This window comes from Nipponia nippon, unplaced genomic scaffold, assembly GCF_047370975.1.
Source record: "Nipponia nippon isolate SJK-2023a ecotype South Korea unplaced genomic scaffold, ASM4737097v1 scaffold_92, whole genome shotgun sequence".
NCBI classification, from domain to species: Eukaryota; Metazoa; Chordata; class Aves; order Pelecaniformes; family Threskiornithidae; genus Nipponia; species Nipponia nippon.
In genome coordinates, this window is record NW_028262416.1 from 36,206 (window position 1) to 106,099 (window position 69,894).

Genomic DNA, 69,894 nt, shown 5'->3' on the forward strand with positions numbered 1-69,894 from the left:
TCTTAGACAAATCTCTTCCTCCTCTCTCTCTCTCAGGACCTGCCCCAGGATTGTGGTTGGGAACACCCTCATCCTTATGCTGGGGGTGCAACACTTGAACACTTGCTACAGCTCCTCCACCACGCCCCAGCTGCTGGCCAACTCCCTGACTGAGGACAGCACCATCTCTGCTCTCAGCAGGGTTAGTACTATTTGCTGCACCTTTTGCAGGTACTGAATTTTTCCTGCTGGTGGCCACTTCCTATGATCAGTACTGGGCTGTATGCCACCCACTTCTCTCTTCACAAGACTCATGAACTGGCAGGTCTGTCTCAAGTAGGCAGCTACACCTTTACTAGGGCGATTTGTGTCATCTACAGTAATCCCTTCATTCTTGTCCCAGACACACTTCTGTGTCCCCAGTGGCATGGACCACCTCTTCTGCGATTTCACTGGAGCTCTCTTGCAGTGACACTGACTTCATTCTCTCTGCTTTCATAACCTGCTTTTTAGAGCCAGTCCTCCCCTTCTTGTTCACGCTGGTATCCTGGGTGTGCATCAGAGCTTCCGCCCTGGGGTGGCTCTCCCATCTCCCAGCGTGGGCAGGCAGAAGGCCTCCTCCATCTGCTCTTCCCCCCTATCTAGTGTCACTGTTTTCTGCAGCACCTTCATTCTTGTCTGCGTGTGCCCAGAACAACCCTCCTGAGATACAGTTTGACAAAGCCCTTTTTCTACACCATCCTCAGGTGCCCTCATCTACAGCCTGAGGACCAGAAAGCTTGGGGGCAGGGGAGCACTGGCAAAAATGCTCAGGAAAGCTGTGAGCAGCACAGAGAGCCCATGGAAGTTTTGTGCCTGCAAGAAGAAATCACTTCTGGGTCTCTTCTGAACAGACTCTGAAGAGCTGGACAGGAGTGGGCTGCATGCAAGGCACTCTTCTGGAAGTGTGGGATAGAGAGAAGGTTTCTGGTGTGGGAAGGAGTCAAGAGGTGTTGGTGGAGCTGGCCAGTGTCAACAGGAGAACTCTCTCAAACATCTCGGAAATGCCAGAGCCATCAGGGAGGTTCCAAGGTCCTTGGAAAAAGAAAATATCGAACCCACCTTCAGGAAGGGCAAGAAGGAGGTCTGGGAGAATTACAGGCTGGTCAGCTTCACCTCAGTCCCTGGGAAGGTGATGGGGCAAGTCCTCCTGCAGCCATCTCCAGGTATTGAAGGCAAAGAAAAACATTGCTGAACCTATATGGGCGGGGAAATTAGGTGATGTTGTGTCCCTGGACTTTAACAAGGCCTCAGACGTGGTCTCCCATGATCTTCTTATAGCCAGATTGGTCGCACCTGGACTGAAGAAGTAGATGATGATGCGCGTGGTGGTTATGCTGGATGAACAGGCCCACATGACATCAGTGGCACAGAGTCCTCCTGGCAGCCCATCACTTTTGGCATTCCTCTGTGACCAGCACTTGGGCCAACACCGCTGAACATCTTTATTATCTCCCTGTATGGTGGGATGGAGCGCACCTTCAGCTCCTTTATAGAAGATGGCAAGCTGAGGGGAGCCTTTGAGATATCTCCCGTCTTGAGCAGGAGAGTCAGACAAGACAATGTTCAGGTCTCTTCCAACATGAGTTATTCAGTCATTCAAAGAGACTTTCCCTTGCAGAGCTCATTGAAGACAGAATAGGCAGAGGAAGGAGAAAAGACAGAGGGGCAGAATTAGAGAGACAAGATATCCCAATATAAATATGGTTCTTCTGAGCAATGTTTCTCCATTTGAACTATCAATGCAGGACCCGGCACTTAGCCTTGTTGAACCTCATACAGTTGGCCCCAGCCCATCGGTACAGCCTGTCCAGGTCCCTCTGCAAGGCCTTTCTACCGTCCAGGAGATCGACACTTCCACCCAACTTGGTGTCATCTGAAAACTTACTGAGGGTGCACTCGATCCCCTCATCCAGATCATTAGTGAAGATATTGAACAGGTCCGGCCCCAGTACTGAGCCCTGGGGAACACCACTCGTGACCAGACGCCAACTGGATTTGACTCCATTCACCACCACTCTCTGGGCTCAGCCGTCCAGCCAGTTTTTAACCCAGCGTAGAGTGCACCCATCCAAGTCGTGTGCAGCCAGCTTCTCCAGGAGAATGCTGTGGGAGACTGTGTCAAAGCCCTTACTAAAGTCCAAGTAAACAACATGCACAGCCTCCCCCTCATCCACTAAGCGGGTCACCTTGTCATAGAAGGAGACCAGGTTAGTGAAACAGGATCTCCCCTTCATAAACCCATGCTGGCTGGGTCTGATCCCTCGGTTGTCCCACACTTGCTGCATCATGGCACTCAAGATGATCTGCTCCATGACCTTCCCCGGCACCGAGGTCAGGCTGACAGGCCTGTAGTTCCCTGGATCCTCCTTCCAACCCTTCTTGTAGAGGGGCGCCACGTTTGCTAGTTTCCAGTCATCCGGGACCTCCCCGGTTGACCAGGACTGCTGCTAAATAATGGAGAGTAGCTTCTTGAAGATGAAAGTTTTGGGGAGGTCAGGGGTAGCTGGGACTGGAAGATGGGAGATTTGGGGGAGGGAAGAGGGGCTTGACCAAAAGAAATGAAAGATTTTGAAGAGGTAAGATGAGTTCAGGTAGTTTTGATGCCTCTGCAAAACGGACTGTAAAAACATTCATGTTAGACCTTTACCCTATTTCTAACCAGCAACCTTAAGTCCTAACCCTGCCCCTAAATGCTACCCCTCATCCTGCAAGGAATCCACTATTCTAATCCCTCATCTCAAAGTTTACCTCTAAACCAAAGTCCAAACACAGAACCCCTTACCCGTACTCTTACCCTATTGATCATCCTAATCCCTTGCCCATACCTCCAGCATTAAAATGTTGGCCTTAACCCTAGCCCTCACCCCAGGCCCAAACAAAACCCTCATCCACAAAGGTAGCCCCTACCCTAAACACCAACCAGACACGCTCAGCAGAACACCAAACCTACCCTATAAACCTTTGCCTAATCCCTAACCATGCAAGGTGAGCTGTAGTCCCTAAACCCTAACCTCAACACCTAAGCTCCAAAGCCATTATTTCCCATGCTCTAATCCCCTCACCTTCAACCCTTTCCTAACCCTAACTTAAGCAGTTTGGCCCCTTGGGGCAGGAGGAGAATCGTGAGGTCCCAGAACAGTCGCATGGCACAGGAAGAGGAATGTGAGGTGACCTGTATCTGATCAGCTCATAGGCCACAAGGAGGAGATGGGTGGGAATGCTATGGTGAGGTCAGCTGTGCTTCAGGATCTCATGGGTCGGCAGGAGGCACAAGGCTGTGAAGGTGGCTGTGAGGTCATTTCTGTCTCTGGAGTTGATAGGGCAGCAGCAGGAACATGGCTGGGAACGGGACTGTGAGGTCACCTCTTTCTGAAGCAGCTGATAGGTCAGCCCTTGACTCATGGCTGGGGTACGTGCTTTTAGGCTCACATCTGCCAGTGTCTCCGACAGAGCAGCAGAAGGCACGGGGTTGGCAAGTTGATTGTGGGAATCCCTAAGTACCTGGTAGGCCCATGCAGGAAGAGGGCTTGGATAGGGGCTGTCATGTCCTTTCCACCTGAGTACCCAATGGGACAGCAGTGTGCACATAATTTGGTTGTGTCTACTGCACAAGCTGAAAGGCCAGCAGCAGGCACGTGGCTTGGACGATCACGGTGAGGTTACTTCTGTCCAGTCAGCTGGTGCAGCAAGTCTTGCAGATCTCGTCTGTAGAAGGGTTATCCCATTTTGCTTCTGTCATCACTTTCAGTGTTTTCTTAGAAGAAAAAATTCAAGTCATCCTTTCAGTAGAAAGCCCCAAAAGAGGGGGTTCACATGTGAATTCCTTGTTGCAGTGTCAGATAAAAGGAAGGACAAGCAGGTGGCCTAATCACCGGCACCAGGTGGGAGCTTCCTGCAGACTTCTCATTACAGTCAAGTTTATCCTGCAACCCAGCAATATGCTCAGCACAACACGGCCTGAAGGCCAAGCTGTACGCGGAGCACAGCACAGCGCAGGCCTGGGTCTACTCAGATTTACTAGTACATAGATGACTAACTCCTTGATGTGCAGTGGTCTTTTAGTAAGGATCCCTGAACTGCCTGAGGAAGGTCAGGAAGAGGACGAGGTGTCCTCTAGGCAGCTGGGGGAAGAGACACAAATTTTAGGCCCTGGTAATCACTGGGGATTTTGAAGACCATGGACCTCTGCTAGAAGGCCTTGTTTAGAGGGAAAGTGGAATGTGATCCCTGACCTGACATGGGGGGATGCTCTCCTGGACTTGTTTTTCACAAGAAGACAAGGCAGGACTGGTGGAAGATGTGGAGGGCAGCTTTGGCTGAATTGTGAGTGAGGTGGTAGGGTAGAAAACCCTGAGGGAAGTCAGCAAGACACATTGTAGCAGTGCTGAGCAGAGAGGAAGGATCACCTCCACCAACAAGGCAGGACTGGTGGAAGATGTGGAGGGTGTGAGTGAGTGGTAGGGTAGAAATGCCAGAGAGAGGTCAGCAAGAGGAAGGATCACCTCCACCAACTCTTTGGCAGTGGTCTTCCTAACGCAGCCCAGGATGCCACTGTCTGCCTTTGCTGCAAAGGTGCAAAGCCAGGAGAAGAGAAGAGAAAGCTTTGGGGAGACCTAATAACAGCCTTCCCACATCTTCTTGGGTATCAGCAAGAAAATGGAGCCAGGCTCTTCACTGTTGTGCATGATGGGAGGATGAGGGCCACTGGGCATCAGCTGAAACAAGGGAGGAAAATCCTTCTCCCCATCAAGACACTCAAGCACTGAAGCAGATTGCCCAGAGAGCTTGTGCCATCTCCATCCTTGCAGCTTTTCAAGCCCCAAATGAATAAGCTCCTGAGCAACCTGCTCTGAGCCCATCGCTGACCCTGCTGAGAGCAGGAGGTTGGCCTAGAGATCTCCTGAGGTCCCTTCCAGCATGAATGATTCTGTGCTTCCATCCACAACAGGTCTTTCATTTAAGATGGGAGGGAAAGCACTCAGGTTCCCAGTGACTGTTGAAGTCAGAGAGAAAGAGGCTTGGTCAGATGATCTGTGGCTTTCTTGTCCCACTCCAGGCATTGTTGCCCAGATGCACGGCTGCTTGGCAGCTACCCCTCCAAGACCCTCATTATTTCCTTTGCTTCAACTTTCCTTTTCCCCTCTTTTCCCACTCACAATTTCTTCCCCTTCACCATCCCAGTACCCTCCCATGTAAACAGCACATCTCTCTTTACCTTTTCCTCCCTGGCCCTGCTTTGGCTTCCTATGTACCCTCGTTTGGTGATTCTGAGCTTGTCATCAAGGGAATTCCTGCCTTGGTCAGCAATTCCATTAAACTAGTACCTCCTTCTATTAGCTGCAGTGTCCTGCAGTTCCTCATGCTGTTTTCTTGTCAGAGGCACCACTAAGCTGGTGGGCCATCTGTACGTACACAGCAACAGCTGTGCCAACAGAGCTTCACTCCAGAGGCACCTTGAGAAACTCTGGGATCTGGCAACAGAAACCTCAGGAAGTTTTACAAGGAGAAGTTGCACGTGCTTTTTTTTTGGGTAAAATAAGCCCAAACATGGGGGCAGGCTGGGACCTGAACAGCTCCGGAGTGACCCTGAGAAGAAGGGCGTGGGCACTAAGAGGAACGCCATAGGAGCCAGTGGTACCTGCTCACCATGAAGAAAGCCAGCTGCATAGAGGGCTGCCTTGGTTGGAGCATGGGCACCCAGAGAAGGGAGTTATCATCCCCCTTGTCTCAGCACTGGTGTGGCCACATCTGGACTAGTGTGTCTGGGTGTGGGGCTCCCCGGTCTGGAGGAATGGGAAGGAACTGGAGGGGTTCTAGAGGAGATGTGGCAGGATGGGGTTTGGGGCCTGTGTGGAGAGTCTGAGGGACCTGGGCTTCTTTAGCGTGGTGAAGTGGAGGCTCAGGGCACTATAGTAGTAGCCTGTAACTGCTTGAAGGGTGTTTTCAGAGATGACAGAGCTTTGTTTAGTAGTGGGAAGAGAAGGAATCCTCCACAAAGAACAGCTTGGAAGGTTCAGAGTGGATGTGAGGAAAAAGAAATGTCACTGAAAGGGTAGCCTTGTGGTGCAAGAGGTGACCCAGAGGGAGTCTGGATCAGCCCATGGCTTTGTGTTTCAAGGAATGGCCTGTGAGAGTAAAGAGCCATCAGTGAAGGTCTGGAAATGCTGGGGTGAGAGGTAGGTGGGAAAGCAAGAAGGATGTCAGCAACCTGAAGGGAAAGAGGTGCAGGCATGGGACAGTTGATAGGACCACCCGCAGTAGATCTGGCCAAGGGCTCTAGTGAGGCTGAGAGGACCAACAGGACTGGGGTCTTTGTTGTCTTGCCTATAGCAGTTGCCTCTGCCACCAAGGCTGGTGAGATGGAACTTTAATTTGAGGGTCTCAGGATCTGCCTTCCCAGGGCCTGGGGGTCAGGGTTTGGCCTTTCTGCTTCATGAAACAAACCAAAGGTTTGGCTCAGCGTTACAGGCACCTGCACAGTGCCTTTGCCTACCTGCAATCATCGCCTCCAATTATCTGCTCTAACAAGTCCCTGGGGAGGCTTTGTCAGTAATGGTCCTCAGTGGGGCCCATTAATACTTCAAGGTTCTTTGGGTTTAGCTTCTGACTTTGACTTCTTGAGCAGTTTGTTCAGTCCTCTCTCAGTATCTGAGGTTCATGGAATGAGCCCCAAATGCCCTAACGAGCTCTTTATCTTTCTGTAATTTTCTTCAAGTCTTCAAGACTTGTACCGCTAATTGGAGCTGTTTCATAGTGTAGTTAAGGAGGAAGATTTCAAAGTGCACCTAATACAAATTATTCTTTATTTTAAAAGGAATACTTTAATACTTTTTAGTTTAGAGAAGAGGTTATAGCAGCATTCTCCAGATGATAATGATCCAGAGTGTCCACTCGGGAGGTCTGGACAGGTAGCAGAATGAGTCCCTTGAGGTCTGACACTGTATGGACAGCCTTGCTCCTTCCCTCCCAAAGCTCACCATTTCTGTCATTGTCCCCCTGGGACTTGCATCGCTGTTCCTTACATCAGACTTCTGCCCTGAAGTCAGCAGCTGGATGCTACAGCTCCATTGCACCATGTCCCACCTGCTCTCCTTCGAGAACCGGCTGCCCACAGGCACAGAAGAACTTTTCCTATTTGCAAGCAAAGGAAAGTAAAGAATGAGCAGGTTTCATAAACAATAAAACACACTCTGTAATCATATGCTCAGTACAAGCTGTCTCTAATGAGGTTGCCTTTCTACAAGGGATAATCTTATGGGAAATATTTTCTCTAGATAGATACAAAAAGATAGACAAAAACACAACTAAAGAGCTGGCTAAGGAGACAATTAGACTGTTGAAAGAGAAGTAAGCTTTTACTCCCTGAAGCTCAAAGCAGCTGCAGAGGTGAGAGGTATCTGAATGAACAAAGATTAAGGGGAGGAGAAAACGGGAGAAAAATGGCAAGGGACTTTGCCCAGGCAGTCTGCATCTGCAAAGGTGACTTTAGTCATTGTATCCTGACAGGTGCAAATATATGAAAGATTAGAGAAATTAAGTATGTGATATAGCAGGCAGAAGAGTGGCAATGGAGTTACAGGGGAAGATCGGTATTTCTTTGGATTATCCCTTTTGAAAGGTCATGGGATTGGCAGAGGGCTCATGTAAGAAAAAGCAAGCCAATGTTGCACCCATCTTTGCAAAAGGCCAAAAGTGCAACCCAGGGAACCCCAGGCTGCACCAGCTCACATCGGTGAGGAGTGTGCCAGCAGTTGGAGTCCTCTTGGGTGACATTTCTGGGCACCCCAAAGAGGGTAACTGTCAACACGGACTTCCCAAGGGTAAATCATGCCTCGCCAAACTGACAGCCTGCAGTTGAGCATGAGGAGATAAAAAGTGGATATCATTTGCCTCAGCTTCAGCAGAACTCTTGGCATGGTCTCCCTCAATATTCTTCTACCCAAGTTAGGCCATAACAGTCTGGATGGACAGACAAAGAGATGGGCAAAACACCAGTTGGATGCGGAGGCTGAGAGTGCAGTGGTGAAGGGGTCACACCCTACCTGGAGGCCAGTGGGACATACTGGGGCATTGTGGGGCAGCACAGGGGACTCTCCTGAGCCCTGTGCAGTTTAACACTGGACCCATGACCCAGAGAAGGCACCTCCCACCACATTTGTCAATGACACTAAATTGGGAAGCCATTCCTGTGCCTTGGGATTCCATTCAGGGGAAACCTGTGTCGCCAATGACTGGAATGCACCTCCCTCAAAAGAGAGAAGCAGCAATATGTTTTATTGAGGTAAAATAATAATTTGGCAGAGTTCAGTGAATACAATGGAATTTAGCAAAGTTTAACAGGGGTTTGCCAAGGTTCAGTAAGTTTGATGGGAAGGTGCACTCTATTCATTTCTACATGGAAGAATCATACAAAGGAAAAGTGAGTTGCAGGGAGAGCTCAAAGAAGGCTCACTTGGGCTGTCATATCTATGGGATAATGTAGTCAGATTACATGCCCTAGAGAAGGTGTGCAGGAGACTCCTTGTACCCACAACTTTCTCTGTTCCTCGATAAATGAGTCTTGGAAAAGCCACCCATTGTTATCCATGTGTTAATCGCACGACTGGTGTTCCAAGCTCATGTGCATCAATGCTTGCTGTCACTCTGCTCCTTTGTGGGTTTTCAGAGAGCAGACTGAAGCTAGAGGAGTTCAAGGCCTGGCTACGGCTCAGGCGTTTTCCTCCTCCGGAGCCTGCACCAGACCACCGCCAGTCTGGTCAAGGGGTCAAGTGCATCCGTCGCACTCCACCCCATGACTACACTCAATCCACTTTATCGACTCATAGAGTGGCAGTACAGTTACCTCCTGCCTCTATGTTATAAATACGTGGCGTGTTATAGATCAGCGCTAAGAGTCCAATTATCTGAATTTAAAGTGTTCTAATTAATGTTGGTTATATACAGGTTACAGACAGAATCAGTTGATCGTATATATTTTACCTGCTGGATTGATGTCATTTGTTTCATTTTTTGCCAAACTGTGATCTACAGAATGATTATAAGCAATAAACACAATAAGGTTAAACCCAACAAAACTACAATTGGATGCAGCATCCAATTCAAAATTCCCGTTGCTGTTGGGGACCGTTCAAAAAGAGTTTCCCACCAGTGATGTTTTCCATCTTTCTTCACTCTTTCCAGGACATGGTGTATCTCCTCTGCATCGTGATGGACCGTAATTAGGGGATTTTTGCCTGTTGCTCCAAATTTGTTTTAGCAATTGACTCAGGTCATCATGTTGCAAGAGTGTTCTCACCAATGTGAGTCATTCCAATGGGGGTAGGCAGTAAAACTTGATATGAGGTATAGTTAGATAGTCGCAATTGGTGGGTTGTGACAGGAGCTGAATAGTTAAAGTCACATCCTATGATTTTGGCAAAATTACAAACACAGATATTTGAGTGATTGCATATATCTACAGTGGTATTGTCTATAAATACAGAATCACAAAGGGTTCTCATACAAACACATCCGTTTCCGACGTATGCAAGTACAGTTCCAGGGGTTTCATCAGGAGGTATTGCAAAATGACAAAGATTTTGTTGAGTGTCAAGGCAAATGTCTTGGGCCTTAATGGTATTACTTTCACAAATAAATCCCTGTTGTTCCCATACAACACAAGCATCAACATCGACAGATTGCCCTTGGTTCCCATTTTGGTGGGCCCATACTTTCTGTTCTAACGGACAGAGGAGGTTCAATTGTGATTTAATCCTAGCGCAGTGATTGGGTATATGGTGTGGACCAAAGCACTGTGTATTGCTAGAATAAAAGCTGTGGCTTTACTGTTGGTAGGTTTCTAGGTAAAATTGACTGGATGCCACCAGGATTGGAATTCCCTTTCAAATTGAGTCACATGATCCCAAATTACCTTTGGAATTTCAGTGGGCAAGGTGCCCTCTTCACCTTCTCTTGTAATTGCTGCTACAGTAGATTGCACCCACAACGGAGAAATGTGTATGGTGCAGAAGTGAGGGTCTCCACCCCGTTCGTTGGGCTTGCTGGCTTATCAGCCAAATTTGGTCCATGCTGACGATGATTGCTCCAGCGAGAAGGACAAGCAATCCTTCAATGGTTAACCCGATCTCCAGGGGAGGTGTGCTGGTGTCATGCCTGGTATCGTTTCTGGAAAGGGAAAACAGCACAAGTCTCGGCGGGGTTTTTCCGGACGGGTTACCCCTTAGTGGCTCAATTTGTTTAACTGCTCAGACTAAAGACAAAAGTCCCTTTTCCTACTCAGAATATCTCTATTCTGGCTCTTTAAATGCAGTTGACTTAAACATTAAAGGTCTTTTTGGCCTGCTTGGCCTGGTATGTGATAGATTGCAATAAGGACCATATGCTGCAAAACCCCATTGTGCAGGGTCGTGGCGGTGTACTGGTCCCAGTGCCTGATCTGTCTTTAATTCCTCTGTTAGAGTTTTGACTGCCTCTTCTTGTTCTGGGTTCCATTTCCACGGTTTTCCCTTTCGTAAAAGTGAGTACAGTGGGTGAGCAATGCTAGAAAATGCAGGTACAGGTTTCCTCCAGTACTCTAAAGTACCCATAGGCTGTTGTAATTCTTTCCTGGAGTGGGGCATCTGCAATTGTTCTAGTTTACTTAAGGTGGCCGGTGGAATTGCACCCGTCCCAAGCTGACAGGCAGAAGGCCGGTCCTGTCAGGAACTTCATGAAATAGAAGAAGGACAAAGGCCAAGCCTTGCATCTGGGATAGACGAACACCTTGCAGTGGCAGGGGAAGAGGATTGCCTGGCTGGAGAGCAGCTCTGTGGAAACAGCCCTGGTGGTGTTGGGGAACTGAAGGCAAAACATGATCTGGCAGTGATCTACATGAGCCAGTGTGACCTAGTAGCAAAGAAGGCCAGCAGTGTCCTGGAGTGTTTAAAGAGGAGCCTCGCCAAAAGAGCGAGGGAAGTGACTGTCTCCACCTGCTCGTCACTTGTCAGACGAGCTGTGCACTCCTGTGTCCCTTTCTGGGCCCCCAGTTCAAGTGTACTGGGTCTGGCTGGGATGGAGTTGACTTCACTCGTAGCAGCCCCTATGGCGCTGTTTGGCATTTGCGCCTAAACCAGTGTTGATGACACACCAGTGTTTTGGCTATTGCTAAGCAGTGCTTGCACAGCGTCAAGGCCTTCTCTCTTTCCCACTCTGCTCCCTGCAAGCGAGTAGGCTGGGGGTGGACAAGAGGTTGGCAGGGGGGGGACAACCGACACAGCTGACCCCAACTGACCAGAGGGATATTCCATACAATATGATGTCATGCTCAGAAATACAAGCTGGGGCAGAGGAAGAAGGAGGTGGAGGTTTCAGTCATTCAAAGTGATGGTTGCTGGGAGACTGGCTGAGCATCAGTCTGCTTGTGGGAGGTGGTAAGTGATTGCCTTTGCGTTGCCTGTTGGGTTTAGTTTATGTTTGTTCTCATCTTTTTTCTTTCACCTTTTACCCTATTTGTAGCTCAGCCCACAAGCTGCACACTGCCACCACGCAGCAGCATGGGTAGTGACCATACCAGCTGAGGAGTGCCCTGAGGAGAAGGGCCTGGGAACCATGCTGAAGCCATACGAGCCAGCGGGCCTCACATTTCGAAAGGCAAGTGGAAAAACTGGAGAGGGTCCAGAGAAGGTCTGCTGTGTTGGAGTGAGGGGCCTAAGCACAAGCTGTGAGGAGAGTCTGAGGGAACTGGGCCTCTCTAGCCTGCTGACGGAGGCATGGGGCAACCTAGTAAGAGCCTAAACCTACCTGGAGAGATGATGGAGCCAAGCTCTCCTCTGCAGTGGCTGATGGTATGAGAAAGGCAACAGCCACAAACTGCCTCTTGGCAGCTTTAGGCTGAGCCTTAGGAAAGATAACATGGACTAGGAGGAGTGTTGCTGTGATCTCCACCTTTGGAGCTCTCCTTTGCTCCACAAAGTCACAGCCAGCCTGGAGACTGGACTAGACACCCCCAGCAGTCTTTTTCCCACCAGCCCTTCCAGGAGCCTGTGCCTATCCACACATCATACAAGAAGAGATAAAGCTGGAGGCGAGGGTCTCTACATCATGTGCTCATATAGGACAGGTCAGGGGGGAAGGGAGCTCAGGTGGTCTGTAGTCCAATGCCCAGCTCCAAGCAGGGCCAGCTCTGAGGTCAGCCCAGGTTGCTCAGTAAATGTCCGCATCCAGAGAGAGAGTTTACACATGAAGCTGGCATCTAGGCCACCATTACAGAAATGGAGACGAGATCTTTGGCCAGCTCCCTGAACAGCTCCCATCAGTATGCCATGCCTCCTGAGATTCCTGGGAACATCCACCTTCTTGTCCAGAGGAGTGGCTTCCTTAGGCAAGTGTCCTGGCATATCCCCAGACCTTGGGGTGCTTTAGGCTGGAAACAGAATTGAAAGCCTCTGACTTGGGTACTATCAACTTCATTGCTAAAGGAGAGGGAGATGGAGGGATCTCAGAGCTTCCAGGTTCCTGCTGAAGATTGAAAGCCTCCAAGAAAGGAGGTGAAGATAACACTTTTGAACTAGCATAGCCTTTAGATCATTTCCTATAGGAAGGCTCTGCTTCCCATTCAAACTCTGTCTCCCCATTTCTAACATTGGAACCCAGAAATCTCACCTGCTTTTTATTTCTCTTCTCCCAAAATCTGACCAAATTGCAGGAGGAAAGGCAGCAGAAAGGCCCTTAGGCCTCTGTGAATCAGCTGGGGTCTGGCGCTTGGAGGGCTACGGTGCCATTCCATTGTACATCTCATAGAGAATCAAGCTGGGAAGTGAGTCTGCAAGTCTGAATCAGTAAGGTCCATGGACAGGCAAGGCTTTGTCTATGGCTGTATCTATGGCTGTGTCTGGAGACCCGTACACCTCCAGCATAGATCAAGCTGGGGCTGAAACTCAGGCCTGGATTCAACGGTCTCCTGGGTTCATGGACAAAGATGCAGGTGGAGGCTCCACGTGAGGCTGGTCAGGGCCATGAAGGCCTATGGCTGCTCTCAGGGCCCTCACATGGGATCCCACCTGCCAGTGCCCTCAATAGACCAAGTTATCACTCCATGATGTGTAGTGTTTGTGCTCTCTCCTTCCCCACTTCCCTGGGGATCTGGGAGACAACCGTTTCTGGGTCACTACAGCCAAAGCTGACACTGGTCTTCACATGCCTGACGAGCCCTTTCTCTTTTGGGAGTATCAGGTCCAGGTAAGCATCACACTGGGTGGTTCAGTTAGAAGCTGTCCAACACAAAAGCTGCCGTCTAACCTGTAACATGTCCCATAGAGACCCTCCATATATCTGAGCTGCCCTGACATCACACAAGGACTCCCCACTTCTTATCTCCCCTGTCAGTCTCTCCTCAAGACACTGTATCTCCAGCAACCACAAAAGCCATGGGAGATGTCCTTCCCCACCTTAGCTCTTATTCCACTGCAGCATCTCTCATAGGAGGAAATGCTGAGAGATGTGGGACTGTTCAGTCTGGAGAAGAAAAGGCTCGGAGGGATTTTGTTAATGTGTATAAATACCTGACGGGAGGGCATGAAGACCAGGGAGCCAAACTCTTCTCAGTAGTTCCCAGTGACAAGACAAGGGGTGATGGACACAGCCAAAAACACATGAAATGCCATCTGAACCCAAGAAAGCACTTTTTGGCTGTGAGGGTGGTAAACCACTGGAACAGGATGCCCAGAGAGGCTGTGGAGTCTCCATCCATGGAGATATTCTCAACCCAGCTAGACAAGGTGCTCAGCAACCTGCTCTAGCTGACGCTGCCTCAGTTGGAGGGTTGAACTAGACGATCTCCAGAGGTCCTTTCCAATCTCAACATTTCCATGATTCTGTGAGTATAAAGGAGAAAAGTAAGAGAGAAAGAAAGAAACAACACAGCCTTGACTGCAAATACAGTGGGATCCCATGGAGAGGATGGAAGCTGGAGCAGGGGAGAAGTGTGAGGAGGAAGGAGCAGGAGAGATGTTCTGTAGTGACTGTTAACCACCTCTTCACCCCTACTCCTCGTGGTGTTGGGGTAGGTAGAATAACTGGGAACAATGGAGTAATGTGAGCCTGGGGGAAAGTGTGAGGGGAATGGTCTTTAATATTTTTCTCATTGTTTCTCACAATCTGAATCTTTACATAATTGGCAACAAATGAATTTGATCTTCCCTAAGTCAATGGGTCTTTGCCCATGATGGTAATCGGTAACTCATCTCCTTTACTTTATCTTGACCCATGAGTTATTCCATCTTATTTTCTCCCTTTGTCCTGCTGAGGCAGGGGAGGGAGTGAGCAGCTGGGTGGGTGTCTGGCTGCTGGCCAAGGCTAACCCACTACAGAACCACCACATCAGAACTGCTGCATGCAGCATGGGGCTTCCCAGCAGAAGAAAGACCCTGACAGACTGGAGCAAGTCCTGCAGAGGCCAGAAGGGTGGCTGGGACCTGGAGCACATTATGGACAAGGAGAGGCTGAGAGACATGGGTTCCTTAGACATCATTTAGAACAAAGCACAGGAGCAAGAACCCACTCCAGTTGGTGGGATCTCAGTCAATGGAGATTTTCAGTATTTGTTGAGACAAACACCTGTTCAAACTGGATCTGTCTGAGAACTGGCTTGGCTGAGAGACCAGCTGTGGCAAGAGCTCTGGGGCTTGTTTGCAATAAGTGTCAGTAGGAAAACTAGTTCCCTTTTTCTTAATACTGGTGGTGGAGTTGGGCATCACAGAGCCCCGGGGGAGGATGGGGCTGACCCTGCAGGAAACGTCCCTTCTCAGGGCTGGGGTGTACGAACAGAGATAGAAATGGCCGGTGTGTGGCACTGTTCTGGGACAGTTTTCCCAGGGCGGCTTCTGCAGGGTGTCCAGGGAACATGGCACAGACCTGGCCCCTCTCTTCTGCACCTTCGGTGCCTTGCTTCCTTCACCATGATGCCTGACTCTGCACTGGCAGCACCCTGCTGGCTGCCCCCACCCTGCACACTCACACAGCTTAGCTCTACACTGCTGCTTTCCTCTCCTGGGCACTTCCCAGCTCAGCCCAGCCCCTCCCCACCTCTCCCCCGCTCCCCTGCCCTCTCCCCAGCCCAGCCCAGCAAAGCAGCCCAGTCTGGGCTGGCCCCACGGCAGTGCCCACCACAGGGTGCTGCAGAGCTCTGGACACTCACCCCACAGCCTCAGCCCCTCTGAAGCGGACAGCAGCTGCTGGGGGGCAGAGGGGGGCGTTCAGGCTCCCAGTCAACACCAAGGCTGGTGCTGGCCCCAAGGCCATGAGGAAACAGGCTAGGCACTCTCTGGCTCTCCTGAATTCCTATTGTACGTGACACCCAACACTGACTGAATTTACCCCCTCCTCTGACCCCACCAGCTCCAATCCCCAGGACGGCATGAGAGTCCTGGGCCTCTTCAGGCAGCTCCTGCATCTCTCCGCTCTCCCTGCCCTCTGCCTGCTGGGCTCCTACTGACTCCCATGGCAGAGTCCTTGTTTTGCATACCTCAGTTTAATCATAGAATCATAGGATTGTTAAGGTTGGAAAGGGCCCCACAGATCATCGAGTCCAACCTCTTAACCTCACTGCCTGGTCCACCTCTAAGCCATGTCCCTAAGCACCACATCCACACGATTTTTGAATACTTCCAGGGACTGTGATTGTACCACTTCCCTGGGCAGTCTGTTCCAATGCCTACCCACTCTCTCTGGGAAGATTTATTTTTCCTAATATCTAATCTAAATCTCCCCTGGCACAACTTGAGCCCATTTCCTCTTATCCTATGACTTGTTACTTGGGAGAAGAGACCGAGCCCCATCTCACTACAACCTCCTTTCAGGCAGTTTTAGAGAGCAATAAGGTCTCCCCTCAGCCTCCTCTTCTCCAAACTAAACAACCCCTACTCCCTTCAGCTGCTCCTCGTAAGACTTGTGCTCTAGACACTTCAACAGCTTCACCAGCTTCATGTTTTGCTTTTGGGGGGGGGGTTCAAATCTGAGGGCCTTTCACCTTCTGAGCCTCCATTCATTCCAACCCCAGGGCACGTGGTGGGTCCCCATCCTCTCCTCTCCTCACCCCTCCAAATTCATTTCCAGAGAGTCTGGTATATGCCATCACTCCTGTCATACATGCAGAAACCTGAGGAGAGAATGGGAGCCCATGGACCATCTCCCCTGCCCCTGGACACCAAGAAGAGAGCTTTTAAATCCAGAACATTTGGTGCAGTGGAACCCAAGAGTACCATGAGCTTAACTCCCAAAATGCTGAGAAGACAAGGAGATCAGACTCTTCAAAAAACCACTTCCCTGGACATTTTCTTGGCAGCAGCTTTGGAGGAAGACTCCAGCCTTCAGGCACTGGACCTGGGAGATTCCGTTTTATTGAAGAGCTGCTATTGGGCATGCCACATCTGACACAGAAAGACTCTGGGAAATGTGATGAGAAGGGAAGGCAGGTTATTGAGAGTGAAACAGCATCCATTGGGCCAGATTCCATAGGACATCCCTGAGTTCCTGGTTCCTCATGCTGTAGATGAGCGGGTTCACTGCTGGAGGCACCACAGTGTACAGCACTGCCACCACCACATCCAGGAATGGGGAGGAGGTGGCAGGGGGCTTCAGGTAGGCAAAAAATGAGGTGCTGATAAACAGGGAGACCACAGCCATGTGAGGGAGGCACGTGGAAAAGGCTTTGTGCTGACCCTGCTCAGAGGGGATCCTCAGCACGGCCCTGAAGATCTGCACATAGGACACCACAAGGAAAACAAAACACCCAAAGGCTAAACAGACACTGACCACAAGGACCCCAGCTTCCCTGAGGTCGGCATCTGAGCAGGAGAGCTTGAGGATCTGAGGGATTTCACAGAAGAACTGGTCCACAGAATTGCCTTGGCAGAGGGATTCCCCTTGCTTCAGTCATGGTGTCTGTTACAAATAGGCACCTGCACTCCTTTCCTACAGTCCCATGGTCATCCCCCTGTCACTCCAGAAATCCAGATGGGTTCTGCCCCTTTATAGCTTGATTAGGGTACACTGTGTACCGATGTCCACTAGAACCTTATACTCCTGCGGGTCACTGTCTCCCGCAGCATTCTGGAGAAGCTGGGTGCACACGGCTTGGATCAGTGCACTCTACGCAGGGTTAAAAACTGGCTGGACGGCCAAGCCCAGAGCGTGGTGGTGAATGGAGCCAAATCCAGTTGGCCTCTGGTCACGAGTGGTGTTCCCCAGGGCTCAGTACTGGGGCCAGTCCTGTTCAATATCTTCACTGATGATCTGGATGAGGGGATCGAGTGCACCCTCAGTAAGTTTGCAGATGACACCAAGTTGGGTGGAAGTGTCAGTCTCCTGGACGGTAGAAAGGCCTTGCAGAGGGACCTGGACAGGCTGTACCGATGGGCTGGGGCCAACTGTATGAGGTTCAACATGGCTAAGTGCCGGGTCCTGCACTTCGGTCACAACAACCCCATGCAACGCTACAGGCTGGGGGAGGAGTGGCTGGAGAGCTGTCTGGCAGAAAAGGACCTGGGGGTGTTGGTTGACAGCTGCCTGAACATGAGCCACCCGTGTGTCCAGGTGGCCAAGAGGGCCAATGGCATCCTGGCTTGTATCAGGAATAGTGTGTCCAGCAGGACCAGGGAGGTGACAGTGCCCCTGTACTTGGCATTGGTGAGGCCGCACCTCGAGTACTGTGTTCACTTTTGGGCCCCTCACTACAAGAAGGACATCGAGGTGCTGGAGCGTGTCCAGAGGAGGGCAACGAAGCTGGTGAAGGGTCTAGAGCACAAGTCTTACAAGGAACGGCTGAGGGAACTGGGGTTGTTTAGTCTGGAGAAGAGGAGGCTGAGGGGAGACCTTATCGCTCTCTACAACTACCTGAAAGGAGGTTGTAGCGAGGTGGGGGTCGGCCTCTTCTCCCTAGTAACGAGTGATAGGACGAGAGGAAACAGCCTCAAGCTGCGCCAGGGGAGGTTTAGGTTAGATATTAGGAAAAACTTCATCACTGAACGGGTGGTCAAGCATTGGAACAGGCTACCCAGGGAAGTGGTTGAGTCTCCATCCCTAGAGGTATTTAAAGAACAGATAGATGTGGTGCTTAGGGACATGGTATAGATGGACTTGGCAGTGTTAGGTTAACAGTTGGACTCGATGATCTTAAGGGTCTTTTCCAACCTTGACGATTCTATGATTCTATGATTCAATGATTCTGCTGTGCAAGGCTATCAAATCCACACAGTCAAGTAAATCCGGTTGTCCCTTTCCTCCACCTGGCTTGAGGCAGGGCCCCCTCTAGTCTTGGTCATAGTATTCATAGAATCACAGAATGGTTTGGGTGGGAAGGGAGCTTTAGTGGTCATCTAGCCCAACCCCTCTGCAATGAGCAGGGACATCTTCAATTAGATCAAGTTGCTCACAGCCCCATCCTGCCTGTCCTTGAATGTTTCCAAGGATGGAGCATCTACCAGCACTCTGGGCAACCCATTTCAGTGTTTCACCACCCTCATCGTGATTTTTTTTTTCCTTTGTTCAGTCTAAATCTACCCTCCTTTACTTTAAAACCATTACCCCTTATCCTGTCTACCTTTCCTCTGCCTCCTGGGTTCCCACTGACTCCCATGGCAGAGTCCTTGTTTATGCCTACCTCAATTTAGTGTTTTGCTTTTGGGGGACTTCACCACTGAGGGTGTTTCACCTTCTGAGCCTCCATTCATTCCAACCCCAGGGCACGTGGTGAGTCCCCATCCTCTCCTCTCCTCACCCCTCCAAATTCATTTCCAGGGAGTCTGGTATATGCCATCACTCCTGTCATACATGAAGAAACCTAAGGAGATAATGGGGAGCTCACAGACCATCTGCCCTGCCCGTGGACACCAAGAAGAGAGTTTTTAAACCCAGAGCATTTGGTCCAGTGGAACCCAATAGTGCCATGAACCTAACCCCAAAACATTGAGAACACAAGAAGAACAGACTCTTTAAAAGACTAATTCCTTGGACATTTTCTTGGCAGCAGCTTTGGAGAAAGAGCCCAGCCTTCAGGCACTGGACCTGGGAGATACTGTTTTATTGAAGAGCTGCTATTGCACAGGTCACATTTGACACCGTGTTGTGCAAGGGTAAGACACAACAGGATTAAGCCTCAAGAGAAGCACTATAAAAAAAAAAAACAAACAGAAAAATATCTAGATGTGTGATTATCATGAGGGAAAACAGTAGTCTCCTGCTGTAAGATAAACTCTGGGAAATGGGCAGAGAAGGGGAGGCAGGTTATTGTTGGTAAAACAACGTCCACTGAGCCAGTTTCCATAGGGAATCCTTGAGCTCCCGGTACCTCATGCTGTAGATGACGGGGTTCACTGCTGGAGGCACCACTGAGTACAGAAATGATAGCTCCAGATTTAGAACAGGGGAGGAGATGGAGGGGGGCTTCAGGCAGGCAGACATGCCGGTGCTGACGAACAGGGAGACCACAACCAGGTGAGGGAGGCACGCGGAAAAGGCTCTGTGCCGTCCCTGCTCAGAGGGGATCCGCAGCACGGCCCTGAAGATCTGCACATAGGACACCACAAGGAAAACAAAACACCCAAAGATTAAACAGACACTAACCACAAGAAGCCCCACTTCCCTGAGGTAGGCACCTGAGCAGGAGAGCTTGAGGATCTGGGGGATCTCACAGAAGAACTGGTCCAGGGCATTGCCTTGGTAGAGGGGTAGGGAAAATGTATTGGCAGTGTGCAGGAGAGAGTTGAGAAACGCACTGCCCCAGGCAGCTGCTGCCATGTGGACACGAGCTCTGCTGTCCAGGAGGGTCCCATAGTGCAGGGGTTTGCAGATGGCCACATGGCAGTCGTAGGCCATGACAGTGAGAAGAAAATACTCTCCTCCAACGAAGAAGAGAAAGAAAAAGACCTCTGCGGCACATCCCAGGCAGGAGATGGCCCTGGTGTCCCACAGGGCATTGGCCATGGACTTGGGGAGAGTGGTGGAGATGGAGGCCAGGTCGAGGAGGGAGAGGTTGAGGAGGAAGAAGTACATGGGGGTGTGGAGGCGGTCGTCACAGGCTATGGCGGTGATGATGAGGCCGTTGCCCAGGAGGGCAGCCAGGTAGATGGCCAGGAAGAGCCAGAAGTGCAAGAGCTGCAGCTCCCGCGTGTCTGTGAATGCCAGGAGGAGGAACTCGTTCGTGGAGCTGCCATTGGACATCTGCTGCTTCTGGGCAGGGAAACTGCCAAAGGAGAGAAAATAGAGAAAAATTCAGAGAAGCTTCTCTGAGCCAAATTTCATTCATTCATTGTGCATTACCTAAGGGTGTTTTTCTTTCCTGGGGGGCTGTTACACAGCTCTGAGGCTTCAGCTCTGGTTTGTGCTGGCTGAGTGTGCTGTGCAGAGCCGTGCCCTCTCCCCGGGGGCTCCGGAAGGGTCAGCCCTGCTTTCCAGCAAGGACCCACGGAGGCAGCAACAGCCCAGGGTGTTTGGAGGGAGGCTTCCTGGGGAGGAGTTCCCTGTGCTGCACTAGAGCGGAGGGCAAAAAGCCCAGAAGGACGCTTTCTTCCCCAGAGGAAGGTGGGAGATGAGGCGCAGCAAACGTGTGTCGGTACACTGTGTTTTAGTATGCAGACACCCCCATCCCACTTGGGAAATGGTCTTGGAAAGGCTGGAATTCCCGCATTGCCCCGTTGCTCTCAGTGCAAACCTCCATCAGTGCTCCCATCCAGGAGGGCTGCTCTGTCCATCAGCCTGGTGCCCAGCTGCTCTGGGCTTGCACTGCTCTCAGCTGCAGGATGACTGCACCCAGAGGTTGCTCTGGAAAAGACACCTCCAGGGCAGCGCCCTCCAGGTCAGGGCCAGAGCAGGCACTCCCCACCCCCACCCCTTGCCCCACACCACCACCGTTACTGCCAGGGACCCCACGAGCAGGAAGAAGAGCAGCACAAGCAGGGGCAGGAACAAAGAAGAACTCTGTGACTCTCCTCCTAAGGGAAGCAAGGAGAGGAGAGGTGGTGGGGCACTCAGGAAAGCCTTCTCCTTCCCCAGCAGAGCACAGCACCTCCCAGTTAGCAAAAGTCCAGGGCAGTCGCCCTCAGCCCCTTTGCCCTGCAGAGGGAAGCGGCCACGTGTCAGGAGAGATGCCCCTCTGCTGTGCCAGAGCTCTGGCTGCAGAGGAGGCAACTCCTGCCCTGGACCACACAGCCTTGAGGGCAGAGGCTGTGCTGGGTGGGAGACGAGAGCAGGGGTCTTGCGCAGAGGAAGGTGTCTGCATTGGAGGGCATGACAGGGAGCTTCCCAAATTCTCCCTCCCATGCCATTTGGGGTTGGAGTTTCCTATACCTGTCTGCCCATGTCTCTGCTGCCTGGAGCTATCCCTGCCGGGAACTGTTTCTCTGCCCTCCAGTTTTTCCCTGTCAGGGATCACAGACCCCATCACCCACTCCTGTCTGCTCAGCTCTGACCTGATGAAACCTCCCAGTTCCAGGCACTCTCTAGAGGTACTCCCCACTTGCAGGCAGTAAGGAGCAGGTCAGAGAAACCCTGCTGAGGCCAGCAAAGGTGATGCTGGTGCTCTCTGGAGGTAGAGGAGTGGATGGAAGTGGTTTCCTTGGCTCCTACTGGACCTAGTGATCTCTCAGCGTGGCAGCTCAGGACTCTCAGGCTCCCTCGCCAAACGCAGCAGTGCCTTTTCCCTTTGTCCTGAAACAGCAGGAAACTGGAAGCACGGCCTCAGGAAAGCTCTTTAGCTGTAAGGTATCCCCTGCCTTGCTCTTCCTCTGCAAAAGCCCCCTCTGAAATGCCCTGGGCAGCTCTGGCTGCACACCCTGCCTTCACCCCTTCCCCCTTGTCTAACATGAGCCCCTGGGCTGGGAGGCCTCCTGACAGACCCTGGAGGCTGGAGGCTATGAACGCTTTCGGAGACCCTTCCCGCAACGGCAGCTGCATTGCCCTGCACCAAGAGACTTCCCGTGTCAAGGGCTGGAAAGGTTTCTTCCCTTGCAGCTCTCCTCTCTCCTCCCACTCCAGCCTGCCTTTAATCTCGCTCTGCCCTACTCCTTTGCCCAGAGCCCTGCTGCGCTTGGCAGAGGAGTTGCTCCTTGGCAGAGCTGTCTCTCTGCACTGCTGCCTGCTTCCCAGGAGCTCCCTCCACCCCAGGAGCCTGTCTCAGCCCCGGAGGAGGGCACCTGCCCAAGATGTCACTTTCTCTGCCCCCCACCCCACTCGGCGCTCCCTCCAGGTCTCCCTGGGGCTCTCCAGGAACCTGCTTGGGAAGAGACTGAAGGAATCACCGATGTTGCCTCTCTCACCTCTGCAGAGAGGTTTCTTTGCAGCAGTGGCCTTGCTGCTCTCCGAGACACAGTTAGCTCTGAGAATCCCCCTGCCTTGGCCCATCATGAGGCAGGACACCTGGAGACTGCCAGGGAGTCATCTCCTTCAGCCATGCTGAGGGAAGGCAATCAGCTGAGACAGTAGAGGCATCTCATGCTGGATTTGTAGTGCTGGGGCTGGAAGGGACCTCAGCTCCCTCCCCTGCCTGCCACAAACCCCCAGGAGGTGGGATTCCCCTTGCTTCAGTCATGGCGTCTGTTAAAAACAGCAACCTGTGCTCATTTTCTATGGTCCTGTGATCAGAGATGGAGACCAGGAGGTCACACACAAACACTTGGTGACTTTTGAGGTTCCAGATGTACTAAGGCTGCTTAGCCTCACGTTAGTTGAGGTGTGTGTCCCTTAACATGTCGTCTTGGATCCCAAGTTAAGAGAGTGTGTTCTGCATGGTTGAATAAGTGTACAGGTGAAGAAATGTTTGGCTGGTGTGGCTTGGGGGCACATGGTGAATTGCAAAGTAAGCAAATAGAAAAATAAACAAAATATAATAAAATAAAGCAAAAGATTTATATTATTGCACGTCACAGATTATAAATTTCTTTATGCCTTCCTCATCCCTCTAGATTTCTCTAGATTTCTTCACGTGAAGCCTCACGTGGAACATGGCTGGGGCAGGGCAGGGGCTGTGTGCTGGGTTTCCTGGTTTCAGCTGGGATAGAGTTCACTTTCGTCTTGGTAGCCAGCATGGGGCTGTGTTTTGGGTTTAGGATGAGAACAATGTTTTGGTTCTTGGTAAGTAGAGCTAAGCTGTTGCTAAATAGGTGCCAAGTGGCGCTCACACTGGGCAAGGACTTGTCAGCTTCCCCTGCTCTGCCTGGGATGCAAGAAGCTGGGAGGGGGCACAGCCAGGGGAGGCGTTGACCCAGACTGGCCAAAGGGCTGTTCCATGCCATATGACGTCATGCTCAGTATACAAGCTGGGGGAAGAAGAAGGAAGGGGGGGACATTGGGTATGATGGCATTTGTCTTCCCAAGTAACTTATGCGTGATGGAGCCCTGCTTTCCTGGAGATGGCTGAACACCTGCATGCCCATGGGAAGTAGTGAATTAATTCCTTGCTTAGCTTTGTTTGCGTGCACGGTTTTTGCTTTGCCTATTTAACTGTTCTAATTTATTTTACTTCAATTATTAAACTGTTCTTATCTCAACCCATGAGTTTTCTCCCTTTTACCCTTCTGATTCTCTCCCCCATCCCACTGGTGGGGAGTGAGCGAGCGGCTGCGTGGTGTTGAGTTGCTGGCTGGGGTTAAACCAAGACACTGTGGGAGGCTGCAAAAGCAGGAGGGTCATGGGACTCCCTGGCCACAGCAGTAACTCCCATCAGGTGCTGGGCTGCTTCACAGATGCCCCCAAACAGCCCTGACTCTCTCCTTTGCTTTCATTCCCCCAGCCAAAGTTCTTCTCTGTAACTGTCGTAATAAACTCCAAAAAGAACTGCCTGCCCTGTTAATCTTTTCCCCATTGGCCATGCATTTCTGGTTTTCCATCTCCTTTGGGTATTTCTGAGATGGCTGCTGTGATAGTTTCCACCTTGGGTAGCAACTCCATGAAGCGCGTAAGTCTGCTTCATTACCTCTAGTGTCCTGCAATTCCCCATATTCTTTTGTTTCAGACACTGGCCCCCAAGCTTTAAATGCTGACACCTTAGAGTTTCAGTGCAGAGGGACCTTGATTCTCTTGTGGATTTGGCCAACAGACACGTCCTGGAGTTTTGCAAGGCAAAGGGGCAAGGTCTGCCCTGGGGGCAGAATAACCTGGTGCATCAGGACAGGCTGTGAGGAGAGCAGCTGAGGAGTGTCCTGAGGAGAAGTGCCAGAGGAGCGCCTGTATTGGTTTTGCATGGCAAGGTTTTGATAGCGGGTGGGGCTACAGGGTTGGCTTCTGTGAGAAGGTGCCAGAAGCTTCCCCCACGTCCAACAGAGCCAGTGCCAGCCGGCTCCAAGATGGACCCGCCGCTGGCCAAAGCTGAGCAAATCAGTGATGGTGGTATAGCCTCTGTGATAACATATTTAAGAAGGGGGGAAATACTGCTGCACAACAGCAGTATCCCTGACCTGTTTTTCCCTGATTCCAAGTATGAGATCCAGGTGAGCATCACCAATGTTGGCCATCAGGCCGCTGGGCTACGAAGCTGGCCCCAAGAACCCACAGAAACATCCGGGTCTGTTTGCAGCCTGCACTGTCCCCTTCCCATCAGTGTCAGGGTGATTGAAGTCCCCAAGGGTGATGTGGGGTCACTGAACTGGAATTGCTTAAATAAGACTTTGTCCTCTTCCTCACCTGATTTCAGGTATTTACATCCTACCAGGATGTCTCCCTAATGGGCCTGTCCTCTGACCCTCACCCAAAAGGCTTTACCCAATCTGATTCCCATCCCACAGAGGACCTCCATCCATCCAGGCAGCTCCCTCCCACTGAGGGCATCCCCCTCCTGATCTTCCCCACCTCTCTCCTCTGAACAGCCTCTATCCATGCATCACAGAACCTTAAGGTTTCTGACCTGTCCCACCACACCTCAGCAGGTATTTACATCAATATCACAGCTCTGTGACAGCACACAGGGCTCCATCCCCTCCTGTCTGTGCCCCCGGCTGAGGCCATTGGTGCGCATTTGGGCTATAGCCCCTCAGCTTGGTGCCACCAGGGCCAACCTCAGACTTGTCACAGTTCTTGTGCCCAAGATCCTGTGCAAGCCGAGGCTTTGCTTCAGAGCAGAGACATGCTGGCGTGGATGGCAGATGGCAATGTGAGGATGAAATGAGGGGCCCACAAGGTGAGCAAACCCTGTGCTCCCCAAGGCAAGAGACAAACAGAGCTGGGCTTTGCAGCCCTGACGGGAGAGGGCTTTGCTGTCTGTGGTGTCTCTGGAGTCCCTGCGGGCCTGTGGTGGAGGCCAAGCTGATCTCCAGGAGGGACAAGGTGCTGCTGAGAAAGTCCTTGGCTATGGACATTGTGTCATCCAGGTAAACTGTGAAAATCATTCACCCGTTCCTTGATCGTATCATCAAGGAGATGAATAAAGATGGGGGTAAGAAGCATCAGCAGCATTTGAAAGTGTTGGCATTCGAGTGTTGTGATGTGCTTCATATTCATGCACTGCCTGCATCTCCTGGATAGACATGGGACAGACCTTGGCTCCCTGCAGCAGTGCCATTCAGTCACGTGCTCATACACACCAAATCTACCTGAGATGCCCTGGGGTGTCTGTTATGTACCAGCCTGGGATGGGGACAGCTGTCCTGTGGGTCCTGCACTGCCCAGCCAGCTGGACGCTCCAGTAGTGCTGGGCAGCTTTGGCATCTGAGGTAGAACTACAGGCCTGCATTTGGCCATTAAGTCAAGCAGCTGCCCTGCATTTGCTTAGGCAATGTAGGGATGTCCATGGGAAACCTTTGGTTACACTTAGTGGAGATGTAGGAAATACAGCTGATGGAGGAGAGAAAGACAGACTGAGCTCCCCTGGGGCACGTGACTCCATTTGGTCAGATGAATACCTCTGTCGGCTGCCCTAAGCATACTGAGGAGGGACAGGTTGGGTTGTCCTAACTGTCATCGTTTTCTACCATTTCAGTTGGCCAAAGGGATTCCCCACCAGCCGCCAAGGCAATGCCCCCAGATGCCGCCCTGTCTCTCACAACTGCTCCATTAGAGCTTGGAGTTTCCTGCACATGTCCTGAACCACCTCAGGCAGCTCCAATGTCACCGGGCGTTGGCATCGGAAAAGCTCACTCCTGGCCTCTGTCCCCATTATTAAGACAGCAGCTTAGAGAAGGAGCTGACAGCTCTTTTGTGCAGCCAAGCTGAGGCAAGAGGAATCCCACCTCCTGTGGGTCTGTGGGGTGCACTGGAGAAGCTGAATGCCCCTCCGGCCTCAGGAATACTGATGAGAGCTGAGATGCTGACATTGACTTGGCTCGATCCCTGCCCTGCACAGGTGGAAATGATCCCCTGCCTGTCACTGCCTACATGCCCTGCCTGACCATGGCACAGGGATGTAAGTGTCCAGAGGGGAACATTGACACCTCCTGTAGCTCCGCACACCCTGGCAGAGCAATTCCCACTGCAGGAATCAGTCTGTGCAGTGTTTAGGGAGGGAGAGTTGGTGGTGACTTCAGTCTGCTTCAAGTTCTGTTCCCCAGGAGAGACCCTGCTGTCTTGCAGGAGCTGTCAGCCCTGGAGGCCCAGGGACACCTGGAGGGAGCCCAGAGGGGCAGGGAAAGTGCTGCCTTGGGCTGGGCCTCTGCTGCTGAGCTGGGCTGGGCTCCTGGGATGGAGGGAGCTCCTGGCAAGTGGGCAGCCCTGCAGAGAGACAGCTCTGCCCAGGAGCAGCTCCTCTGCAAAGCGCAGCAGGGCTGAGGGCACTGCCTGCCAGCACCGAGGGGAGAGGAGTGAGGCAGAGAGAGGGTAAAGGCAGTCGGTGCTGGGAGGATGCTGAGAGTTAACAGGGGGAGAAATCTTCACAGCCCTTGACACGGTAAGTCTGTGGCAGCAGGGCAAAGAAGCTGCAGTTCCTGGAGGGATCTCCAAAAGCTGCCACATCCCACAGTCTATGGGATGTTTCAGGAGGACTCTCAGTACTTCTCTGGTGTGGAGGAGGAGGACATGCTCCAAAGCAGGGCTTCTCTGCTGCACTGTCAGAGGCACAGGTCATGACAGCTGCCTTCTTCCAGGAATGTCCAAAGGGGTGTGAAGGTGGGTGTGCAGCCAGGGGTGCCCAGGGCCGTCCTTCCAAGCAGGGTCCCTGCACCCCAGGGGGCTGTGTGCTGGGACAGGGACTCTGTCACCTGCCAGGGTCAGCACTCACTCTGCCTGGAGACCTCCCCATGTAGCTGCGGGGAGAAGCTGTGGGTGGAGGGAGTGACCCCTGGCAGGGCAGGGTCCTTCTGCTGTTGAGAGGGTGCTGTGTGGGTCAGGTTTGCTCTCAGCTCCAGCTCACCCCAGGTGTTTCTGAGGGAACTTTTCAAGATGGAGTTCCTGTAAAGGAAGGTGTCTGTCTTTTGAGGTTTCTCCTCTTGGTTGGCTGGGTGGGCTACAGATGGCACCAGCAGCACCTTCCCAGTCTCATCAGGGTTTGTGGGACCTGCTCTTTAGCCCTGCACACATGGAGAGGCTGCAGGGCAGAGCTGGGCACACAGGGGCTGAGATGGGGTCTGTGAGCACTGGCAGGGAAGAGACGTGGGGCCAGAGCAACAGCTCGTGGCAGGGACAGCTGCAGGCAGTAGAGATGGGCAGGAAAGGAAGGACCTGCTGATGGAAGCCCTCTTGCAGGGGAGATCTGGGCACCTCCCGGCCACCCCTGCAATGTAGATGACTTCCCTGAGCAATCCCTTCATCTCTCCTCTCCCACCCAGCACAGCCCTCGGCCCTCACAACCATGGGGTCTCGGGTGGGAGTCACCTCTCTGTCCAGTAGACCAGCAGAAGAAGCAAGGGCATATCCCTCCTGCCACATCCCCATTTCCCACTGACTGGCAATTGGGCTGAGGGCAACTGTCCTGCATTATCACTGTCTGGGACGTGGCGTGCACAGGTGGCTAAGGGTAACGCTGTCCTGAGTGTCCGTCTGCCTCCCCCCTTGCCTCTCTCAGCCAGACCCTCACTGTATTTTTCCTTGTTTCTCCACTTGCCCATTTTAAAGTCATCTTTTTATTGCTGTCAGACTCCCTGGGGATGGGAATTTCAGCTGCAGAGTCACACACTGATCTTGTTTGTCCATTCATGCAGGCATGTCAATGGGAACAAGTGTCCCAGCTTTCCTCTAATCTGTGGCGCTGTGGGCAATGCAGCCTGTGGGGCTGGGGAAGGAGTCAATTTTCTCTTCATGAGATGCCAACATTAAGACAATTGGCTATCATCTCCTTAGGGTGTCCTTCCAAGCTGTGAGCTGCCTTCCAGCATGCAAACCTGTCCCATAGCACCTTTGTGTTCTCTGGAAGCCCCACGGAGAAATGCAGAGACTCTATGGCTGAGGAAATGCTGTTGGGATGGTGAAAGGAGGCATGCGTGTCCTGGGCTAGAAGTGGGGTGCTGAGACCGTGAGAAAGGCTGACATATTTAGTAGTCTGCACTGGATCCCTCTGCTCTCAGCAGTGTCTGGCTGCGTAACATAAGAGTGTGCTTGCCCTCCGTCTCATGAAGGTGCGAGCCCAAGGCAGCTGGGGACAAGACGGAGGGTGTGACCAGATCCTCTCACTGCACTGAGCCACAGGCAGTCGTCTTGCCTCACAGGGCTCACTCTGTTCTCCGTGAGAGCAGCAGAAATGCTGAGGGTTCCTGACATCCCAGGACAATTCTCAGGGGGGATGTGGGGCACTGTAGAAAACCTCAAACCTCTCAAACTGCCTTCTGCTATCCCAGTTCCTTGGCACTGGCAGTGCAGACGCTGACAGGCCCTTCTGTGTTAGGTGTGGCTTCATCTGACAAAGCTGAAGACCAGGACTGGCCCCTGCCCCCACCATTCCCATGACCCCACTGCTGCAGAGCAGGACTGACTCCTCAGCAACCAGCGGGCAAGGGCCCTGCTCCTAATGGCATATTCTGCTAACACCAACCAGAGCTCCAGCCACAGAGCTGAAGGAAGGTCTCCTGGAAAATGAAAAGGGGGTGTGTGCAGCATGAGCAGAGTCTATGGGAAAAGGCTTTGATTTTGCTCAGAGAAGTCTCTGCTAACATACTGTGTTTTCTTCCTTGAATAGTCCACATGCCAAAGTGAAAAAATGTCCAACAGCAGCTCCATCACCCAGTTCCTCCTCCTGGCATTCGCAGACACGCAGGAGATGCAGCTCCTGACCTTCTGGCTCTTCCTGGCCATCTACCTGGCTGCCCTCCTGGGCAACGGCCTCATCATCACTGTGGTAGCCTGCGACCACTGCCTCCACACCCCCATGTACTTCTTCCTCCTCAACCTCTCCCTCCTTGACCTGGGCTCCATCTCCACCACTCTCCCCAAGTCCATGGCCAATGCCCTGTGGGACACCAGGGCCATTTCCTACCAAGGATGTGCTGCCCAGATCTTTATGCTCGCCTTCTTGATTGCAGCGGAGTTTTCTCTCCTCGCTGTCATGGCCTATGATCGCTACGTGGCCATCTGCAAACCTCTGCACTACGGGACCCTGCTGGGCAGCAGAGCTTGTGTCCACATGGCAGCAGCTGCCTGGGGCACTGGGTTTCTCAATGCTCTCCTGCACACTGCCAATACATTTTCACTACCCCTCTGCCAAGGCAATGTCCTGGACCAGTTCTTCTGTGAAATTCCCCAGATCCTCAAGCTCTCCTGCTCAGATGCCGACCTCAGGGAAGTGGGGCTTATTGCGGTTAGTGCCTGTTTACTCTTTGGGTGTTTTGTTTTCCTTGTGGTGTCCTATGTGCAGATCTTCAGGGCCGTGCTGAGGATCCCCTCTGAGCAGGGTCAGCACAAAGCCTTTTCCACGTGCCTCCCTCACCTGGCCGTGGTCTCCTTGTTTGTTAGCACTGGTATATTTGCCTACCTGAAGCCCCCTGCCACCTCCTCCCCATTCCTGGATGTGGTGGTGGCAGTTCTGTACTCTGTGGTGCCTCCAGCAGTGAACCCGCTCATCTACAGCATGAGGAACCAGGAGCTCAGGGATGCCCTATGGAAACTGGCCCAAGGGATGCTGTTTCAGCAACAATAACCTGCCTCCCATTCTCTGCACATTTCTCAGAGTTTCTCTTAGGCCACGAGTCTGCTGTTTCCTCTTATGATAATCCTGATTATAGATAATTTGCTGGGTTCATACTTCTTCTCTTGAGGCTTGATCTTATTGTCTCTGACTCTTGCAGAGCACTGTATGATATGTGGCATGCCCAATAGCATCTCTTCAATAAAACAGAATCTCCCAGGTCCAGTGCCTGAAGGCTGGGTTCTTCCTCCAAAGCTGCTGCCAAGAAAATGTCCAAGGAATTAGTGTTTTAAGGAGTCTGTTCTCATTCTCTTCTCAATATTTTGGGAGTTAATCTCATGGTCACATTGGGTTCCACTGGGCCAAGCGCTCTGGATTTAAAAGCTCTCTTCTTGGTGTCCACGGGCAGGGGAGATGGCCCATGAGCTCCCATTCTCTCCTCAGGTTTCTTCATGTATGAAAGGACTGATGGCAAATATGAGACTCTTGGGAAATGAATTTGGAGGGGTGAGGAGAGGAGAGGATGGGGACTCACCACGTGCCCTGGGGTTGGAATGAATGGAGGCTCAGAAGGTGAAACACCCTCAGTGGTGAAGTCCCCCAAAAGGAAATCTTATCATCTTATCCATGAACAAGGACTCTGCAGTGCCATGGGAGTCAGTGGGGACTCAGAAGCCAGAGGGAGGGGAGACTGGAGAGATTCGGGAGCTGCCTGAAGAGGCCCAGGGCCAGGACTGCCATGCTGTTGTGAGGAGTGGGGCTGGTGGAGGCAGAGGAGGTGACAAATTCAGTCAGGTATGGGCACCACCTACAATATGAATTCAGGAGAGCCAGAGAGTGCCTAGCCTGTTTCCTCATGGCCTTGGGGCCAGCACCAGCCTTGGGGTTGACTGGGAGCCTGAATGCCCCTCTTTGCCCCCCAGCAGCTGCTGTCCGCTTCAGAGGGACTGGGGCTGTGGGGTGAGTACCCAGAGCTCTGCAGCACCCTGCGGTGGGCACTGCCATGGGGCCAGCCCAGACTGGGCTGCTCTGCTGGGCAGGGCTGGAGGAGGGGGCTGGGTAGCTGGGGATTGCTGGGGAGGGGCTGGGCTGGGCTGGGAAGTGCCCGGGAGAGGAAAGCAGCAGTGGAGAGCTAAGCTGTGTGAGTGTGCAGGGTGGGGGCAGCCAGCAGGGTGCTGCCAGTGCAGAGTCAGGCATCATGGTGAAGGAAGCAAGGCACCGAAGGTGCAGAAGAGAGGGGCCAGGTCTGTGCCATGTTCCCTGGACACCCCAGGGAAGCTGCCCTGGGAAAACTGTCCCAGAACAGTGCCACACACTGGCCATTTCCATCTCTGGTCGTACATCCCATCCTTGAGAAAGGACTTTTGCTGCATGGTCACCTCTGTCCTCCTCTGGGGCTCAGTTGTACCAAACTCCACCACCAATTTTAAGAAAAAGGGAAGCAGTTTCATGCTGACACTTATTACACACAAGCCCCAGAGGTCTTGCCACAGCTGGTCTCTCAGCCAAGCCAGTTCTCAGACAGATCTAGCTTGAACAGGTGCTCATGGCCTTGTCACAAGAAATATTGACTATCTCCATTGAGTGAGATCCCTCAACTGGAGTGGGTCCTTCCTTCAGTGTTTGACTCGAGGGATTTCTCAAAAACTCAGCACTCTCAGCCTCTCCTTGTCCATAATGTGCTCCAGGTCCCAGCCACCCTTCTGGCCTCTGCAGGACTTGCTCCAGTCTGTCAGGGTCTTCTGCTGGGAAGACCCATGCTGGATGCAGCAGTTCTGATGTGGTGCTTCTGTAGTGGGTTAGCCTTGGCCAGCAGCCAGACACCCACCCAGCTGCTCAGTCCCTCCCCTGCCTCAGCAGGACAAAGGGAGAAAATAAGATGGAATAACTCATGGGTCAAGAAAAAGTAAAGGAGATCAGTTACCGATTACCATCATGGGCAAAGACCCGTTGACTTAGGGAAGATCAAATTCATTTGTTGCCAATTATAAAAAGATTTGGATTGTGAGAAACAATGAGAAAAATATTAAAGACCATTCCCCTCACACTTTCGCCCAGGCTCACATTACTCCATTGTTCCCAGTTCTTCTACCTACCTCAACACCGCGAGAAGTAGGGGGGGTGGTGAAGAGGTGGTTAACAGTCACTACAGAGCATCTCTCCCACTCCTTCCTCCTCACACTTCTCCCCTGCTCCAGCTTCCATCCTCTCCATGGGATCCCACTGTATTTGCAGTCAAGGCTGTGTTGTTTCTTTCTTTCTCTCTTACTTTTCTCCTTTATACTCACAGAATCATGGAAATGTTGAGATTGGAAAGGACCTCTGGAGATCCTGTAGTTCAACCCTCCAACTGAGGCAGCGTCAGTTAGAGCAGGTTGCTGAGCACCTTGTCTAGCTGGGTTGAGAATATCTCCATGGATGGAGACTCCACAGCCTCTCTGGGCATCCTGTTCCAGTGGTTGACCACCCCCACAGTCAAAAAGTGCTTTCTTGGGTTCAGATGGCATTTCATGTGTTTTTAGCTGTGTCCATCGCCCCTTGTCTTGTCACTGGGAACTACTGAGAAGAGTTTGGCTCCCTGGTCTTCATGCCCTCCCTTCAGGTATTTATATGCATGAATAAGATCCCTCCGAGCCTTTTCTTCTCCAGACTGAACGGTCCCACATCTCTCAGTATTTCTTTCTATGAAAGATGCTGCAGTCCCTTAAAACAGCTTTATGGCCCTTTGCTGGACTTGCTTTTGTGGGTCAACAACTTTATTGTAGTGAGGAGCCCAGCACTGGACACAGCACTCCAGATGGGGCCTCCCCAGTGCTGAGTGGAGGGGAAGGGTCACCTCCCTCCATCTGCCAGCCATGCTTTTCCTAATGCAGCCCAGGAGGCTGTTGGCCTTTGCCATGGGGGTGCATTGCTGGCTTATACTCAGCTGCTTCTCCTCTGGGATGCCAAGATCCTTCTCTGCAGAGCTGCTTTCTGTCCAGTCAGCCCTCAGCATGATGTCCACAGTGTGGCTGGATCACAGGCTGCCCTCCCCCAGGGACTTTCTCAGCAGCACCTTGTCCTTCTTGCAGATCAGCTCCACCTCTGGCACAGGCCCCACGGTGCTGCAGGGTCACCTGGGACAGGAAAGCCCTCTCCTGCCAGGGCTGCACAGCCCAAGCCTCTTTCTCTCTGCCCTTGGGGACTGCAGCTTTTGCTCTCGGTGTGGGAACCTCATCCATCATTATGGCACCACCTGCCACCCACTCCAGCGTGCCTCTGCTGGGAAGCCAAGCCTTTCCACACACGGGGTCCCATCTCTGGGCACCAGGTTTCCATGTGACAAGTCTGCCCTTGGCCCTGGTGCCACATCTGAGGTGCTGCAGCCCAAACGAGCACCAAAGCCCACAGCCTGGGGCACAGAGAGCGGGAGCCCCGTGTGCCATCACAGAGCTGTGACATCAGTGGAATAAGAGCTGAGGTGGGGAAGGACAGCTCCCATGGCTTTTGCGGTGGATGGAGATTCAATGTCTTGAGGAGATACCAACAGGGAAGATGAGAAGTGGGGCATAATCCCAATGGATGTGATCAACAAAATAACAGCTATGTCTCCAACAACCAGCAAAAAGGAAACACAAGCTCTCTTGGGCATTGTGGGTTTTTGGAGAATGCATATTCCTAATGACAGTCTGGTTTTAAGCCTTCTCTATGAAGTGACCTGGAAGAAGAACGATTTCAAATGGGGCCCTGAGCAACAACAAGCCTTTGAACAAACTGAACAGGAGGTAATTCATGCAGTAGCCCTTGGGCCAGTCTGGGCAGGACAAGGTGTAAAAACTGTGCTCTACAGCACAGCCAGGGAGAACAGCCCTTCCTGGAGCCTCAGGCAGAAAACACCGGGGGAGACTCGAGTTTGACCCTTAGGGTTTTGGAGTCAGGGATACAGAGGATCCGAGGCCCACTATACTCCAACTGAAAAAGAGATACTGGCAGCATATGAAGGGGTTTGAGCTGCTCCAGAAGTGGTTGGTACTGAAGCACAGTTCCTCCTGGCACCGCGATTGCCAGTGCTGGGCTGGATGTTCAAAGACAGTGTCCCTTCTAGACAGCATGCAACTGATGCTACATGGAGTAAGTGGGTCACACTCATCACACAACGGGCTCGAACAGGAAACCCCAGTCGCCCAGGAATCTTGGAAGTGATCATGGACTGGCCAGAAGGCAAAGATCTTGGAATATCACCAGAGGAGGAGGTGCCGTGTGCTGAGGAGGCCCCACTGTATAATAAACTGCCAGAAAATGAGAAGCAATATGCCCTGTTCACTGATGGGTCCTGTCATCTTGTGGGGAAACATTGGAGGTGGAAAGCTCCTGTATGGAGTCCTATACAAGAAGTCGCAGAAACTGCTGAAAGAGAAGGTGAATCGAGTCAGTTTGCAGAGGTGAAAGCCATCCAGCTGGCTTTAGATATTGCTGACCGAGAAAAGTGGTCAATGCTCCATCTCTGTACTGACTCATGGATGGTGGCAAATGCCCTGTGCGGGTGGTTGCAGCAATGGAAGCAGAGCAACTGGCAGCACAGAGGCAAACCCATCTGGGCTGCCACATCGTGGCAAGATATTGCTGCCCGGGTAGAGGACCTGGCTGTAAAAGTACGTCACGTAGATGCTCACGTACCCAAGAGTCGGGCCACTGAAGAACCTCAAAACAATCAGCTGCTAAGGCTGATCAGGCTGCTAAGACTGAAGTGGCTCAGGTGGGTCTGGACTGGCAACTTAAGGGTGAATTATTTCTAGCTCAGTGGGCCCATGACACCTGAGGCCACCAAGGAAGAGATGCAACACATAGATGGGCTCGTGATTGAGGGGTGGACCTGACCATGGACACTATTGCACTGGTTATCCATGAATGCAAAACATGCTCTGCAATCAAGCGAGCCAAGCTTTCAAGCCTCTCTGGGATGGAGGACGATGGTTGAAATATCAATATGGGGAGGCCTGGCAGATTGATGATATCACACTCCCACAAACCCGCCAAGGCAAGCGCCATGTGCTTACAATGGTGGAAGCAACCACCGGATGGCTGGAAACATGTGCTGTGCCCCATGCCACTGCCCCGAACACTATCCTGGGCCTTGAAAAGCAAGTCCTATGGCGACATGGCACCCCAGAAAGAATTGAGTCAGACAATGGGGCTCATTTCTGAAATAACCTCATAGACCCCTGGGCCAAAGGCATGGCACTGAGTGGGTGTATCACACCCCCTATCACGCACCAGCCTCTGGGAAAATCGAATGATACAATGCACTGTTAAAGACTATACTGAGAGCAACGGGTGATGGGACAGTCAAACACTGGGACACACATTTAGCAAAGACCTGGTTAGTCAACACTAGGGCATCTGCCAATCCAGCTGGCCCTGCCCAACCAAAACTTCTACGTAATGTAAAAGGGAATAAAGTCCATGTAGTGCACATAAAAAATATGCTGGGGCAGACAGTCTGGGTTACTCCCACCTTGGGCAAAGGCAAACCCACTCGTGGGATTGCTTTTGCTCAAGGACGTGGGTGCACTTGGTGGGTGATGTGGAAGGATGGGGAATTCTGATGTGTACCTCATGGGGATTTGATTTTGGGTGAAAATAGCCAATGATGAACTGAATCGTATGATGTTAATTGCTAAATGACAGTGTATGTCATCACTTCTATGGTGCCTATATGCCATATCAATGGTATTACAGTAAGAATCACCCAGATTAATAAAGAATGAACTTTGATGAAACCAAGCGAAGTGCAGCAGTGATGGAACCAGAACTGACTTCAGCATGCAACGATCCAAGATGACACACCATCTCTACTGCCCTGAAAGACTGTTATGACAGGTAAAGCCCAAAGTCATGGACTCAATGAACCCAACGGACATTTTAGAGGCATGGCCCATAGACCAAGGGAATGATGTCTGTGTGTATATATTAAAAGACAGGAAAAGTGGTGGCAATTAATTGAAATGTATTGGAAAGTATGGGACCTGGGCACGACGTAGATGGTATAGAATAAGGGGTGGATGCTGTCCTGGTTTCAGCTGGGACAGAGTTCATTTTCTTCCTAGTAGCTGGTATAGTGCTGTGGTTTGGATTTAGCATGAGAATAACGTGACAGCACACTGGTGTTTTAGTTGTTGCTAAGTAGTGTTGGACTCCATGATCCGTGTGGGTCCCTTCCAAGTCAGGACATTCTATGATTCTGTGATTCTAGTGCTTATATTAAGACAAGGACTTTTCAGCTTCCCATACTCTGCCAGCCAGGAGGTGCACAAGTAGCTGGGAGGGAGCACAGCCAGGACAGCTGACCCAAGCTAGCCAAAGGGCTATTCCATACCATATGATGTCATGTTCAGTATATAAACTGGAGGGAGTTGGCCAGGGGGCAGTGATGGCTGCTCGGAGACTGGCTGGGCATTGGTCAGTGACTGGTAGGCCGTTGCATCACTTGATTTTCCTGGGTTTTGTTCCCCTCTCTCTCTCTTGTTGTCTTCCTTTTCATTACAGATTTTTTTTTTAAGTTAATTTTATTTTATTTCCATTATTAAACCGTTCTTATCCCAACTCACAAGTTTTTTTACCTTTGCTCTTCAGATTCTCTCCCTCATCCCACCAGCTAGGGGGAGGGTGAGCGAACGGCTGTGTGGTGCTTGGTTGCCGACTGGGGTTAAACCACGACAATCCTGCTGTGTTCCTCTTCCATTAAATGCCAGGGACATTGCAGTCTCCAGTGAGACCCAGGCTTCTACATCCAGGGACTTCATTTGGATGCTTAGAAAAGACTAGGCCAACTTCCCCACCCTGACTGTGGGTTTCTCAACTCCCACCACGGTGTCACCTTTACTGGCCCCTCCTCTGGCCCTCGCTCACAAGGGCTCACCCAACTTGTCACTTGCCCCACAGAGGAGCTCCATACGTGCAGTTAATTTCTTCACTCTGAGAGAGCCCCACTCCTGATCCTTCCAGCCTATCTCTCCTGAAAAGCCTGTACCCATCCATTGCAACACCCCAAGCCGTGTGACTTGTCCCATCATGCCTTGGCAGTTACTCCATCGATGTCAAAAAGCACAGGCTCCAGCTCGGCCTGGCTGTGCCCCTGGCTGAGGGCATCAGTGCACATTTGGGCTGTAGCTCCTCAGCTGTGGCTCCAGGCAAAACTCTGACTTGTCTTATGGAAACCTGGTACCCAGCGTCCGAGAAGCCTTGTTTGCAAAGGCTTTGCTTCAGAGCAGAGACGTTCCAGAGTGGACATCAGATGGAAACATAAAGCTGCAATTGGCTGCCACAATAGTGAGCAAACCCTGCTATCCCCAAGGCCAGAGGAAAATGGGGCTGGGAAGTGCAGCCCTGGAAAGAAAGAGGTTTATTTCAGTGGTGCCTCTGCTGCCTCTTAGGGCCTTTGGTGGACGTGAAGGTGATCTCCGTGAATGACAAGGTGCTGCTGTCAGGCCAATGTGAAACCTCTTGGTCCGTTCCTTGATTGTATCATCAAGGGGGTGAGTAAAGGCTGGTGGAGAGATAAAACAGCAGTCTGAGAACATAGGCACACAAGTGGAGACCCCAGTGTGATGTGCCTTGTGTTCCTGGCCTGCCTTACATCTACTGGGTAGAGAAGGGACGGACCTTGCCACACTGCAGTGGTGGCAAACAGTTTCTTGCACAAAGGCACCGAACCTGTCTGCAATGCTGTCTGGGGTGTCCGACACACACTTGTTCTGAATGGGGATGGCTTCCCTGTGCTGTACCTGCCAGCCACACGTAGGTACGGGTGAGAGCCTTGGCATCTCACAGAACACTACAGACATCTATTTGGACATGAAATCGAGTAACAGTCCGCAGTTTGATCAGGCAATGTGAGGATGAAAACCATCATTACAGGCCATGGAGATCTAGTCAACCCAGCTGATGGAAAAGACAGAGCAAAGCTTAGTTCTCCCTATGATAGATGACCTCATTTGCTCAGATGGCAGCATAGGCTGCCAAGAAAGTAGTAAACAGGGACAAGTGCAGTTGCCTTGCACGTGCCTTGGACAACCTCTGGCACCTCAGATGTCAGCAGGTATTTCATCTGAACAGCCGACTCCTGACCTACATCTTCACCAGTGACCACAGGAGCTGAGGCAAGGAGCTCACATGCAGGTGCCTATTTAATGCCCACCTGAACTGAGGCAAGAGGAATCCCACCTCCTGTGGGTTTGCGGCAGGCATAGGAATGAGCTGAGTCCCCTTCCAGTGCTTAGCAATAGAAACACAGGATGAGATGCCTCCACTGAGTCTCAGTCTCCAGCTGAATCCTATCCCTCATCAGGATTAAAGAAGATCCCTGCCTGTCATTGTCTGGGTGTCCTACTTCATGGTAAGACAAAAGGGTGATTTTTAGACCTAACTCCATCTCTGATAGGAGAAATGACAGTGCTGGAAAGAAGTGTCTCTCCCCAGTTGAAGGAGGGAACATGAGTGATTCCTTCAGCCTGTTTCACAGCAGGTTCCCCTGGAGCCCCAGGGACACCTGGAGGGAGCCCCGAGGGGCAGAGAAAGCGCTGCCTTGGGCTGGGCCTCTGCTGCTGAGCTGGGCTGGGCTCCTGGGATGGAGGGAGCTGCTGGCAAGTGGGCAGCCCTGCAGAGAGACAGCTCTGCCCAGGAGCAGCTCCTCTGCAAAGCGCAGCAGGGCTGAGGGCACTGCCTGCAGGCACCGAGGGGAGAGGAGTGAGGCAGAGAGAGGTTAAAAGCAGTCTGGGGTGGAAGGAAGAGCTGAGCTTGTTCACAGAGAAATCTTCACAGCATTTGACACAGTAAGTCTCTGGCAGCAGGGAAATTCAGATCGTGGAGGGGTCTTCCAGAGCTGGTACATCCCATGACTGACAGGACCTATCAGGATGTCTTTCTTGGCTTCTCTGGGGTGGAGAAGGAGGACGTGCTCCAGAGCAGGGCTTCCCTGCCGCACCATCTGAAGGAAAGGTCATGATGGCTGCCTTCTCCTGGGGATGGCTGCAAGGGCGTGAAGCTGGGTGTGCACCCAGACGTGCCCAGGGCCATCCTTCAGAGCAGGGTCCCTGCACCCCAGGGGGCTGTGTGCCAGGGCAAGGGACTCTGCCACCTGCCAGGGTCAGCACTCAGCCTGCCCGGGGAGCTGCCCACAACGCTGCAGGGAGAAGCTGTGTGTGCAAGGAGTGACCCTTGGCAGGGTAAGACCGGGTCCCTCTGTTGAGAGGGTACTGCATGGGTCAGGGCTGCCTGCAGCTCCATATTACTCCCAGGGAATTTCCAAGGGGACTTTTCAAGAGGAAGGTCAAGATGAGGATTACCTAAAAGGGAAGGAATCTGTGCTTTCCGTTTTCCACTCTTAGTTGGCTGGGTGGGCAGTGGGAGATGGGAATTTATTCCTCTGCTCTGGAGAAGGCACTGAGACCCTGCTTCTCACTGGGACTTGTCTGAGCTTCTCCTGAGCCCCTGCACATGCAGAGATGCCCCTGGGCAGTGCCCTGCTGCCAGGAGATGTCTGCAGGGCAGAGCTGAGCACACAGTGGGGGGGATGGGGTCTGTGAGCACGGACAGGGAGGAGACTTGGGGACAGAGAACCAGCTCCTGGCAGGGACAGCTCCAGGCAGCAGAGACATGGGCAGGGAGGGAGAGGGAGCTGCTCCCATAAACACCATGGCAGTGGGGATTCAGGCACCTCCCTGCCATCCCTTGCAGCACAGACACCTTCAGGGAGCACCCTCCTGGTCTCCTCTCCCACCCAGCACAGCCTTTGCCCCCAGGGTCATGGGGTTTCAGGCTGCCTTCTTCTTGGCAGCCCAACCCACAGTGAGGAGAAATCCGAGTGCCTGTCTGTCTGTCCCTGTCCTTCCTCCCATGGCAGGAGCATTGGGACATTTCTCTCTTTCCCCTCCTGGCCTTGCTGCCTTTGTCCCCACCTTACCTGGGGGCTCTGGGCACTGCAGTGTGTGGGGCTGGCAATGAGCTGACCCTCACCTAAGGACTCCCTGTCTTCCGGACTTCTGACTCTTTCCCTGGGGGTGCTGCTGGGATGCAGGCTGTCCTCCAGAAGGGCACAGCTCTCCCATAGGCTCTCTGTGTCCCATGGAGAAGACAACTTAGTGCTAAGGCCATGGCAATGTGGCTCATCATCTGTGTGGGCAGCTGCAATGAGCCCTGTGTGTCCGTGGCTGGGAGGGGAGAGCTGAGATCCTGCTCAGGTACGATGAGATGGTGGGGAGGGGTTTGGAGATCTGCACTTGGGAACTGGATTCCTCCGCTCTCAGAAGTTTCCAGTTTCTTCTCAGGGGAACATCTGGTGATCATCCTCCAGCTCAAAGAGCTGCAAGGAAAAGGCAGCTGAGACCAGGGCTGATGGACGGACCAGCTCTCCACACCCTGCACTAAGGGACAGTCCCTTTGCCTGTCAACACCCACAACATGTCACTTGGAGTACAGCAGAAGTGCCAAGGATTTCTGCTTTACAAGCACTTCTCAGTTGTGGTGTGGCAACTAGAACGAGATAAAAAAAACAAAATCCCTTCGGCTCTGCTCTGCAGTGGGGTGAAATGGGAGCAACAATGCTGAAAGCTCATTGATACCCAAAGTGGATTTAATCTGAGATCACCCCATGTTGCTATTACCTATTGCTGTAGGACAGGACTGACACCTCCAGAGCCCACAGCAGAGCCCCCTGCTCCACATGGCACCCTCAGCCAGCCCCAACCAGAGCTCATGAAAGGGACTTGCCAAAGGTCTCCCTGAAAGGTGCAAGGCAGTCTGGGGTGTTTCCATGAGAACTGCAATAGGCTTTGCTCAGAGAACTCTACCCTAACTTCTCACTGCCTTTACCTCCTTGGGCAGGTCCCCATGCAGAGAGGCAGATGTCCAACAGCAGTTCCATCATTGAGTTCCTTCTCCTGGCATTTGCAGACATGCGGGAGCTGCATCTCTTGCACTTCTGGCTCTTCGTGGCCATCTACCTGGCTGCCCTCCTGGGCAACGGCCTCATCATCACCGCCGTAGCCTGTGACTACCGCCTCCACACCCCCATGTACTTCTTCCTCCTCAACCTCTCCCTCATCAACCTGGCCTCCATCTCCACTACTCTCCCCAAGTCCATGGCCAATGCCCTGTGGGACACCAGGGCCATTTCCTATGCAGGATGTGCTGCCCAGCTCTTTCTATTTGTCTTTTTCATATCAGCAGAGTATTGTCTTCTCACTGTCATGGCCTACGACCTCTACGTGGCCATCTGCAAACCCCTGCAGTACGGGACCCTCCTGGGCAGCAGAGCTTGTGTCCACATGGCAGCAGCTGCCTGGGGCAGTGGTTTCTTCTATGCTCTTCTGCACACTGCCAATACATTTTCCTTACCCCTCTGCCGAGGCAATACCCTGGAGCAGTTCTTCTGTGAACTTCCCCAGATCCTCAAGCTCTCCTGCTCAGATGCCTACCTCAGGGAATTTAAACTTCTTGTGTTTAGTACTTTTGTCTTTTTGGAGTGTTTTGTTTTCATTGTGGCGTCCTATGTGCAGATCCTCAGGGCCGTGCTGAGGATCCCCTCTGAGCAGGGACGCCACAAAGCCTTTTCCACGTGCCTCCCTCACCTGGCCATGGTCTCCCTGTTTCTGAGCACTGCCACATTTGCCTACCTGAAGCCCCCTCCACCTCCTCCCCATCCCTGAATCGAGTGGTTGCTGCCCTGTACTCGGTGGTGCCTCCAGCAGTGAACCCCCTCATCTACAGCAGGAGGAACCAGGAGCTCAAGGAAGCAGTGTGGAAACTGATGACTGGATGTTCTCCAGGAGCTACAGAGTGTCCATCTTCTTCAACAGATGACTCATAATGTAACTCATAACAGGCCCAGCCTTTCTTGATTAATTTTTGTTGTCATTATTGTTGTTGGGTAAGTTTTTCCTTTTCTTGCTTTTTTAACTTGTGATAATGTTGTCCACAAAGAAATGCGGACACCCCACTTCTACTTCATTATCTTCCTCACTAGTGTGACCCACCGACTGTGTAAATAAGGAGCTATACTCCTTCTCTAATTAAACAAAATAAATGTACTTGCATTGATTTGTCTGTCTGAGACCCAAGCAACTAAAACTGAACCAAATATTCATCCTCATAGGTGAAGAAAGGGCAATGGGGCTGTCATGGTTTAACCCCAGCCAGCAACTGTGAACCACACAGCCGCTCGCTCACTCCCCCAAGGTGGGATGGGGGAGAGAATCAGAAGAGTAAAAGGGACAAAACTCGTGGGTTAAGATAAGGACGGTTTAATAGGGAATGCAAAAGCCACGCGCACAAGCAAAGCAAAGCAAGGAATTCATTCACTACTTCCTATCGGCAGGCAGGTGTTCAGCCATCCCCACGAAAGCAGGGCTCCATCATGCGTAACGGTTACTAGGGAAGACAAATGCCATCACGCCAAACGTCCCCCCCTTCCTTCTTCTTCCCCCAGCTTTATATACTGAGCATGATGTCATATGGTATGGAATAGCCCTTTGGCCAGTCTGGGTCAGCCCCCCTGGCTGTGCCCCCTCCCAGCTTCTTGTGCACCTGGCAGAGCATGGGAAGCTGAAAAGTCCTTGACTGGTGTAAACTCTGCTCAGCAAGAATGAAAACATCAGTGTGTTATCAACATTATTCTCATCCTAAATCCAAAACACAGCACTATACCAGCTACTAAGAAGAAAATTTACTCTATCCCAGCTGAAACCAGGACAGGGGCCATGATGGAGTCCCCCATACCTACGGAATGGGGAACGTTCCCAGCCCTTAGGCAAATCTCTTCCCTCTCTCTCTCATGACCTGCATAGTCTTTGTTCTTGAGAAAACCCTCATCATCATGCACGTGGTGGCAAACTAGCATCTGCACACCCCCATGGCTTCTTCTTGGGCCATTTGTCTTCCCTGGAGATCTTCTACAGACCCACCACCTGCCCCAGCTGATGGCCAGCTGCATGACTGGGGACAGCACCATCTCTGCTCATCACGGTGTTAGTATTGTTTCCTGCACCTTTTGCATGTACCGAGTGTTTACTACCCGTGATCACACCCTACGATCAGTACTGGGCTGTGTGCCACGCCCTGCTCTCTACAAGACTCATGAACCGGCAGGTCTGTCTCCAGAGGGCAGCTGCCCCTTCGCTAGGGGCATTTCTGTCATCTACAGTCATAATTTCAGTCGTGTCCCAGATACAGTTGTGTGGCCCCAGTGGAGTGGGCCACTTCTTCTGTGATTTCACCCCATTGTGGAGCTCTCACGCAATGACACTGCGACACTCGTGCTCTTTGCTGTCATAACCTGCTTTTTAGATCCCATCCTCCTCTTCCTGTTCACATGGTCATCCTGTGTGCATCGGAGATGCCTCCCTGGGGCAGCTCTCCCATCCAGCATGGGCAGGCAGAAAGCCTTCTCCACCTGCTCCTCCCACCTCACTAGTGCCACTCTTTTCTATGACACCCTCATCCTTGGGGGTGTGATGCCCAGAACAGCCCTCCTGAGACAGTTTGACAAAACCCTTTTTGCTACACCATCCTCACATCCCTGTTCAATCCCTTCATCTACCGCCTGTGGACTAGAAAGGTTGGGGGACACTGAGAAAAATGCTCAGGGAAGCTGTGAGCTGCGCAGAGACCCCACTGGAGCTGTGGGCCTGCAGGAAGAAATCACTTCTGGCTCTCTTCTGAGCTAGGCCAGAGGACCTGGACTGGCGTGTGCTGTGTCCTGGGCACTCCGCTGGAAGGGTGGGATACGAAGAAGGCTTCTGGTGTGGGAAGGAGCAGAGAGGTGCTGGTGGAGCTGGCTGGTGTCATCATGAGACCTCTCTCAAACATCTTGGAAGGGGCAGAGAGATCAGGGAGGCTGCAAGGTCCTCAGAAAAGGCAAATATCAAACCCATCCTCAAGAAGGGCAAGAAGGAGGATTGGGAGTGTTACAGGTTGGTCAGCTTCACCTCCGTCCCTGGGAAGGTGGCAGGGCAAATGCTCTTGCAGCTATCTCCATCACTTGAAGGACAAGAAAAGGATTGCTGAACCCATGTGGGAGGGGAAAGAAGGGCATGCTGTGTACCTGGACTTCTGCAACTCTTTGGATGTGGTTTCCCGTGGTCTCCCTAGAGCGGATTGTTGACATCTGGACTGAAGAAGTGGATGCTGCGGTGGGTGGGAAGTTGGCTGGACGATCAGGAACAAATCTGTCAGTGGTACAAAGTCCTCCGAGGAGCCAGATACTAGCAGCATCCCTCAGGGATCAGCAAAATTTCTTAAAAAATCATGAAAAGCTGGAAATGAAGACTTTTTCAGCTATTACCTAGATTTCTTTTTCTGAACTCCTTCCAGTTTGGACTGGGACCAGTCCCAGTACAAACTGGAACCCTTTAACCCCTCTCAGTACAGACTGACCGCCCTCCAAGCAGAAACTGCATCCATTTAACCACTCCCAGTACAGACTGGGCCCTGTCACATTATAAACTGGATCCTGTTAACCCCTCATAGTACAGAATGGACCCCATCCGAGTCCAAACTGGTTCCTTTAACCCCTCCCAGTACAGACTGGGCCCTGTCACGTTATAAACTGCATCCCCTGACCCCCTCCCAGTACAGACTGGGCCCCGTCCCAGTACAAACCTGATCCCTTTACCTCTCCCAGTACAGACTGGGCCCCCTCCCAATACAAACTGGATCCTTCAAACACCTCCCAGTACAGAATGGGGCCTCTCCCAGTGCAAACTGGACACATTTAATACCTGCCAGTACAGACTGGGCCCTGTTCCACTACAAACTGGTTCCTTTTAACCCCTCCCAGCACAGACTTTGCCCTGTCCCAGTATAAACTGGAGCCCTTGGTCCCCTTCCCAGCACAGACTGGGCCTCATCCCAGTACAAACTGGATCCCTTTCACATTGCCCAGCTCAGACTGGGCCCTGTCCCAGGACAAACTGCATCCTTTTATCCTTTTCCATTACAGACTGGGCACGTCCTAGTACAAAATGGATCCCATGATCCCTTCCCAGTACAGGCTGTGTCCCGTCACAGTCCAGCCTGGATCCCTTTAACTCCTGCCAGTACAGCCTGGGCCCCATCCCAGTACAAACTGGATCCCCTGGCCCCATCCCAGTAGAGACTGGGCCCTGTCCCCGTACAAACTGGATCTCTTTAACCTTATAGAGTGGGTCTCATCCTTGTACAGACCCCTAACTGCCCCCCAGATCCCTAAGGGCCCCCATGGACCCCTAAGTGCAACCTTGGCACCCCTAAATGCGTCCATTGTCCATACCCCTCCCTCCCTTCCCTCCACTATGCCATGCCCCATGTGTCCTCTGGCCCCAGTTGCAGCCCCGCTTCTTGACCTTCACCTTGCTGTGGGCCAGCCTCACCTCCCCCAGTGCCTTCAGCCCTTGGCTGAGACTCCCCCTCACCTCATCCAGCCTTCCTTGGAGGGAAGACTCTGCCCAGGCCTTCACCTGAGCTTGGGTGGGCTCAAGGCTTGTCCTCCTCAGGTGGTGCTGGGTGGCCATTAGATCTTTAGAAGGTCTCAAGCTCAACCTTGGGTGTTGACTGAGAAGACAACCACTCCAGTGGAGACATCAGAAATCCTGCAAAAGCTTCAAGGTCAAATCCAAGAGGAAGAAGAGAGGTTGTAGGTGCTGGAGATCATCTAGTCAAAGCCCACCTTAGAGTGGAGACCACCCCTGGAGATACCCAACGCACAAGTGGTGTCCCTCAGGGGTCCATGCTGGGACCAGTACTGTTGAATATCTTTATCAAGGACATGAATAGTGCAACTGAGTGCAAGTTTTGAAATGCCACCAAGCTGAGTGGGGCAGGTGACACTCCCGAGGGTCAGGGTGCCATCCAGAGGGACCTGGACAAGCTTGAGAAGGAGGCCCATGTGAACCTCGTGAGGTTCAACAAGGCCAAGTGCAAGGTCGTGCACCTGGGTCAGGGCAACCCCTGGTGTCAATACAGGCTGGGGGATGAAGGGATGGAGAGCAGCCCTGAGGAGAAGGACTTGGGGACACTGGTAGATGAAAAGCTGGACATGAGCGGGCAATGTGCTCTCACAGCCCAGAAAGCCAACTGTATCCTGGGCTGCATGAAAAGAAGCGTGGCCAGCAGGTCGAGGGAGGGCATTCTGCCCCTCTACTCTGCTCTGGTGAGACCCTACATGGAGTACTGCATCCAGCTCTGGAGTCCTCAGTACAGGAAGGACATGGACCTGTTGGACCAGGTCCAGAAGAGGGGCACAAAAATGATCCGAGGGATGGAATACCTCTGCTGTGAGGAAAGGCTGAAAGAGCTGGGGGTGTTCAGCCTGGAGAAGAGAAGGCTGCTGTAGGAGGGTAGATTTAGATTGAACACAAGGAAAAATTTTTCCCAATGAGGGGAGTGAAACACTGGAACGGGTTTCCCAGAGAGGTGGTAGATGCGGCATCCTTGGAAACATTCAAGGACAGGCTAGATGGGGCTCTGAGCAACCTGATCTAGTTGTAGAAGTCCCTGCCCATTGCAGGGGGGTTTAACTAGATGACCACTAAAGGTCCCTTTGCACCCAAACCATTCTATGATTCTTTGATTCTATGATTCTATGAATGCTATGACCAGGATTAGAGGGGATCCTGCCTCCAGCCAGGTGGTTGAAAGGGACAACCGGGTTTACTGGACTGTATGGATTTGATGGCCTGGAACAGGAGACCCGCAGGATGATAAGGCTCTAATGCACACCGGTACACAGTGTACCCAAATGCCATCAAGCTATAAAGGGGCAGAACCCATCTGGATTTCTGGAGAGACAGGGGGATGAACATGGGACTGTAGGAAAAGAGTGCAGGTGCCTATTTGTAACAGACGCCATGACTGAAGCAAGAGGAATCCCACCTCCTGGGGGTTTGTGGCAGGCAGGGGAGGGAGCTGAGGTCCCTTCCAGCCCCAGCACTACAAATCCAGCATGAGATGCCTCCATTGACTCAGCTGATTGCCTTCCCTCAGCATGGCTGAAGGAGATGCCTCCCTGGCAGTGTCCAGGTGTCCTGCCTCATGATGGGCCAAGGAGAAGGGGGATTCTCAGACCTAACTGTGTCTGGGAGAGGAGAAAGGGCACTGCTGCAAAGAAACGTCTCTGCAGAGGTGAGAGAGGCAACATCGGTGATTCCTTCAGTCTCTTCCCAAGCAGGTTCCTGGAGAGCCCCAGGGACACCTGGAGGGAGCGCCGAGTGGGGTGGGGGGCAGAGAAAGTGACGTCTTGGGCAGGTGCCCTCCTCCAGGGCTGAGACAGGCTCCTCGGGTGGAGGGAGCTCCTGGGAAGCAGGCAGCAGTGCAGAGAGACAGCTCTGCCAAGGAGCAACTCCTCTGCCAAGCGCAGCAGGGCTCTGGGCAAAGGAGTAGGGCAGAGCGAGATTAAAGGCAGGCTGGAGTGGGAGGAGAGAGGAGAGCTGCAAGGGAAGAAACCTTTCCAGCCCTTGACACGGTAAGTCTCTTGGTGCAGGGCAATGCAGCTGCCGCTGCGGGAAGGGTCCCCAAAAGCGTTCATAGCCTCCAGGGTCTGTCAGGAGGCCTCCCAGCCCAGGGGCTCATGTTAGACAAGGGGGAAGGGGTGAAGGCAGGGTGTGCAGCCAGAGCTGCCCAGGGCATTTCAGAGGGGGCTTTTGCAGAGGAAGAGCAAGGCAGGGGATACCTTACAGCTAAAGAGCTTTCCTGAGGCCGTGCTTCCAGTTTCCTGCTGTTTCAGGAAAAGGGGAAAAGGTGCTGCTGCGTTTGGCGAGGGAGCCTGAGAGTCCTGAGCTGCCACGCTGAGAGATCAGTAGGTCTGGTAGGAGCCAAGGCAACTGCTTCCATCCACTCCTTTACCTCCAGAGAGCACCAGCATCACCTTTGCTGGCCTCAGCAGGGTTTCTCTGACCTGCTCCTTACTGCCTGCAAGCGGGGAGTACCACCAGAGAGTGCCTGGAACCGGGAGGTTTCTTCAGGTCAGAGCTGAGCAGACAGGAGTGGGTGATGGGGTCTGTGATCCCTGACAGGGAAAAACTGGAGGGCAGAGAAACAGTTCCCGGCAGGGATAGCTCCAGGCAGCAGAGACATGGGCAGACAGGTATAGGAAACTCCAACCCCAAATGGCATGGGAGGGAGAATTTGGGAAGCTCCCTGTCATGCCCTCCAATGCAGACACCTTCCTCTGCGCAAGACCCCTGCTCTCGTCTCCCACCCAGCACAGCCTCTGCCCTCAAGGCTGTGTGGTCCAGGGCAGGAGTTGCCTCCTCTGCAGCCAGAGCTCTGGCACAGCAGAGGGGCATCTCTCCTGACACGTGGCCGCTTCCCTCTGCAGAGCAAAGGGGCTGAGAGCGACTGCCCTGGGCTTTTGCTGACTGGGAGGTGCTGTGCTCTGCTGGGAGAGGAGAAGGCTTTCCTGAGTGCCCGGCCGCCTCTCCTCTCCTTGCTTCCCTTAGGAGGAGAGTCACAGAGTTCTTCTTTGTTCCTCCACCTGCTTGTGCTGCTCTTCTTCCTGCTCGTGGGGTCCCTGGCAGTAACGGTGGTGGTGTGGGGCAAGGGGTGGGGGTGGGGAGTGCCTGCTCTGGCCCTGACCTGGAGGGCGCTGCCCTGGAGGTGTTTCCATGGGACCAAGGTGCCCAAGCCCTCTCTTCATTTTCCAGGCTCCAGACACTGCACTCAGTGCTTGGGCAATGAGGCACTGCTTCCCTTAGCAGACAGCACCGTAAGACACCTGATTATGCTGGGCAGGGAGTCCTGCGGGGCTGTGAGCATCCTTCCAGAAGGGCACAGCTCTCTTGTAGGACCTAGGAGATGTCTGAGAGCACCCGATCTGCCCATGCCAATCAGCATCCTTGCCCTGTCCTCTTCCTCATACTCCGCAGAGCTGCGCTGGAAAGGAGAGGTGTTTTGAACTCTGCACCTGGAACAGGACCCCTCTGCTCCCAGGACACTCCAGCATCTTTTGCAGAGCAACCTCTGGGTGCAGTCGTCCTGCAGCTGAGAGCGGTGCAAGCCCAGAGCAGCTGGGCACCAGGCTGATGGACAGAGCAGCCCTCCTGCATGGGAGCACTGACGGAGGTTTGCACTGAGAGCAATGGGGAATGTGACCCCTTCCAAGACCATTTCCCAAGTGGGATGGGGGTGTCTGCATACTAAAACACAGTGTACCGAGACACAATTGCTGCACCTCATCTCCCACCTTCCTCTGGGGAAGAAAGCGTCCTTCTGGGCTTTTTGCCCTCCGCTCTAGTGCAGCACAGGGAACTCCTCCCCAGGAAGCCTCCCTCCAAACACCCTGGGCTGTTGCTGCCTCCATGGGTCCTTGCTGGAAAGCAGGGCTGACCCTTCCGGAGCCCCTGGGGAGAGGGCACGGCTCTGCACAGCACACTCAGCCAGCACAAACCTGAGCTGAAGCCTCGGAGCTGCATAACAACCCGCCCCCCCCGAGGGAAGAAAAGCACGCTTAGGTATTGCACAATGAATGAATGAAATTTTTCTCAGAGAAACTTCTCTGAATTTTCCTCTTTTCTCTCCTTTGGCAGTTTCCATGCCCAGAAGCAGCAGATGTCCAATGGCAGCTCCACGAACGAGTTCCTCCTCCTGGCATTCACAGACACGCAGGAGCTGCAGCTCTTGCACTTCTGGCTCTTCCTGGCCATCTACCTGGCTGCCCTCCTGGGCAACGGCCTCATCATCACTGCCATAGCTTGGGACCACCGCCTCCACACCCCCATGTACTTCTTCCTCCTCAACCTCTCCCTCCTCGACCTGGGCTCCATCTCCACCACTCTCCCCAAGTCCATGGCCAATGCCCTGTGGGACACCAGGGCCATTTCCTACCAAGGGTGTCCTGGTTTCAGCTGGGATAGAGTTAGTTTTCTTCTTAGTAGCTGGTAGAGCGCTGTGTTTTGGATTTAGGATGAGAATAATGTTGATAACGCACTGATGTTTTGGTTCTTGCTGAGCAGAGTTTACACTAGTCAAGGACTTTTCAGCTTCTTGTGCTCTGCCAGGTGCACAAGAAGCTGGGAGGGAGCATAGCTAGGACAGCTGACCCAGACCGGCCAAAGGGCTATTCCATACCATATGACGTCATGCTCAGTATATAAGCTGGGGGAAGAAGAAGGAAGGGGGGGACATTGGGTGTGATGGCGTTTGTCTTCCCAAGTAACCGTTACGCGTGATGGAGCCCTGCTTTCCTGGGGATGGCTGAACACCTGCCTGCCGACGGGAAGTAGTGAATGAATTCCTTGCTTTGCTTTGCTTGTGCGCGCGGCTTTTGCTTTACCCATTAAACTGTCTTTATCTCAGCCCATGAGTTTTCTCACTTTTACTCTTCTGATTCTCTCCCCATCCCACCGGTGGGAGTGAGTGAGCGGCTGTGTGGTGCCTAGTTGCTGGCTGGGGTTAAACCACGACAGTCCTTTTTGGCGCCCAACGTGGGGCTCGAAGGGTTCGAGATAACGACAGATTTAATTGGAATGTGCTAGATCGAAGTTATAGCAGGTATTGCTGTTTAGGTATTAATCGGCAGGCTTCTGTACTTGCCATGGGGCTTGCTTGCCTTACTGTATATTAGAGTCTAGTGCTCGTTAGTGGCTGCTTTTTGCTTTTGCTGCTTGCTGAACTGCTTATCATCTTACTCTGCTGTGCCTGGGAACATTTTGATAACAGCAATAGCCATGCGCCTGGGCTGGCAGATGGCCAGGGCATCGCTGCTGTTTCTGTGCTGCTGTACTGGACAGGCTGGAACTCCAGTGTGAACTCGAGTCGAAGGGACTGTGACCTGTGGATGAGTCCATGTGGGAGCAGGACACCCCGAAGCGTCTGTGGACGTGGATAAGCCCATGCCAGAGCAGGTATGTCTCGAAGCATCTGTGGCCATGGTTATGTCTGTGCCGCAGCAGATATACCTCTTGAAGGGATTGTGGCCCAAGGATAAGTCCACGCTGGAGAAGGTACACCTCGAAGCATCTGTGGCTGTGGATAAGTCCATGCTGCAGCAGGTACACCTTGAGGCATCAGTGGCTGTGCATGAGGTCATGCTGGAGCACCTCAAAGCGTGTGGCCATGGGTAAGGCCATGGTGGAACAAGCTTACTTCTGAAGAGACTGTGGCTGCGGGTAAGGCCACGGTGGAGCAAGTTTACTTCTGAAGAGACTGTGGCTGCGGGCAAGGCCACGCTGGAGCAGGTATATCTCTGAAAGCATTGTGGCCCATGGAGAAGGCCATGTGGGAACAGGTGCACCTCTAAGTGACTGTGGCTGTGGATAAATCCATGCCGCAGCAGGTATACCCCTGGAGAGACTGTGGCTCATAGACAAGGCTCCGCTTGGAGCAGGTAAACACCTAAGGGACTGCAGTCTGTGGATAAGTCCAAGCCGGAGCAGGGGCAAGGGAAGGAGTCCATTGCAGTGTTAAGCCCAATGGTCTGGTCCAAAGGGGCCAGGGGTGGAGATTGTAATGGAAATACCTTTAAATTGTTGTAACCTGGGATTTGAGTTGCATGTTATGGGAATTACTATAGCAAGAACCCCTTACTGCTAGCCAGGCTAGGAGCAAGGGGAGGAGTTCCTTGCAATATTAATCCTGGCCCAAAGGGGCCAGGGGTGGAGATTGTAATGGAAATACCTTTAAATTGTTGTAACCCATGATCTGAGTTGCATGTTATAGGAATTACCATACCAGGAACCACCTGAACCAATGGAGAAAAAGCCTTACAAGAAGCAGTGCAAGTGCAGCAGTGACCCAACCTGAGCTGGCTTTGGTGCCCAATAACTCCACGTAACACACCACCTCTCCTGTCCTGAGTGACCACCATCACAGATGGAGCCCAAAGTCTCGGACTAAATGAACTCAATGGACATTATGTGGACATTTGTGGATGTTTATGGACATTTTACAGACATTTTACAGGGGTGGTCCATAAAATAAGTGGGGTGGTGGTTAATGAGGATGTATTGGATAATGTGGGACCTGAGCATGATGTAAATGGTATGGAATAAGGGGTGGATACTGTCCTGGTTTCAGCTGGGATAGAGTTAGTTTTCTTCTTAGTAGCTGGTAGAGCGCTGTGTTTTGGATTTAGGATGAGAATAATGTTGATAACGCACTGATGTTTTGGTTCTTGCTGAGCAGAGTTTACACTAGTCAAGGACTTTTCAGCTTCTTGTGCTCTGCCAGGTGCACAAGAAGCTGGGAGGGAGCATAGCTAGGACAGCTGACCCAGACCGGCCAAAGGGCTATTCCATACCATATGACGTCATGCTCAGTATATAAGCTGGGGGAAGAAGAAGGAAGGGGGGGACATTGGGTGTGATGGCGTTTGTCTTCCCAAGTAACCGTTACGCGTGATGGAGCCCTGCTTTCCTGGGGATGGCTGAACACCTGCCTGCCGACGGGAAGTAGTGAATGAATTCCTTGCTTTGCTTTGCTTGTGCGCGCGGCTTTTGCTTTACCCATTAAACTGTCTTTATCTCAGCCCATGAGTTTTCTCACTTTTACTCTTCTGATTCTCTCCCCATCCCACCGGGGGGGAGTGAGTGAGCGGCTGTGTGGTGCCTAGTTGCTGGCTGGGGTTAAACCACGACAGCTGCCCAGCTCTTTTTCTTTCTCTTCTTCATTGGAGGAGAATATTGTATTCTCACTGTCATGGCCTATGACCGCTACGTGGCCATCTGTAAACCCCTGCACTACAGGACCCTCCTGGGCAGCAGAGCTTGTGTCCACATGGCAGCAGCTGCCTGGGGCAGTGGGTTTCTCAATGCTGTCTTGCACACTGCCAATACATTCTCACTGCCCCTCTGCCAAGGCAATGCTGTGGACCAATTCTTCTGTGAAATCCCCCAGATCCTCAAGCTCTCCTGCTCAGATGCCTACCTCAGGGAAGTGGGGCTTATTCTGGTTAGTGTCTGTTTAACATTTGGGTGTTTTGTTTTCCTTGTGGTGTCCTATGTGCAGATCTTCAGGGCTGTGCTGAGGATCCCCTCTGAGCAAGGGCGCCGCAAATCCTTTTCCACGTGCCTCCCTCACCTAGTCGTGGTTTCCCTTTTCCTCAGCACTGTAATGTTTGCCTACTTGAAGCCCCCCTCCATCTCCTCCTCATCCCTGGATCTGGTGGTGGCAGTGCTGTACAGTGTGGTGCCTCTAGCAGCAAACCCTATCATCTACAGCATGAGGAACAAGGAGATCAAGGAGGCCCTGCGGAAACTGTTTGAACATATACTTCTGCAGCATCAATAAGGTGTCCATCATTCTCAGGAAAACCTCGGATGCTCTTTTGATCTTCTCTGTCCTGTTTTCTCTTTGTTTATTATACTTCATACAGGACTTCCACATAAATAATATTATCCATATGCCTGCCAGTGTTTTCCGACCTAAAAGACATCATGTGCCTATGGAGCCAGCCTCCCTGGGCAGGTAAACACAATAAAGAATCCAGCAGCAAATTATTTGCCTCTCCTCCCATCTCTTACATCTCCTCTGGAGCTGCGGGTGCAGCCCTAGCACACAGGAGGGGTCAAGGAGCCACGAGCCCAGCTGCCACATGGAGAAGCAGGCACTTGTGGACCTCAGGGCTGCCCCTTGCTGCCTCAGTGGACAGATCCTTTCTGCCACCTTCACACCACGGCTGCTGCTTCTCTGGAGCCATGGCCATGGACAACATCAGGACCTGCTCTTTTCAGAGTAGCACTGCCAGCTCAGGGCCCTGTGCAGAGCACGGGGTGGGAACCAAGACAGGCTGGCCAGGCCAGCCTGGACATGCCCACCTGGGGAAAGGGATGTCCAGGGAGAAGAGCAAGTGAGCATTTCTGTGCCTGCAGGGAGGAATCCATGAGAAAGAGAAACCAGGACTCTTGTGCTGGCCTGGGGAGAGGGGCTGGCACTGAGCTGGCAGAGGCAGTCTGTGGTGGGGAGCTCCAGGACCCCAGACCAGGAGTTCTTCGGCTTCACTAACCTCCGTTTCCTCATGCCATGGTGAGCCTCCAGCCCTGGGGCTGATGGGGAGGCTGACCCTTCTCTGCCCCCCAGCAGCTGCTGTGCCCTTCAGAGGGGCTGGGGCTGTGGGGTGGGTGCCCAGAGCTCTGCAGCACCCTGCGGTGGGCACTGCCATGGGACCAGCCCAGGCTGGGCTGCTCTGCTGGGCTGGACTGGGGGGAGGGCAGGGGAGGTGGGGAGAGCTGGGGAGGGACTGGGCTGGGCTGGGTTGGGAAGTGCCCGGGAGAGGACAGCGCCAATGTTAGCTGAGCTGTGTGGCCATGTATCGTGGTATAACCGCAGCTGGCAAGTAAGCACCACGCAGCTGCTCGCTCACTCCCCCCTTGGTGGGATGGGGGAGAGAATCAGGAGGGTAAAAGGGAGAAAACTCCTGGGTTGAGATAAGAACAGTTTAATAATTGAAGTAAAATAAATTAGAACAGTTAAATAGTCAAAGCAAAAGCCTTGCACGCAAACAAAGCAAAACAAGAAATTCATTCACTCCTTCCCATCGGCAGGCAGGTGCTCAGCCATCTCCAGGAAAGCAGGGCTTCATCACATGTGACGATTACTTGGGAAGACAGACACCATCGCGCCCAATGTCCTCCCCTTCCTTCTTCTTCCCCCAGCTTATATACTGAGCATGACGTCATATGGTATGGAATAGCCCTTTGGCCAGTCTGAGCCCCACTGAGGGCCATTACTGACAAAGCCTCCTCATGGACTTGTCAGAGCAGATAACTGGAGGCTGTGATTACAGGTAGGCAAAGGCACTGTGCAGGTGGCTCTGATGTGAGTCAAGCCTTGGTTGACTTGATGCAGCAGAAAGGCCAAGTGCTGACCTCCAGCCTGTGGGAAGGGAGATCCTGTCCCTCACAGAGCTCAGGGCTCTTCCTGGGGCAGGGTGATGTGGGATGTGCAATGCTTAGTGAAGGACAAGAGTATGGCAGTGGCCGGCCTTCCCAGGGGCTGCAAGGAGACAATAAGGCCCCAGTGCCATGAGAGCAACCTGTCTCCTCATAGATGCCAGTAGCACAGACAGCTGCCATGGCCAAGGGGACAAAGACCTCAAGCACATGCAGGCAGGATCCAAGCTTTTTGGGAAGGGAAGGAGAGGGAGCTGCCCTTTACCTGAGAGGTCAGCAGGAATGCATGGAGCTCTGCCTTGGGATGGGTCAGGATTAGCAGGCAGACCAGCATCACTGATGTTGTGCCTGGTACAGAGCACCTGAGCAGGAAGCACAAGAGGAGGCCTTCTTCAGGCAACAGGCAGAAACCTCACACTCACAGCCCTGGTCCTCATGAGGACTTGAACCACCCTGATATTTGCTGGAAGGACAACAGGGCAGGACGCATGCAATCCAGGCAGTTTCTGGAGACCATCAATGATAACTTCCCAAGAATGCAGAGAATGGGCTTGGAAAGCCAAAGCCCACCTGAAGTTGCACCTGTGGAGGAATTTGAAGAACAAGAGCAGCTTCTACAGTGACATCAGCAGCAAAAGGAAGGCTGGGAAAAAACACAGGCCTGCTGCTAAATGGGGCTGGGGCTGTAGTGACAGAGGATGCAGAAAGGGCCAACGCACCCAGTGCCTTCTTGGTGAGACCGGCCTTCAGGAATCCCAGGCCCCTGAGACCAGAGGGCAAGTCTGGTGGAGGAGGATCAGGTTAGGGAACCTTTAGACAAACCAGATATAAACAAGGCCATGGGAGCTGACAAGATGTGCTCGTGAGGGCTTAGCAATGTGGCCAATGTCATTGTGAAGCCACTCTTGGTCACCTTTGAAAGGTCCCATGGCTTTTGGGTGAGACTTGTGAGGACTGGAAGAAAGCGTATGTCACTCCTGTCTTCAAGGAGGACGAGCAGGAGGAGCTGTGGAGCTGCTCAGCCAGGCTCCCATAACACCCTCCTAGACCAAGAATGGACTAGAGAAGTGGAAAGTGAGGGGAATGGCAAACTGCCTGACTTGCTGGGCTCACGGCTCTTGTGACCAGCAACACAAACTCCAGCGGGAGGCAAGTCCCTCATGGTGTTCCCCAGGGTCCAATATTAGGGCCAATACTGTTTCATCTCTTACTGGTCTGGAGGATGAGACCGAGGGCACCCTCAGGGAGTTAACAGATGACAGGATACTGGGAGGAGTGGCTGATAAACCAGAGGGTAGCACTGGGATTCTGAGGGACCTCAACAGGCTGGAGAAGTGGTTCAGAGGAGATCCTCATGAAGTTCCACAAAGGGAAGAGCAAGGTCCTTTACAGAATAGGACCTGCAGGTCCTGGTGGACAAGAAGTGCGACATCAGCCAGCAATGTGCCAGCAATGTGTATAGAAGGCAATCAGCATCCTTGGCTGCATTAGGAAGGGCAGCAGGCAGAGGCAGGTGATCCCTCCCCCTCTCCTCAGCACTGGTGAGGCAATACCTGGAGTGCTGGGTCCAGTTCTGAGCTCCTCAGTGCAATGAAATTGAGAACTTGCAGAAACGAGTCTGGCTCTGGGCCATGAAGATGACTGAGGACCAGAGCATCTTTCACATGAAGAGAGGCTGAGAGAGCTGGGACTGTTCAGCCTAGAGAAGAGAAGGCTCGGGGGGGGTGTCTCATTAAAGTGTAAAAAAACCTGATGGGAGGGAGTGAAGAAGAGGGATCCAGACTCTCCTCAGTGGTACCCAGTGACAGAAAAAAAAGATGAAACCCCATGAAATTCCATCTGAACACAAGACAACACTTGTTTAAAATGTGAGGGAGGTCAAACACTGGATCAGGTTTCCCAGAGAGTCTCCATCCTTGGAAATATTCACAACCCAGCTGGACCCAATGGCTTTTGGCAACCTGCCCTAGCTGACCCTGCTTTGAGCAAGGCTGCTGGACTAGGTGACCTCCAGAGATCCTTTCCAACCCCAACTATTCTGTGATTCTCTGGGTCTGTAATGCCTGGCAGGGTTTCTGAGAACTTTTCTGTAGTATCCCCACACCAACGGGACTCCTGGTGTCCCTTGGAGCGGAGCCTCCTCCTGAGGATGATCTCCCTCACCTTGTAACCCTGAGGACAGAGTGAAACAGCGATTATAAATGGCAGCAATGCCTCAACATGCAGCAGTGTCCCCTACCCCTGAGTCCGTGTCCAGCCTCTTCTTCCTTCAGGATTTGAGTCAGAAGGGACAACTGAAAGTCTGCTCTGAGCAGGGAGAAGTTTATGGTTAGATCAGGGAGGTCAGTGCTTTCTCCAGCTGAGTTTTGAAAACCTCTGTGCCCCTGATCCACTCTTTATCAACTATCGTGGTGATATATGTGTATATAGATGTTTAAAAAACTCTCTCTCTATGTGTGTGTATGAGTATATAGATGTATTTATTTTTTTCTTTCCTTAACCTGATAAGAAATTCCCCTTACTGCTGCTTGTCTTTATGGTCTCTTGTCCCTTCCTTCCCTTCATGATCTCCAGCCAGATCATTGCACCTACTCAGACCAAGGAGAATCACAACCTCCTCTCCAAGCACAGCCTCACTAGGACCCTCTGGAACCATGCAGGCCGGCTGGGGTGGCCACATCCAAGCAGAGACATGCCCTACAGAAGGACTGTGGTAGTGAATGGGAGCTGGTGCTGGGGCAGAGCAAGGGGCCATGGAGGACATCAGAGATGACCTCCAGCAGCTCCCCTTCAACCAAGGCAGGGAGTAATGCACCCAGTGGTGCTCCTGAGAGGATGGTGACACAGGGAAAGAGGCACCAGGGGCTGCGGTGCAGGGAACTGATGCTTGCCTCTGTGTCTTGGGCCTCCTGGAAGCAGTGACAGGGGCTGCACCCCCAAGGCACCCCCCAAGCCTGCGAGCAGCAGTGAGTGCTCTCCTGACTGTGGGGAGCTGCTCTGGCTTCAGAGAGTCTGCTGGCAGAGCAGGAGCTGTTAGAGCTCACCCTCCCCCTCCAGTACTATGACTGGGGTGACAGCCCTGCCTGTTTGAGGGTCATTGTGAGGGTCATTTGGGGTCCTGGCAGTGTGGGAGCTTCCTGAAGCATCATGGCTCTTGTTCTCATTCCCATCCAATCCCTGCACCAGCGCAGCTCTGCTGCCACACAGCCCAGCTGTGCAGGCATCAATGGGGCAGGGTGCATTCGGGGGTGGGCAAACATCCCCCTGGTACGGTCTGCCCAATAGACCTCAGCGCCACATCCCTCTGCAGCCCTCCTGCTTTGGCAGCCCTCCCCAGCGCTGGTCCCTGCCCAGACTTGGCTGTGTCCCGTGCAGGGGTTCATAGACAGGGGTCTGCCGGGGTCTGGGCATGTGTGAGTTGGGGAAGGGCTGGATGTTCTCCCAGTGTAGGCGGAGCCGGTCACATTTAAATGATCAGCCCACACCTGGACCATGGTGAATGGCCAGGGCTGGAAAACACAAAGGGTCAGGACTGGGGGTGACTTTGGGGCCAGCATATGGGCTGGGGGAGACTGTCTCAAGGGCATGTGCTGGGCTCAGGGACTGAGGGACAACAGCAAACTCACGGGGTCATGCTTCCTTCAGCGCAAGCCCTGACAAAGGTTCCCAGCCTCCCTTTCAATGCCACGCTTCAGGAGGAACCATGGCACTAAGGGGTGGGGAGTGAGGGATGCCAATTCTGCTTCATCCACTTCCCAGACCTCATGGAGCACCACGACAGAAAGGACTTCTGGCTCTGCACCGTGAGCATGCTTTAGGGTAACCACAGTCTGGGCACTCCTGCTGATGAGCGCAATGCCAGAATTTGTCTCCTCCAGGCAATTTCCAGCCCACATCAGCTGCCACCCGAATTTTCCCCACCTCTCCTCTGATGCAGCTGGACGTTTCCTGGCCCCCTCCCCATGCTCCCTGCAGGGTCTTGACCTGGATGGGGATCGCTACCGCTAATCTGCCTCCCTGGGGGTCTCTGAATGTGGCAGGTGCTTGAAGGGACTGTGGTGCTTTTCCAAGGACAGTAGGTGTGTTCATTAGGGCCCGAGGGTGACAAGAATCACTCTCCAGTCTTCCTTTTTTGTACCTGCTTGGTGCCCACTGCCTCCCCTGGGACTGCAGAGTCCTCGTTCCCCTACAGATCCCTGGGTTTAGCACTTGTCCTTTGGGCGACTCCATTGTGGGGGACCTCTCACTTTGTGGGGCTCATGTCACTGCCCACCCCAAGCACACGCTGTCCAGGGAGATGCCCCAGGCTCCCCACGCAACTCCAGACTCCCATCCTTAAGGACATCGCCTGCCAAATCTGGAAGCCCTGGGATATTTCCCCCACGTGGGACAGCCCTGCATATGTACCTCAGTGACCATTCACCATCTGCACTGTAACTAGAAACTTGAATCCAAACCTTGCTCTCTAACAGGTCACAACATGACATTGAGCTCTTTGCTCCTGAGTCCAGGGAGCAACAGGCGCTTTTGGGGTGCAGTTGCTCATGACCACTCTTGGCAACAGCTTTGGAAGAGAAGTCGAGGCTTCAGGCACTGCACTGGGGAGAAGCCATTTATTAAAGAGCTGCTATGAGAGATTCAGCACTGACCCAGTGCTAGCCATACATAAATACATGCTACAGGCAAGACAGAGAAAGCTTAAAGAAGCAATAATGATAGTGATAACGATAATGATGATAATGACAATGAAAAAGATAATGATAATGACAAATATAGTGATGCTAATGATAATAGAAAACCTCACAAAGGAAAGGCCTGGAATGGTTTACCATGGGAGTTATTTGTGGAGACAGAAGGGAAGTTTATGCCTCCAGAAAAAAGCCCTTGAAATCACTTTCCCCAAGACATCTTTGAGCTCCTGGTTCCTCATGCTGTAGATGAGGGGGTTCACTGCTGGAGGCACCACTGAGTACAGAACTGCCACCACCACATCCAGGGATTGGGAGGAGATGGAGGGGGACTTCAGGTAGGCAAACATTACAGTGCTGACAAAGAGGGAGACCACGGCCAGGTGAGGGAGGCACGTGGAAAAGGCTTTGTGGCGTCCCTGCTCAGAGGGGATCCTCAGCACGGCCCTGAGGATCTGCACATAGGACACCACAAGGAAAACAAAACACCCAAAGGCTGAACAGGCACTAACCACAAGAAGCCCCACTTCCCTGAGGTAGGCATCTGAGCAGGAGAGCTTGAGGATCTGGGGGATTTCACAGAAGAACTGGTCCAGGACATTGCCTTGGCAGAGTGGCAGTGAGAATGTATTGGCAGTGTGCAAGAGAGCATTAAGAAACCCAGTGCCCCAGGCAGCTGCTGCCATGTGGACACAAGCTCTGCTGCCCAGCAGGGTCCTGTAGTGCAGGGGTTTGCAGATGGCCACGTAGCGGTCATAGGCCATGACAGTGAGAAGACAATACTCTCCTCCAACGAAGAAGAGAAAGAAAAAGACCTGTGCAGCACATCCCAGGTAGGAGATGGCCCTGGTGTCCCACAGGGAACTGGCCATGGCTTTGGGGAGAGTAGTGGAGATGGAGCCCAGGTCGAGGAGGGAGAGGTTGAGGAGGAAGAAGTACATGGGGGTGTGGAGGCGGTCGTCACAGGCTATGGCAGTGATGATGAGGCCGTTGCCCAGGAGGGCAGCCAGGTAGATGGCCAGGAAGAGCCAGAAGTGCAACAGCTGCAGCTCCCGCGTGTCTGCCAATGCCAGGAGGAGGAACTGAGTGATGGAGCTGCCATTGGACATTTGCTTCCTCTGGGCACTGTCCAAAAAGGAATAGACAGCGACAGGTTAGGAGAATCTTCTCTCGAAAATCCCATGCCATTTCTCATTGAAATCCCCCTCCCTGAGCTGAATGAGTACTGAGTCAGCTCAGTCCCCAACCCTGTCAACTGAATGATATGGCGCCTCACAGCTGTAAATAGACTGTGGGCACCTAGTTCCCATGAAGATACCTCCATTGAAGGACCCCCAGTCATAGTTAGAAGAGAAGCTGACCTGAAGCCCCACCTCAACCCCAGAGAACAAGAGCATCACTGACAGGGAGGGAATCAAGGAAGGATACTGCTACGCTCCAAAAAAAAAAAAAAAAAAAAACGAAGCAAGGAGAGGAAGGCAGAGAGGCATGCAGGGAAGCCTTCTCCATACCCAGCTGTGCTCTCCACCTCACAGACACAAGCACACATCAATATTAATTGTAGGACCCATGTGCTTCTTTTCTGGAGGTCCAGCTGTGCAGGAGGTAACTCCTGCCCTGGACCCTGTGGCCATAGGGACAGAGGCTCTTCTGGGTGGGAGAGGAGACCAGGGAGTTGCTCCAGGGAAGGCATCTGCAGTGCAGGGGATGGCAGAGAGGTGCCTGAATCCCCACCTTCCCATGGCGCTTCTGGGAGCAGATCCCTTTCACTCCCTGCCCACGTCTCTGGTGCCTGGAGCTGTCCCTGCCAGGGGCTGGTTCTCTGTCCCCACATCTCCTCCCTGTCCGTGCTCAAACAGCCAGTCCCCCCCACTGTGTGCTCAGCTCTGCCCTGCAGACCCCTCCTGGCAGCAGGGCACTGTCCAGGGGCATCTCTGTGCCTGCAGGGGCTGAGGAGCAGCTCAGACAAGTGCTAATGAGAACTGGGGTCTCCATGCCTTTTCCACAAGGCAGAAGGAAATTCCCATCTCCCACTGCCCACCCAGCCACCTTCTCCTTCGGGTAAATGCTGCCTCGATGTCCTTCTTCAAAAGGACCCTCTGCAAATGTCCTGGGGGTGATCTGGAGCTGTGAGCAGCCCTGGCCCATGCAGCACCCTCTCAACAGCAGAACCTGACGAGGGTTGCTGCTTCCACCCACAGCTTCTCCCTAGATTGCTGTGGGGAGCTCCCTGGGCCGGCTGAGAGCTGACCCTGGCAGGCGGCAGGGTCCCTGCCCCAGCACAGAATCACTGCTCTGGAGGACACCCCTCTCCACTGCACCAACCATGGGATGTGCCAGCTCTAAGAGATCCCTCCAGGATACTCAAGTGCATTGCCCTGCAGCCAGAGCCTTACCGTGTCAAGGGCTGTGGAGATTTCTGCTCCAGTGAGCTCTGTGCACCTTCCCACTCACGTCTGCCTTTAACCTCTCTCTGCCTGGCTCCTCTCCCCTCAGTGCCCCCAGGCAGTGCCCTCAGCCCTGCTGTGCTTTGCAGAGGAGCTGCTCCTGGGCAGAGCTGTCTCTCTGCAGTGCTGCCCACTTGCCAGGAGCTCCCTCCAGCCCAGGAGCCCAGCCCAGCTCAGCAGCAGAGGCCCAGCCCAAGGCAGCGCTTTCTCTGCCCCTCGGGGCTCCCTCCAGGTGTCCCTGGGGCTCCAGGGGAACCTGCTGTGAAACAGAATGAAGGAATCACTCATGTTCCCCCTCTCAGCTGGGGAGAGACACTCCTTTCCAGCTGTGTCATTTCTGTCAGAGTTAGGTCTAAGAATCGCCTTTTTTTGTTCGGGTATGAGACCAGTCACCCAGACAGGGACAGGGCAGCTGCTCACTTTAATGGCCAAATACCGGCCTGTGGTGCTAGCTCAGATGCCAAAGCTGCCCAGCACAAGGGCATCTGACGAGGGCGTCTTAGGACCTATCGGACAGCAATCCCCATTCAGAGCTGGTCACTAACAGACACTTCTAATGGCATCTCAGACAGATTTGGGGCTTAGGAGCAAGCTACTGAATGCCACCACTGCAGGGAAGCAGTGTCTGTCCCACGTCTAGCCGTTAGATGCATGGGGCAGTGCATGAGTACGAGGCACACCACAGCAGGGTCTCCACTCATGTGCCAACACTTTCAAATGCTGCTGATGCTTCTTACCCCCATCCTTTGTTCACCTCCTTGATGGTACAATCAAGGAACAGGTGAATGATTTTCACAGCATGCCTGGATAACAGGATGTCCACAGTCAAGGATATTTTCAGCAGCAACCTGTCCTTCTTGGCGATCAGCTTCACCTCCACCACAGCCTCTCTGGGCTGCAGTGACATTGCAGACAGCAAAGCCCTCTCCTGCCAGGGCCGCACAGTCCAAACCTGTTTCTCTCTGGCATTGGGGAGCACAGGGTTTGCTCACCTTGTGGGCCCCTCATTTCATCCTCACATTGCCATCTGCCATCCACGCCAGCATGTCTCTGCTCTGAAGCAAAGTCTTTGCTTGCACAGGATCTTGGGCGCAAGAACTGTGACAAGTCTGAGGTTGGCCCTGGTGGCACCAAGCTGAGGGGCTATAGCCCAAATGTGCACAAATGGCCTCAGCCTGGAGCACAGACAGGAGGAGCTGGAGCCCTGTGTGCTGTCACAGAGCTGTGACATTGATGTAAATACCTGCTGAGGTGTGGTGGGGCAGGTCAGAAACCTTAAGGTTCTGTGATGCATGGATAGAGGCTGTTCAGAGGAGAGAGGTGGGGAAGATCAGGAGGGGGATGCCCTCAGTGGGAGGGAGCTGCCTGGATGGATGGAGGTCCTCTATGGGATGGGCAGCAGATTGGGTGAGCTCTTGTGGGTGGCGGTCACAGGAGAGACCAGTTAGGGAGACATTGTGGTAGAAGCTAAATAGCTGGAAGAAGGTGAGGAAGAGGACACAGTCTTATTTAAGCAATGGGAGGAAGTCCATTGACCCCACATCACCCCTGGGGACTCTAATCACCCTGACGCTCACGAGAAGGCGAAACTGCAGGGTACAAACAGTCCCAGAGGTTTCTTCTGGTTCCTGGGGACAGCTTCTTAGCCCAGCTGCCAGATGGGCCAACAGAGGTGATGCTCACCTGGATCTGGTACTTGCAAACAGGGAAAAGTGGCTCAGGGATGTGAAATCCAGTGTCAGTCTGACCTGAGCTACGCTGTGGGCATACTGGTCTCCAGCCACAGCCATGGGCACAGCCATGCCTGGCCATGGACCTCATTGGGTCTGACTCACAGGCTCACTTCCCAGCTTGAGCCATTATGGATGCACAATGGCACAACACCCTGTCCCTCCAAGTGCCAGGCTCCGGCCGATACACAAAGGCCCAGCACAGCCATGGCACTGCAGTGCTTATAGAACCAGGCCCTGGAGGTGCTCACCAGGCCAGGGCCAAAGGTGGGCAGCTGGAGGGGAGTCCCTTGAACGCTTGCAAACAATCAAGGTTTGTAGCAAAATTAACCTGAATTACACCTGTGAAATTCAGCCGTATATGGACTGAAAAAGACCTCCTCTCTCCTTCTTCTTCTTTTCTTCTCATCACTTGGCTATATTTCAGAGGAGAGCAAATTGAAGAAGGTGATGCTTCTGGGTGCCAATGAGTGAAAGCGGGGAAGTGAGGCAACACACGCAAAATGATGGAAAAGTTTTGCTAGTTCAAAGCTCTTCTCTTCAGATCCTATCTCTGAAGCCTGAAATCCGCAGCAGAGAACCTTCCTTTCCGCAATTAAGTTGAGATTCCCCCAGCTGTCTTGGCTGTGTCCCCTCCCAACTTCTTGCCCACTCCCAGCCTACTCACTGGCAGGGCAGCCTGGGAAACAGAAAAGGCCTTGACCCAGTGTCAGCACAGTTCAGCAATCGCTAAACCATTGTTGTGTTATCAATCTGTTTTCATCACAAATCCAAACCATAAAACCATACGAGCTGCTATGATTGAAATTAACTCTATCCCAACCAAAACCAGTGGAGGACCAAAAGGGGAGGTGTTCCCAATACCTGTCTTCAGGGAGCTGGTCAAATGCCTTGTCTCTGATTCTCTAACCGTGGCTTAGATACCTGGCTCCTCTTTAGAGCCTTTTCATGAATACCAACATTTAGGGAGCAACCTGGTCTGACCTCAGAGCTGGCCTTGCTGGGAGCTGCACAGTGGACTAGAGATCGCTTGAGCTGCTTTCTTCTCTGAATCTTCCCATGAGCCTGATAGAGACACCCTCACCTTCAACTGAATCTCTTCTTCTAGGGCATACTGCAAGGCACAGGCTGCTGGTGGAAGTGTGGGTAGGAAAGGGAGTGCTGGAGGTCTCCAGCCTGGCCTCCTGCCCAGAGGGTAACTACCACCAACCCCGTGGTCAGGCTGGTGGCACTTTTGGGAGCTGAGACCTGAAAACCTCCCAGGGTGGGGATCACAGAGGCACTCTGGGTGTCCTGCTGCAGTGCAGCACCACACTCCTAGGTTTTTTATTACTTTTCCTGTTGCCCTGTGTGAATCTCCCAAGAGGCAGTTTGCGGCTGTTGCCCATGCCATACCATTTCTGACAGCACAAGAGAGGTTTTTTCCATCATCTCTCCAGGCAGACGTAGGATGCTGTTGGGTTTTCCTCAGGACACCCTTCAGCAGCAGGCTCAAGAGGCTCCGTTCCCTCACTGTCTCCACACAGCTCATGTAATTAGGCCCCTAACACCATCCCTGCTGCCCTTGTCTGGATCCTCTCCAGCTTCTGCCCATTCCTCCAGAACTGGGAGACCACTGGCTTGTATGGCATCCATGGTCATGCCCCGGCCCTTTTGCTCAGGGCCACTCCTCACCCAGTCAGGTTGCAGCCCACACTGCTGCAGGGTTATTCTGTCCCTGGTGCAGGGCTTGTCCCTTCTCCTTGATCTTTGGGAGGGTTTTGGGGGTTTTTTGGCCAAATCCCCAAGTGTGCCTGGGTCCCTCTGGACTGGAGCTCTCTTGTGCTGGCATTTATGGTATGTTTGCAGATGGCTCATCCTCATTTGTGCTTCTACCAGGGTAACAGCACGAGGCATTGCAGGACACTACAGGTAAAGAAAAAGCAGGACTTGTTTACTGGAATGGCTGCCCAAGGCAGAAAGCATCACAAAACCCACATCAGAAACAACAAAGGAGGACACAAACCCAGAAGAGGCTAGCCAGTGCAGAAAGGGCTAACAGGGTAGGTGGTTCTTTACAGGGAGTATGAGGATGGTAAAAAAGATGAACTTGAGAGGAGGGCAAGAGGCAACCAGGACATGAAAGGTGAAGCAAAGGATGGGATCAGGGCTGTCTGGGGGTACCTGTGAGGCAGCCCTGTCCCGGATGGGAATGACTTCCACAGTCAGGGAGACCCTGAGTGCATTCCTTAACATTGACAACATGAAGGAGAAGGAACAACAGCATTGTTCAGGCTGGAAGGGAATTTGGGTGGTGTCTAGACTAACTTGCTGCTCCAAGCAGGGTCACACCAGGTTACCAAGGGGTTTGGTCCATTTGGGTGTTGAAGAGTTGCAGGGATGGAGCCAGAGCACAGCCTGGGAAACAACTTCCAGTGCTTGACTGTCCTCCTGTTGCAAAAGTTTCTCCCCCTAGCTAACCTGACTCTCTCTTGTCTCAGCCCATTGCCTCTTGTCCTCCTGTCTTGCACCCCAGTGATGAGCCTGACTGTCTTCTTGAAACATCCCTGTATCACCATAGGCAATGCCTCTCTTGCATTGTGTGGGGTCAAACCCTGAGAAAGTATTCTGCATGTGGCCTAACAAGTGCTGAGCAGAGGCGGAGAATCACTTCCCCTGCCTGTGCTCCTGCTCATACAGCCCAGGAGGCTCTTGGCCTTCCTTGCCGATAGCTCTTCTTTGGCCTAATGTAACCCAGGGACCACCAGAGCATTTAACACAGAGCTGCAACCCAGCCAGCAGCCCCGAGCCTATGCCACTGCAGGGGCTTAGTCCACTCCAGGACAGGCCTTTGGATCTGTCCTTGCTGAACACCATGTGGCTCCTGTTGGTCCATTCCTCCTGCCTGTCTGTATCCTTTGGGATGGCAGCCGTGCCCTCCAGTGTCTCAGCTACTCCCCTCGCTTTGGTGTCACCTGCAAACTCTATGAGAAAGCATTCTTTCATCTCCTCCAGATCAGGAAAACCATGTGAAAGAGGGCAGGTTGCAGGACAGACCCCTGCCGGACTCTGCAGTGAGAGGCCTTCAGGCAGAGTATCACCCATTTACCGTGGCCCTCCGAGCCCAAACATGCAATCAGTTTTTGATCCATCTACTTACCCACCCAGACAGACCATAATATCATAACACAGATGAAAGCATATCCTGGGGCATAGTGGTAAAAACCTTGCTTAAGTCCAGGTAAATGGCATCCACTGCTCTCCCCTCACCCAGAAATACAACCCTTTCATCTCAGAAAGCAGCACAGATGGTCAGGCATGATCTCCCTGAGTAAATCCAGTCACCTTCTCTTTCAGAAACCCAGAAATGGGAACCAAGAGGACACGCTCTGGGACACACGCCTCAACCAAAGGAGGGTGAACAGCCTGTAGTTCCCCAGCTCGTCCTTGGGGCCTTTTTGAAAGATGCATGCAATGTTTGCTTTTTGCAAGTCCTCGGGGAGTTCCCCTGATGACGTGCCCAAAGTGACACAGAGCAGTGTCACTGTGACTTTCTGCCTGCTCTCTCAGCACCCTTGGATGGAGTCCCTCCAGTCCCATGGACAGGTAAAGAGTTGAGTTTGCTCAAGTGACCCCTGACTTGATCCCCACCCGCTGCTCGTTGTTCTCCATGAGTTCTGCCTCGAGGCAAAAAGGCCTGGGAGACCTTGCTGACAAAGACTGAGCCAAAGGCCACATATTGTATCTCAGACCTGTCTACACCTGCTCTTGCTAAATTCTGCAGTGGCCCCACAGAGTCTGTTTTTTTCCCTCTTTAACTGTAACTTCAGTAGGAACAGCTCATCTTGGTGCCACTGAACTCCCTTATGAGAGTCCACTGAATATCCGCATGGACCACGGCTGTGCTTGCAGGAGGCTGTCCTTAAAGACCAGCTGTGCTGAGCTCTGCTGCCTATTGGTCCTCCTGCTCATGAGATCCCTCCTGAAGGTCCCCAGGACAGGCCACAGTCTGCCCCTCTGAGGTCCCAACAGCCCATATACGCGATGGCTTTTCTTCACAGCAGAGATGTGCTTGGAGTGTATGGTAGATGGATCATATGGGAAATAATGATATGAGATGCAGATGGAGATGCTGAGGTAGCTGACAGGAGGTGCCTGCAGAGTGAGCAAAGCCTGCTCTCACCAGTGCCAGAGATAAGCAGAGCAGGGCTGTGCAGCTCTGAAAGGAGACCACAAGACATTACAGTCAGTGTAGATCTAGGAAATACAGCTGAGGGAGAAGAGAAAGAGAGAGGCTTAGCCTTTGCTATGGCAGATGCCTCAGTTTGGTCAGAGGAATATCTCTGTGGGCTGCCCTGAACATACTGACCACGGACAGGATTCTTTGACAGCATCTGCTGTCATTTCAGTTGGCCAAAGGAATTCCCCAACGGCCTCCAAGATGATGCCCCCAGACACCACCCTGTCCCTCACAATTGTTCCATTACAGCTTGCAGTCACCTGCACAGGCCTTGGACCATCTGTGGCACCTCAAATGGCACCAGGTGTTTCCACCTGAGCGATCCACTCCTGGCCTTCATCTCCATTAACCAGCGTGGCAGCTTAAACAAAGAGCTCACACCTATTTTGTGCATTCTGAGCTGAGCCAAGAGGAATCCCAGCTCATGTGGGTCTGTGGGGTGCATGGGACAAGCTGAATGCCCCTCCAGCTTCAGGGCTACTGCTGAGAGCCGAGATGCCTGCACTGACTCAGTGTCATGCTTTAGCCCCAGGCAGCAACTAAGCACCACACAGCCGCTCGCTCACTGCCCCCCAGCAGGATGGGGGAGAGAATCGGAAGAGCAAAACTGAGAAAACTCTTGGGCTGAGATAAAGACAGTTGAATAGGGAAAGCAAGAGCTGTGCACGCAAGCAAAGCAAAGCAAGGAATTCATTCACTACTTCCCATTGGCAGGCAGGTGTTCAGCCATCTCCAGGAAAGCAGGGCTCCATCACATGTAACCATTATATGGGAAGACATATGCCATCACTCCATACATCCCCCCAATTATTCTTCTTCCCCCAGCTATATACACTGAGCATGACGTCATAAGGTATGGCATAGCCCTTTGGCCAGTTGGGGTCAGCTGTCCTGGCTGTGTCCCCTCCCAGATTCTTGTGCAACCCCAGCCCACTGACTGGTGGGGTGGTGTGAGAAGCAGAAAAGGCCTTGACTCTGTGGAAGCACTGCTCAGCAGTAAGGAAAACATCCCTGTATTATCACCACTGTTGCCAGCACAAACCCAAAACATTGCCCCAACCCAGCTACTGTGAAGAAAATTAACTCAGCCCCAGCCAAAACCAGCACACTGACCTGAATCCCTGCCCCACACAGGTGGAAATGATCCCCTGCCTGTCACTGCCAGCCTCTCCTGCCTGACAATGGGACAGGGATATAAGTGTCCAGAGGGGAACATTGACACCTCCCATAGACCCGGGCACTCCGGTAGAGCAATTCCCACTGCAGGAATTGGTCTGCCCAGTGTTTGGAGAGGTGATTACTTCCATCTGCTTTGAACTGTGTTCCCCATGCAGGACCCTGCTGCCTTTCAGGAGCTGTCAGCCCTGGAGGCCCAGGGACACCTGGAGGGAGCCCAGAGGGGCAGAGAAAGTGCTGCCTTGGGCTGGGCCTCTGCTGCTGAGCTGGGCTGGGCTCCTGGGCTGGAGGGAGCTCCTGGCAAGTGGGCAGCCCTGCAGAGAGACAGCTCTGCCCAGGAGCAGCTCCTCTGCAAAGCGCAGCAGGGCTGAGGGCACTGCCTGCAGGCACCGATGGGGAGAGGAGCCAGGCAGAGAGAGGGTAAAGACAGCCAGGAGTGGGAAATTGCATAGAGCGAAGGAGGAGAAATCTTCACAGCCCTTAACACAGTCAGTCTTTGGCTACAGGGCACAGCCTGGAGGGATCTCCTAGAAGTGGCACATCAGCATGGCAGGAATGGAGGAGAAAGTTGTGCTCCAGAGCAGGGCTTCCTTGCTGCACCATCAGAGGGACAGGGCATGATGGCTGCCTTCTCCCAGGGACAACTGCAGGGTGTGAAGGTGGGTGTGCAGCCAGGGGTGCCCAGGGCCGTCCTTCAGAGCAGGGTCCTGCGCCCCAGGAGCTGTGTGCTGGGGCCGGGACTCTGCCGCCTGGCAGGGTCAGCACTCAGC

The 69,894-nt window shown here is 52.8% G+C and overlaps 3 protein-coding genes and 1 pseudogene across 3 annotated transcripts; 3 read left to right on the forward strand and 1 right to left on the reverse strand.

Annotated features, from left to right (window-relative positions):
- Nucleotides 1-29,104: 29,104 nt before the first annotated feature.
- LOC148050021 (olfactory receptor 14A16-like) lies at nucleotides 29,105-30,040 on the forward strand. Its single transcript, XM_087745547.1, has one exon. It carries the CDS (start codon nucleotides 29,105-29,107, stop codon nucleotides 30,038-30,040), a length of 936 nt encoding a protein of 311 aa, XP_087601673.1.
- Nucleotides 30,041-40,908: 10,868 nt separating this feature from the next.
- LOC148050022 (olfactory receptor 14C36-like) lies at nucleotides 40,909-41,873 on the forward strand (annotated as a pseudogene).
- A 10,793-nt stretch (nucleotides 41,874-52,666) lies between these two features.
- LOC148050023 (olfactory receptor 14C36-like) lies at nucleotides 52,667-53,263 on the forward strand. The gene has a single exon (XM_087745546.1). The coding sequence runs from the start codon at nucleotides 52,673-52,675 to the stop codon at nucleotides 53,261-53,263; it is 591 nt and encodes a 196-aa protein (XP_087601672.1). The 5' UTR covers nucleotides 52,667-52,672.
- A 6,438-nt stretch (nucleotides 53,264-59,701) lies between these two features.
- Nucleotides 59,702-60,661, reverse strand: LOC148050024 (olfactory receptor 14J1-like). Its single transcript, XM_087745549.1, has one exon. It carries the CDS (start codon nucleotides 60,659-60,661, stop codon nucleotides 59,702-59,704), a length of 960 nt encoding a protein of 319 aa, XP_087601675.1.
- Nucleotides 60,662-69,894: the final 9,233 nt, after the last annotated feature.

Bases quoted from the DNA above. Each gene is read 5' to 3' on its own strand.
- LOC148050021 (XM_087745547.1), top strand. From the start codon at position 29,105: ATGTCCAACAGCAGCTCCATCACCCAGTTCCTCCTCCTGGCATTCGCA.
- LOC148050023 (XM_087745546.1), top strand. From the start codon at position 52,673: ATGGCCTATGACCGCTACGTGGCCATCTGTAAACCCCTGCACTACAGG.
- LOC148050024 (XM_087745549.1), bottom strand. From the start codon at position 60,661: ATGTCCAATGGCAGCTCCATCACTCAGTTCCTCCTCCTGGCATTGGCA.